Below are 52,774 nucleotides of genomic sequence, written 5' to 3'. Positions count from 1 at the left end.
TTGTCGAGCAATGGATTCCAGACGATCTGTCATGGAGGGAAGTGATGAGACTGAAAAAGAAAGCAGTTTGTTTTTCTAAACAAAAAGGTCAACTCGCTCTCCCTTATGTTTCAATCAACTGACGTCCTCACCTTTCAAAGCTCTCTGCAGGGTCTCCAGACAGTTGAGCAGGAGCTGGTGACCTGCTGCATTCATCACACCGCGTTTCTCCTGGGACACATTATGTGGAAAGAAAGAGAAAGTTCATAAAACAAAAAATGTGCTTAATCAACAAGATCTAAAATTTGTTTTCCACCTGCTCCACTGGGTTCAAGAATGTAAATTCATTACAGCTTTACTTATCCAGAAGCTAAGTTACTGAAGAATATACCTTTTATGCAATTATATGTTTAATGACATTAAATGTGTTCTCTGTTGTGATTACTTGTTACATTGTGACCTGATGTGGGATTGTTAAGTAAATAGATGGGTCATGATGGGTATTGTGTGTGTTTATAATGTTGTTAAGGCCTTCTAAAACTGGTATATTATACCACTGTAGAATATATTGTATGACTTTCCCCTTAAAGTCTTTCTAAGTCATGAAAACACTTGGTTTTTTTGTAGAGCTAAACTGCACCACTAGGTGGTGCCTATTACTGTTTCAAGAAATGGAGTTGAGGATGTTTTTCGCTTTCTATTCACAAAGGCACCACAGATTTTATCATAAGGGCCTTGCTGCAGATGCCTCTTTCCTGCCTTTACTGATGTAAAATAATGCTTTTGAAATTTGTACAAATAACTTGTAGAAAGGTCTCTCTCTCACCATAGCCTGACGAACAACCTTGCAGGTCTCCTGCCATGGCCGGGAAGCATTGTGTTTGGCATGAAGCCTCTCCAGCAGAGCAGCCATGCGACTCTGCTTCTCTGCTTCTAAATAAAAAAGAAATACATGCATTTAGATAACTTTTAAGCAAATTTCATACACTTATTCTGTTCTGCATTTTAAAAGAGGTTTATGATCTTTTTTGCCACCCAGAATAACCATATTTATGTAATAAAAGTACTTAAACTAGAACAAGACAAAGTTTTTTACTATTCCTCTAGGCAAAAACTAATTTCATCAAACAAACACATTTTTTTGTCAGTTTAACAGCTGCAGTTTGAGTTGCTGTTAAGCTATATTGTATATCTTTATGGGCGTTTCTATTATCCTTATTATTCTGAGAAAAACACAACCACAAACTATACTGTTTAGAAATAATTTTGGTTAATCCACACCTGTGTGAAAGGCTATACAAAAACTTCCCGTTCAAACTTCTATGTGGCATTTGTCTAAGAAGTGGTAAACATTGTAAAGCTACATGTGGTAACTTCAATGTTTTAAGGCAATAAAAACAACAAAACAAAACTTAAAGAAATAAAATATCAACTTAACACACACAAACACATTTTTTTTAGTGTAACTTTATGAGGAAAAAAAAGTTTTGTGCGTGTTTTTGAATGTAGATCAGCAGGAATCCCAAAAAGTGGATTCTGTTCTGAATGTAGCATTTTCAGCGGGAGAAGCAGTTTGTCACTCATCCACGTGACTTCTTCAGTCTCAGCTGACTGCAGGTTTCCTCAACCTTACAAAAAGTACATTTGTTTAATGACATGACCACTAATCAAAGACCATTGATCAATGATAGATAGATAGATAGATAGATAGATAGATAGATAGATAGATAGATAGATAGATAGATAGATAGATCTCAGCCAATCCTGGTGGACCAAGGTCTAATAGTGTTGTAGGCATTATCATCATTTACGTATTTCAAACAAATTGGAAGCCAAATGTGTACTGTAACAAATATAAGTATAAAAATACTTTCTTTCCTCTATATTTTCAAGAGTGACCTGAGAGCATGACAACAACATCATTATCATCATCTATGTCCCACTTGTACTATTTGTGTTCCAGGCAGATGTCTCACGTAGGTAGGCGACTGGCATGATTTTTATACATTAGCTGGTTGGTAGGATTTGTCAGCTCTTTGGAAAAATAACAAAAAGAACAAAAAAAACAACAACTTTTAATAAAAGTTTTGGGATCCTTTTACCAGACTGTTAGTCTAGGATGTCTAGTGTTGTCAAAACATGTCGATAATGAGCTATTACAATGTTGCAGCTTATTACACAGTTTGCCAAACTGATGGACAGACTGGCATTTTTTGCTCTACACACTGAATAGGTAAGCAAAACTTCTGTGGTGTTTATATTTTCAGAGCCTTGTTTTGCACGACCTACCTATCATCAGTGTTTGCAGAAAGTTGACGTTAGCAAGTTGCTAACGTTAGCCGTTAGCTGATTACAGATAGGCAACTAACGTGACTTTAAGCGCACCAAAAAATAACACCAATCCTTGTACAGATAAGCCGCACTTATCAATCTGGAGTTATTGTGTGTATATGGTACCCACAGATGGATTTCAAATCTATAAAACATACGGAAAAAGCAGCAGTACTCGCCAACATAGTGGGCTGATTTAGCAGTTAGCCATTGATAGCCCAAGTCCCAAAATAAATTATCAGTAAAGCAACGAAAAATAAAGCACGAGTCGCGTTCTTACCCGTTACTTCTTCGGTTTTAACCCGATCGCCATGAGTCTGATTTCCTCCCTGCTGAACTGAAACAGAAAGTTCCCTCGCAGGGCTGCAGCTCTGCATAGAAACACCAGGCCCCGTCGCCATTGTACCCCCCTGCTCCACTTCGACTTCCCCGCTTCAGGTTCCTAGCATCCCTTCCGGGCTTCCGTACTACTAACTCGTCATAGCAAGAGAGGAACAGCGATTTTTTTTTTCTCTTGGGTGAGTCCTTTCTCTATTTGTGTGTATTCTCCAGACTTTTTTTTATTTTTTTTAATTTTATGTATCAATTTTGTTTGCATGTTTGTGTGTATATATAACATACACGAGCACATTTAAAATAGTATAAACATTTTAAGGTTCCGACTTTCCATTTTGCACGTTGTAACAATTACTTTGGGTTATTTATCACAACGTTTCCAGGAGAAACGAAACAGCTGCCTTTATCGCTTCAAAAATAAAAGCCTTTTCAGCTTATAGTAAGACAGTGTCAAAATTAATACTGCAGATGGCGTACGGTCGCTGTGAGTAAATGATTCATGATTTGCCAACAGCAACTAACAGGCAAAATCCAAAGGAAGGTTGAAATAATCATGTAAATAATGCACTACATTACTAATGGTTTTTTGTTTGTTTGTTTGTTTGTTTGTTCCTACTGTTGCCCTCTACTATAAAGCAGTCAGAGAAATAGGCCGTTTAATCAAGCAGTAGATTAAAAAAAAAAAAAGATTAAAGAGCAAAAGCATCCATGCCTTGCACACACAAGCACATACTACAGGCACACACCTGAGCCTATTGTACAGCTGAGCCTGTGGCAGAGTGCTCTCTAGGGAGGATTTTCCCACCAACCATTATGACCTGCCTAAGAGGAAAGCACGGGGTGTGTGCGTGAATAGGATTCATGTGCATTTGTGCATATGCAAAGATGTATTTGTGAACATGGGTAGGCTATAAAGCAGTATGCACACAAACACAGGAGATAGCTATAGACAGCAGTGGAAATGGAGTGGGACCAGATTGGCATCGTCTGAGACAGTAGACAGACCCACAGATAGACATGAGAAAAGAGGGGAGGTGCCGCTGTGTAATTGATGTGCCCACCAGGAGCTTTAGCTGGCTGCCTGGCATGGAAGAGGAGTTGGGCACTGCTGCCAAGACAGCAGTAGGAAAAAGGAAAAGGAGGCACGGGCCTTAGGGAGCACAGTAGCAGGCTGAAACCATGCCCATCAATCAGAGGCTAGTTCACCTTGCCATGCCAAGCGGGACCTCCCTCTGTGCCGAGGGATGGCGTGGCACAGGGAGTGAGGCTGGCACCGGTGTTAAACCTTCCCTAATCCTCCTGGTGGGTGTATCAGTGCCACGTCCGAATGGCAGCAGAGTGGGCAGAGCCAGGCATGAGAAAAAAAGAGAAAGTTCAACCCCTGTGCTGAGAAACGCTTCTCTGCATGTTGTTAACATGATGGAAAAATGTTCACATTGTCTCAACTACAAAATGAATGCCACAGTGGCTAAAGAAAACCCCAAAGTAAAACAACAACAACAGCAGTAAAAAAAAAAAAAAAATCTAAGAACTGTCACATTAATCAGAAAAGGTATTATCTCATGAGGCATTATTGGCAGTACATTTTTGACACAATAATACACATTACAAATTTTACATTTAGGCCAAATTTACATTGCTTCTTTGCACATTTTGAGTCCTCCGATCCATTTATTATCACATTTTATTATTTTATGAATAGATAAAACATACACACACACACATGTGAACACATACATACGCTCCAAGTGCACTGCTATGCAACATTTCTACACACTTTAAATGTTTAGGTGCTCGTTCATCATATGGCACCATTAGGGTGTAGCCTAACAGAGCCCCAAAATCATTTCGCAGCTTGACAACTACACAGAATATACAACCAAAGTCACGAAGAACTTTCTTCAGCAAGACAAACAAGGAGTCCTGCAACAGATGGTATGACCTCCACAAAACACTGGTCTCAACATCACTGAGTCAGGGTGGAACTGAATAAAGAAGCAGAAGCTAATGAGACAGCCTAAATCAACAGAAGATACTTACCTTGGCACATGCTTAAAGGCAAATGTTAGACATACCCATTAATCCGATTCAGCTTTTTTCTGCTTTCCGCATTCGGTGCAAAGATGTGTCATTATTTTAAAAGAAACCTGATTTTACATCCAGTACACAAAAGATTTGCATAATATGTGTGTATGCATACATATAATATACATATTATATGTATGCATACACCTACATATAGGCTGTATGTGTGGGGTGGTGAACATATATATACTGTATGTCAACCACTAATTTTCAGTGTTTTTACATTTTGTATATTTTCACAGTGTTGTTGTGTAGAACATCTCCTTATACACATGTATTTGATTTCCTCTGCATGTTTCCAGCTTTAACACAGGGGATGAAGATGTGTGAACAGCTTGGCAACCTTATTGAGCGCTTTGAAGTTAACTACCCTCCTTCTTTTTTTCCCTACAGCCTCTCTTGGTGAACTCTCATATTACCTGCAATGAATAAAGATAAATTATTTGATGCATGCATGCCTCCTTGAAAATTCATAGCCATCAGACAAATTAAGCATACAATGCAATCAGCGCACTTTCTATATGGTTTGGCGGTGGGTTTAGAAGCGGCCTTATTAAGATGCTCTTGTACAAATGTGCCAGACAAAAAAGGAATCAACTGAGCTTTTTGCTTTCCACCTATCGTACAAGTTTGAGATCAGTGAGCCTGAAGGCTGGAAGCAGTCCAGAAAACAGTGAAGCATTATCAGGACACAGTTTCTGCTTCTTTGGCACCGAGTGCCTTGAAGTGCTCGGGCAGCTGGGAAGACTAGAGGGGGGAGGGTGGTGAGGGAAGAGTAAGAGACAAGGAGCGGGAGAGAGAAAGGAGGGGTTAGCCCTATAGGACCATTTGTGATGAGGCTCATTTGCACAACGGCACTTAATTGGCTACAACAATTAATTAATGTGTTGGAAAGTTGGCACAAAAAGTTCATTTAAGAGGGTTTTAATAAGCAATTAGGGAGAAGTAACCAGTGAGGTAGAAGCAAGCGCAAAAAATAGACGTAAAAAACTCTAAATGTATAAACTTCCAACTAGGTCTTTTTGGGAATAATGTGCCATATCTGGAAAGCAGGATGCGGTTTGCTATTATGGGTAGTTATGACGCATCCCATTGTGAGCGCTGATGACATTAAAATACATTATTTTTACCCCATACTTTTATAACCCCACATGTTAATGGCACCCACTTTCCAAAAACAGCATTGTCTCCTCTCCCCTTCATTCTCCCTCCCACTGTCTGCCTCCCTCTCTCTCATTCTCACTCTGTGTATGAAATATCGCATGACTAATGAGTGGAGCAGGTTGAAATCCTGGGGAAGATGTCCTTGGAAGACGAATGCATTTTCAGCAGAATAATTAACTTAATTAACAAATTCACATGCATATTCATCAGCCTATTAATGTCTCCTCTGTGCGGCTTGATGAGCAGTGGGGTAATAACCATCTCATTTGCATAGCCTGTTCACACGACTCTCCGTTTAAAGACAAAATAAGGAAAGGAAGAGCGCGGGAGGAAGAAGGAAGAGAGAAACTGGAAAAGGAGATGACACGTAGAAAACAAGGGAGAGGCTCAGCAGGGTAACACGCAGAGGTGAGGCAGTGATGCAGCCTGGTTGGAAATAGGCAAACATTTATATTTTGACTGATAGGTGACATGAGGAGTGGTGACAAAAATGAGCCCAGATGAAGGGGCTTTCTCATCCCTCCAGTCAACCTTGTAGCTTCCCTCTCCTCATCACCACTTCCTAGCATTAATGCCTTAACATTATATCTCCTCAAAGCTGCAGCAAGTGCGCTTTTGCTTTTTAATGACCCTCTTAGTCTCATAGTGAAGTCACAGTACACTAATACTAGGGTTCAGATGTTTATCTGCGGATAGTGAACTGCTCGTCCGTCATTCGGTGGAAACACATGATCATATCAGCATGCCCTCTCCGTGCCTCTCTCCCTCTCTGTCTGCCTCATTCTCTCCTTGCTACGGTCTCTCTGGGGGAATCTTCTTGGCATTGCTCCACTCCTTTCTTCTCCACTGCCAGGCTGCTGCTGCCGTCTCTACTCTGCTACCACTGTCTGCACACAACCTGGTGCTCCTAGCAACGCCACCTCTCTCGCATACACTCCACATGGCAGTCCGATTGGCATGTGTGTTTGCACCAAGCACGCACACACACACCTCGTGTTTGACGAAGGTTTATCGCCGCTCTTATGTTTGTTTGTCGTATCGTAAATCCTTTGTCCACAGTGTGAAAGCTCACTGTTTATTCTGCCACTTCAAAAGAAAACAAAATTAAAAATGTCAATTTCAATAAACCCTCTTTCTCTCTCGACTTCTGATTGGCTGCCGGTTTGGAATAATTGAACTTGTTTCAAGCACATGCCGCCTTGAACAGTGTTCTTTACTAAATCATGTGAGACAACTCTATTACTTCTCAATGATTACAATCATTTTACCTTTTCAAATGCATAATATTTTTAATCATGATGACTTACTGACATTTCTACAGGTTGTATGATACTTTACGGTTTACAGCTTCATCCTAAACTTAGCTTTTGTTTAGTCTTTTTAAAATGTTATTCTGGTTTTTTTTTTCACCTCCAGCAGATTAATTGTGTGTACTTGGAAATTGATTCGTCACTCAGTCACTTCTTATGGTAACAGAGACCGTTAAGAGGAGTTTCACGTTTCTCTGTCATTTCACTTCAAACAAATCTAAAGCACCTGATTTCACATCAGACACTGAGGAGAAATCAGTGTCTGATATCACATGACGCATCACTGTTAGATTGCAACATGCAACCAACTACTTTTCCACAAAATTTGTGGGATTTTACTTCATTTATTTATTGTCAGTTTTATTTTTTTGTATTCGCCACATTATGCTCTGATGCTGGTTGCATGTAATTCTCTGGCTTCTCTTCCGTCTGCTCTCCTTAGCATTTATATGAGCATGCACAAATGTGCGTACACATAAATTTAGAAAGCTCCTAGTCCCATTTGGGATTGTTTTGGAAGCTGACAAGTTTCTTTCTTGTATTCGAACACTCTAACATGTCTCTCTGTGAAGCATGTAATTAATCAAATTAATATGTGTGTCATAACGTAGATCTATTCTTTTGTGTTGACCGAATTTTAGGGTTTATTTCCACCTTTTAATTTTCAGTACTCTCAGTCACTTCAGTGCTCTGTTCATATGCAAAGCGTCATGGATGAAATCCTCTGACTGAGGAAACATTTCCATTTATTTATTTATTTTTATTTTGCTTGTGTCATATTTACTTGTTTTTGACATTGTTTAAATTTTGCTGTTTTGTGTTGGGTTTCTCCTGCATAGAGCAACACGTGCAGTTATCTCTGTTGTTGTTTGCTCTATGCTATATGTCTTTTACTGGAGCTGATACCACACACAGATATTTTTTGCTGGAGCATATAGCACCCTACACACTTCAACTGGTGGAGCTGCGGAATTGGAGATAAAAAGTTATTCCTCCTCAATTAGAAGCATTTAAAAAGTATCGGTACAAAACTCTTTACACATGTAGCAGTTTATACTATGAGATTTTTTCCCCCCCACAGCATGTGAGAATGTTTTTTTTTTCCTAATTGATTTTCTCACTTCCCACTCACACTGCAGTTTTTGATCTGGCTGCCTGTACAACTAACTTGGCGCAAGGGACTCAAAGGGTACCAGCTAATGGTTTGACACTGATAACCATAAAATGACCATGAAATCTTAGAATTTGCTGAGTTTTGTTTATTTCAGAGTAAAATTTTCTACTCACATTCGTAAAGAAAACAACTATAAGACACGCGACTGTTCTTAGGTACTTGAATCTGTGTCCTTCCTTATGAGATGGTTTAGCTGTCACGTCATTCCACTTCTGTTGCTTTCATAATTTTTATCAGCATGTTAAGTTATGTTTCTTCATTTTGTGCATTATGACTGTCTGGGGGAAAACATTATCTTGCTATAATACAATTACTCCCTTTTGATTAAAGATTGAACACAGTTGCAAGAGAGTTTTAGATTTCCTTTTGTAAAATATCTCTTACACTTTTTAAGTCAGCTTGGAGGATGCCGACAAGCGGTGCAAGCTGTTGTGTTCATATAGTTGTGAGAGGGAGAGCCAGGATGGGCAATTGAGATACAGAGCATTAGCCAGTGTCAGGAGAAAATTAAAGGCCAGATCGCTTTCTTAATCAGAGCACAAGCACTGCGTTAAGAAGGAATTAGGTCGACAGCTGCTGTTTAGCTGCTTACCTTGCTCCCGCTTTCTCCTTTCCTCATATATGTACACATGTTTTTCACACTCTTATTGTCATTCTCCTTTTTATTTCACTCTTTATGCTCTAAAGCTTTTTCCTTAGTCATTGTTTTGTACATTTCCTCCTGGCCTGTCACTTTTTGTTGCCCTGTCTCTCTGGCTCCCCTTCCATATTTAATCTTTTCACCCCACACGAGAGCTGCGCTTTGGCCGCTTGTCAGCACCGGACACAATCTCAGTCAAAAGTAAAAATAACCTGATTTTGTTTTTTAGAAGAGAAGAGAAGAGAAGAGAAGAGAAGAGAAGAGAAGAGAAGAGAAGAGAAGAGAAGAGAAGAGAAGAGAAGAGAAGAGAAGAGAAGAGAAGCATGATGGATAGAGGTGGTTTTTGGTTCCGTTCCAGGAGGCTCAGTAGTCTCCCTGTGGCTGATGGATGAGTTGTCATAGTTGAGTTCTTCTACATACACCTGAGATGAATGGACAAACAGCAGTGGCTCTTTCCTTGTCTATCCATCTTCCTCTGTTTAGGTACCTTCTGCTGTCCACACTTGTCCCCTACATCCGCCCATGCAAAGGGCTTTTCAGATATTGGTTTTTCAAAATGAATGTCTAATTATAGACTCGAGAAGACAATACTTGTGTGTTTGCCAAGCTTGTTGCTGCAATGATGAAAATAATTCAAAAGTGCAAGAAATGTAACAGTTGGATTTTTGTTTTATTTATTTAAAAAAACAGACATTGTAGAAATTGTTCATACAAAGCTTTCAAAGAACCTGCAATACAGCATGTTAGCACACTGACTGGAATGTTTATGTTAAAAAGCCAATATCAGATCTGTGCCAAATCAGTATGTCAGTCTAAATGGTTTACCGAAACATGCATATTAAATTCCAGCCCATTTTTCCAGCTCCCGTAGAAATAGGGTGGACTGGTCACTGAGGTCAGGAGTCATGCCACTTTCTGATTTGGCAAATGTGGCGTATAAATTTGAATTTGTTGCGTTAATCTGTGGAATCAGCTGGAATGACCCTTAGCCCGAGTGCCAGCATTTTACCAGGGATAACCAGAGCTCTTTACGCTGTGGAAATTATACCACAAAGTGGAAGGTTTTAACTGATTTTTTCAATTAACTTTCATTGCAATGCATTAGGTGCTAACAAAATTACATGAATTTTCATTTTTAATTATTTTGGTTAGAGAGAATTAATCAAATAACACTGTAAATTAATGCTGTTAGGACATTAGGTGACCTTGTGGTTAGGATAGTAGGATATCAGCAGTTATAACAGTAACTGCATTTAATATTTTGTGTGTTCTGCACTCTGTTAGAAAGGCAAGAGAGGCAAAATGCCAACACGTGCTAGTTTGTCATGTGATCAATACCCTTCAGACACAGTGGAGTTCAATGTCATGAATACAAGTTTAGTTCTGGTGCATTATAGAAAGACTGACTCTTAAAATCTTTTTGTGAGTGTTGCTCTCACCCTGGGTGCACAAGCTTACCACAGACTGCCCTTATGTAGTTGGTAGGCTACATACAGCCCATACTAACCCACCTCTTTGAAGCACAGGCACACTCTGGGGTGAAACTACTCTGTGTCCTCTCCAAGGGGAAAGGTTTAAAAAACATTTAATTAGGCTTTTGGCATGGCTTCACTTTTCGCCTGGAGGTGCTGGAGGAGGTTTTACAGACTTCATCCCTATTAGAGCCTCACCGATTAAACATTCATGAGAGCAATCAGGAAACCCTATGTGTTCTCTCCTGCTGTACAACTTCATCTGTAGTTTGCAGTATAGTGTTGCATGTCAAGGTTTATGTCGCTGAATTATCCGCCTGGGTGGCGTGCGCTCTCTTTTTATGCAATGACTTTGTAATTATTTGCCTTTTGAAACAGTACATGAAGGTGTTTCCTCAGTCATGGTGCATCCATGCATGCGTATAGTAAAAGTCCTCCTGTTTTGGTGGTTCCCAGATCTGGTCTAGAGAGGTGTTGTACGGCTAAGATGGCGCAGGAAGGCAGAGGAAGTTTGGGGGAGTAGGTTGGGATGGTGTTGGAGGGAGAGATTGGGGGTGGGCGGGGTGGAGGGGGGGCAACAGATGGTACGCCACGCTGCGAGGGACGTCGGCTGCCACGGGTGGGGGTGGGGGGTGTGGAGTGGGGGCAGATAAATGGGAGTGGGAGGAGGTACTTTTTCCCCAAAGTGCCAGCAGGGATGACGAGGAGGGGGACTAGATGTATGTTAGCGTGCTTGTACGAGTGTGCCTGCGTCTCCATGTGTGTGCCCGCCTTGCATGTGTGAAGCAAGGGCCATATTCAGACTCCCGCTTCTCATCGAGCTGGGTGAGGAGCCGCTGCCCCAGTGCCTTGTGCCCACTCAGTGTCTGTCTGTGGACTTCCAGCGTTGGAGAAGAGTGATGACTCCCCACGTGCCAGTACACAGCTAGCTTGCTGGCATCAAGGCTGTATGAAGAAGATGCTGAAATTACTCGTAACCCAGTTGTTGTGATGAACTACAAATTGTGATCCTCACGTCAGACACCATAAATCAGCCTCGAGCAAAACGGCCATATGTGAGGGGAATTTAATAGCGCTCGTTTGATTTTTGTGCTTTTTCCTTTTTTTTGTTGGGCCAGCCTTTATTTCATTGAATGCTGCTGAGCCAAGAGGAGAACAATTGAAACTTACCCTCAATATTCTGCATCCCTACCCATCATCTCTTTCTCCCATCCTCATCTCCCCTCTTCTACAACACCTAGGCATGCACAGAAGGCGCACATGCCCACACACATGTACACACCAACCCCCCAATTACAATGGTTGCCTGTGAGCACACCAGCTTCAGTGGTATATATGGCTCTGCCTATTGAACAGATGTTGTGGAATTTAAGATGCAAAACCACCCCTCCATCACCCCCCATGCAACTCACACATGCATGTATATATACACACACACAACCCTCACTTTCCCTCCCCCCAGCTGGCCCTGCCATGAACATGCCATGTGGCGCTCCATTCCCCCTGGCACTCTGACTCTGGCTGTGCCAACTCTGCCGCGTCTGGCCGCCGCCAACTGGAAAGACTAAGAAAACAGCAGACTCAAAGTGCACTCTTTCTTTGTGTGCTGTCTGGGAGAGTGTGTGTGTGCATTTGTTTCTACCTGCAGAAAACTTAAACTGTCAGTTTTTTGGAGCAATAATTTTTGTAAAACTGAAGAATTGATTTTTACTTTCAAGCGACGTAACAACAGCTCTGACGTCCTGTACAGTTTGATGGGAGATGGAACTGTGCGCGTGTGTGATCATTTGTGAGTTTGCGTGCCTTTTGCCTCCTTTTCTGTGCACAGGTGTACAGCATACGCAGTGTGCACAGCATGTCACGCTGTCAGTCCGTACGTGCTGATTGTGAATCCACTTGGGAATGGCGGTGGAATTCCTGTTACCATGGAGATGTCCAAGCTCGCCTATAATAAAATTTCAACTTGAGAGAGATTAATTTAGGGGAAAGTGTTGATTTATTCATCCTTGTGGCTACTGATGCACTTCCTCATTCGCTCTGATGTTCAGCTCTGATGGCTGCCCATTTTCTGACTGGTTTTGATTTTTCAACCGTACCACAGCTGAAACGTGGCTGCTGGGCCTGCTGATGGGCTTTTCCATCTTCATCATCAGATAAGACAAAGGCTAAGTCTAATGATATTTTCAGTGTTTCTTGTAATCATCACATTTTTTAAGCCAACAGATCAAAGAGTTGCCTTTTATAGCAGTTGAGCTCTCTTGTTGGAGAAACAAACACATTCATGTGTCACCTTTAAGCTGGATGATGTCTTATTTCATTACAAAGCACATGGTCACTGTATTTTATGTTAAGCCAGTATAAAATATGCCAGCCTGCTGCCATAATCCTTCATAATGTGCCATTTTTAAAAAATCCCCATATATACTGCAACATGTATGTGTATAAAAGATGGCAACAGTCGTTGAAGATTGTTGTGAAGCTGTGAGCATGGTGCAGCTAGACCAGGAGTGTCAACCTCACTTGAGTTACTGGGCCTTACTTGAGTCCAATCTGATCTCAAGTGAGCTGAAATAGTAAAAGAGTTGCATAATAATCATTCATTCTCTTTTAATGAACCACCACATTTCCAAATCAGATGATGAACAGCCTGATATATGTTTTAAAAAAGTCCAGCATAAGCATTATGTTCTATGTGATATGTGACTAGCGCGTCACAGTGGTTCATCAAAAACACAAAACCTTCACACGTCAAGTTTTTACTTATTTTACACTTTATGATTCAATTTATCAAAATCTTAAAAATACATTTTATATCCCTGACATTTCAATTCAATTTTTCAGTGCAATTTCATTTATTTATCAGATCACAACAACTGTCTCCTCAAGGTGCTTTATATTGAAAGATAAAGACCCTACAATAATACAGAGAAAAAGCCAACAATCACATGACTCCCCTGTCAGCAAGCACTTTGGCGACAGTGGCAAGGAAAAACTCCCTTTAAACAGGAAGAAACATCTGGCAGGACCAGGTTCAACGAGGGGCAGCCATCTGCCATGACTGGTTGAGGGTGAGGGGAGGAAGACAGGACAATAGGCACACTGTGGAAGAGAGCCAGAGATTAATATTAACTATTATTAAATGCAGAGTGGTGAATAAACACATAGTGAGTGAAGAAGAATCGCTCCGCATCATGGAAAGCCCCCTGCAGCCTAGACTTACTGCAGCGTAACTACAGGAGGATTCAATAAAGACATCTTTAGCAATGTGGAAACAATAGGTTTGCCACCCACTGCACAGATCCTTAAAATACAACAAATGCCCTAAAACAGCTACGCAGTGTCCATTAAAAAAAAAACCCTGTAGACAGAGTAAAACAACTGCACAGGTATGTTCAATTTCAAGAAACCTGTTTGTGAGAGTCCTTATCATTGTACTGTAATCAGTGTTTCTCTTGCTAACATGTCCTTTTTGGATGCTGGTGAAAAACATTATAAATGTATTTTTGTGGATGAGGGAGGTTTCAAATTGCTCAATAAAGGGAGGTCAGAGTTTCACTGGCCAGTGAGCAACCATCGCAGTACTGTGGGGTTAGTATCATCATGTATAACAGAAGATGGTGGGGTAGGATGGAATTTTTTTATTGGCATAGAGTGCAGGATTCCTTGACAGCTATTCAGAGCTATTGGCATGACCTGTCATTTTGGGGAACAATGTCAGGTTCTGTCATGCTTAGCTGAGGCAGGCCTGCTTTCAGATCAATCCACATATGGAGTAACTGGTGATTTCACTGCAATTTTCACACTGTGAAAAGCCTACCAGTGGGGTCAAATTGGACTTTTCAGCAGGCCAGTTCTGGCCCTGGGGACACATGTTTGAAACCCCTGATCTAGCCTATTTAGGTACAAAGCACAAACAAAGAACTTAAGCACAGACGACCTGTTAGTTATCAGATTGTTAGATTTAAAATGCTCCAAAATGCACCAAAACCACAAGGACATTCAATAAGTCAAATTAGGTGAGGTAACATATTGCAGACATCTACTATTACTACTTATTAATCACATAAGTGAGCTTCCTAATAATGCATGCCTGTAAGAGTTAATACCTTTTAAACAGGAGGATTAGAATGCAGTTGTCATGAAGTTGCAGGCTGCAAGCATACTTATTTCTGCTGTAACGTGGGAATCCATGAGGAATGGCTCATTTTTGGAGCCATTTATAAAATGTAAGCTTTTATTACTTCCATATTAGCTTCATTTTTTCATTCCTTGCAGTCGCAGCCTAAGAATGACACATAGACATGTCTCATTCGATGTGAAATCTCATTCTCAGCGCTTCTTTCACTGCAGTCATAAACCATTACAAAACACAGATAAGAAGAAAATAACATTTCAAAACCAAATATTTTGATAAGTAGAAAATAGGAAGCAAGCAGAAGACCCCTGTGAAAAAGTCAGATGTTTTGTTGACCCATGCTTCCGCCCCAAACTCCTCCGTAACTATTTATCACGTCACAACTCCATCTCCTCATTTTGTTTGTCTGAGCCTAAAGAAAAATTATTTGATGCACTTGCTCAATCGAGTGAGATTTCTGCTCTTCTCCTGCCATAAATCTGCAATAAATGCTCACTGGAGCATCAAATGTATACTAATTTGCACTCGAAACAGTCAACTAAAAACATACAATTTACATAATGTTTAAATTATATTCACTATCATTTATGGGAATTAACTGAGTTGGGACTGAGTGACACATGGTGTAAAAACAAAGTTGTGGTGGTGGGGGTACTGCCCTTCAAAGATTTTAATATTCATCATTTCACAAACAGCTGTTGCACACTGAAATCTTCTTTTTAACGAAGAGGCTTTATAAATGTGTGTTTTTTCCAGGTGCTCAACACAAGTCTTTCATCTGTAGTTTTGATAGGAAGCACTTATTACCTTTTGTTAGCATGAGACTAGATGTAGTGAAAAGACGCATTAATATACACACCAGAGATAAACCCATATTTTAATTGAAATTGATACGTCACTCGCAACTGAATTTAATGCAAGGTCTGTGCTGTTGTTTACATTTAGTATGCATCCATGTGTTCATATGCATGGACATGTGTTTAATACCAGCATGTCTCAATGCGACCCTCATGTCTTTCTTTTATTCAATGGATGCCCATCGAGCCCCTCACCCACACCCCTTCCCACATGCTGTGATGTGACGTGAGAGCTAATCTGTTCATTTCTCTCCTCATAATCTCTTTTAATCTGAAAAAGCATGGATGGCTATGGCATTACCTTGTCTCAAGGCTTCCACTGGGATGCGCACTCCATCTTGTTTTTAGCATGTGGGGAGAGAATGAAGGATGAGGCAATGGGGGCTATGGATCAGCAGAAAAAGAAAAGAGATATAGAACTAGAGGGAAGAGCAGAGAAAGGTGACATTGACCTGTGAGAGATGGTTGCAAATATTCAGAGAGGCCATGTCAGTGCCATAGTCTATGTACACATGTGGATAGAGGAAAGATGGCTGTAACAAGGTGTAACCTAATGGATTGGTTTACGTTGGAGCCAGATGGGCTCAGTTTTCAGCTGGTGCTGGTCTCATCTGTTTGAAACCATGAATTTCCATCTGAGGTTATACATTGATATGGAAATATTAAAATAGTAGTAAGACACAGATACTGCTCCAGGTCAATCAGCTCTCTGAAAGTATTTCTCTGCCTCCTCAGATGTCAGACACAAACTGATGCCGTATCTGGTACTCCAAAAGGCAGATTAGCATGTTAGCATTTTCTAATAAGTTGAAAAGTGTTCATTGTCAGCCTTTCAGGGGTAATAAAGAGGAATCTGCTGGTGTAGCTAGGTGAACTACAACAGGGAGCAACACAAAACAGCCACTATCATGAACAGCACGTCAATTCTATTGTACAGGGTGGGCCATTTATATGGATACACCGTAATAACATGGGAATGGTTGGTGATATTAAAGTCCTGTTTGTGGCACATTAGTATATGTGAGGGGGCAAACTCCTCAAGATGGGTGGTGACCATGGTGGCCATTTAGAAGTCGGCCATCTTGGATACAACTTTTGTTTTTTCAATAGGAAGAGGGCCATGTGACACATCAAACTTATTGGTAATGTCACAAGAAAAACAATGGTGTGTTTGGTTTCAACGTAACTTTATTCTTTCATGAGTTATTTACAAGTTTCTCTTTGTTCACAGCCATTGACATGTCGAAGAGGTTAACACGTGAGGAGCGGATCGAAATTGTGTATCTGGTGAATGCAGTAACCAGGTCATTGCAGCAGATTTCAATGCAAGACACCCTACGAGACCACCCATCTCCCATGCTACAGTTAGCAAACTGCTTGCTAAGTTTTGTGAAACTGGTTCAGTGTTGGATTTGCCAAAATGTGGACGCAAGAAAACTGTCACTAATGAAGAAACATCAGTGGCTGTCCTAGCTTCATTCAGCAAGCGCCCACAGCGTAGCACTCGCCGCATGTCACTGGTGAGTGGCATTAGTCGAACATCCCTTCGGCGGATATTAGCTACTCACAAATGGCACCCTTACAAACTCCAGCTACTGCTGGAATCCATTGCAGTCATTTCCTAGAAAGTGCTAGCTGGTGCCGTCTTCCTAATGAAATCAAACACATTGTAAAAGCCGAAGAGCGTGATGAAGTCTGTCATTTTGCTCATTTGCAAGAAGTCAATATTATATGATCACCAGCACATTAATCAAAGCTCTAAATTTAGCTGTTGAAACCACAATGAAACCGACTGTTGAAATGACTAATTGGTTTGAAAATTTGACACTTTTTAAATCAGATTGAGATTTGATTTGAATCCAGCACCCAGCGACTGTTGGTTGCACTGCACTTTGGCACCGGCTTCAGCCTCAAACCGTGGTATTTGACTTGTGCAAAACAGCCTGAGAGATTTGAGATTATGTTAATAAAGGTCAACAATACACAGTAATTATCAGGACATGATTGCCAGTTGTTGCTTTACATAATGCTGAACAGCTCAAATTATAAAGCTTTGGCAAACTCATCATAATCAGCATGAAAGTGAAGAGCACTTACCTCAGAGTGCTCCATGTCTATGTGGAGGATCATAAAATCAAAACAAGGATAGAGCGAAATGCAACTGTTTCATGCAAAGCCAGAACATGCAACGCTTCACACTCTTGACATTTTACACATGGTAAGCTGCTACACCAAGTAAACACAATAAACATTGTGGATCTTACATAACTCTGGGTGCAACGTGAAACTAAATTACCAAAATACTTTAACACACAAAATAGTGAAACTGTAAATCAAAGCATCTGTATGTTGTGTCAGCTCAGTAAGTATTTCAGTCATGTATCAATGTGATATTACTATGTACATTTTTCTGAGGACCAAGAGCAGAAACCTTTATTGATCTTCAGTAAGTTCACAAAAAACCCCGCTTATGTTGATCCAAATACTAAACTCTTGTTTCTTTCCTTAACAATGTGAACAAATACACTCTTTGCTTCATTGGGCTCTTATGTGTCTTTATGTTTGACGAAAAAGAAGTACAGCATTTAAAATTAAAGGTGGAAACTGTCTTGAATTTTCCTCTTTATCACAACAAGTGGGATTATAAATCTCTTGTTAGGTGGAACATAGTAGATATTTAATTAAAAGCTATTGTTTTCTCAAAAGGGATTGAAAGCACATTGTTTGTTGGAAATAACTGGATGTGTTTTTATTGTCTTAATATCTGATTGTGTTGTGTAAATCTGTTGTTTTGAGTCTGAACATGTTTAACTTGTTAATAATGTCAGTATTTTCCAAAGCTAATCCACCAAAGCTAGATTTTGACATTTCTTTACTGTATATTTTTATTTTTGCCAAATACTACACTGAAACTGATTACTGATGCTAATGGTAAAAGCGCTGACAGCATGTAAAAAAATTAAAAATTCTGAAATATGCATTCCTTTAAATGTGATTCTAAGGACATAAGAATATGTAAAGACAGCTCATCGTACCTCTGATTTTGAAATCATTGTACACAGCATGATTTCCCTGTAAATCTAAGCCTCGTATTTACAGTAAAATAAAATCAGGGGCAGGTCTACAACAAGACAGAGAACTCTTTCAAATTTAACATCTGGGCTGTTCTGATCAAAGGCTTTTTTTTTTTCAAACCAGGGGAAAACAAGTGTTTTATATGCACATCAAGCAATAAACTCAGGTACAAATGGACACTTAGAGGTCAGAGCCACACAAAGTCGAAACCTGTGGGTGGCTGCTAAGTCAAGGCCAGCAACTAAAGAGAGAGAAGAGGTTGTGTGTGTATACATGTCTGCACATATGTGTGTGTGTGTGTGTGTGTGTGTGTGTGTGTGTGTGTGTGTGTGTGTGTGTGTGTGTGTGTGTGTGTGTGTGTGTGTGTGTGTTGTGAGCATCTGCATGCATGAGAGACACTGTGGTAGTCTCAGTATGTGTGAGAGAGTGTTTAAATTCAGTGACAGCTGTTCATTAGTCCATTACAACCCCACACTGCTGATTCCTCGAAGCAGCACATACAAGCAGAAAGACACAACAAGAAGGACGGGCCACATTTCATATACATACGTCTTAATTGTTGTTGTGTGTGTGTGTTCTTATGTGTCTTTCCTCTGGCATTAAATTTCATACAGGTTTATTGTATTAAAAGAGGGAAATTTTATACATTGCTGTTTTTGACAAATCTAAATTTTAGCTAAATATTTAAGCTTCTTCTTTAATTTTCTTTTCCTTCTATCTTTTCTTTGTCTTCATTTTTATTTTGATTGACTTTTTCAGGCCAGCATAGTATTATCTCACTGATAACAATCTCCATTGGTGTTATTTTAATTTTGGTCTTTTTTGTAACCTAATCGCCCTTCACTTAAAAAAAGAGTATTTAATAATAGTTGAAACTGCTTCTTTTGAAATAAAAGGTGTATTTCTTAATGCATCAGTGTTTCAAATGCATGCATACAACAAATGTATGTTTTATTTAAAAAATTGACCCCCTACCTAATTGCATCCTCGTGAGCGAGTACTGAGTGTCTGAGCTTCTCCTGTGGACATGCAAATAGTTTTCCTTCTGTTATGGTGTGTTTGCTGTGTTATGCTGCGTGTACATCTGGGGTATGTCTAATGTGTGAGTGGGAGAATGCAGAAACATATGGACAGCGGCCAGCACGGGTCTATTTCACTGAACTTTAAATGAAATCTGCACACCTGGCAGATTCTCGTCTTGCTGTATCTAAAATCAGGTCTTTGGTAGTTGCATTTACATATTTTAATATATAGGAATCCACTAAAGACACTGGATTTTTTTTTGTCTGTGTTAATGACAGTTTGTGCAGCATTTTTCAGGTTTTATAAAATCAGCAATGCACTGATGTTACGGTTAAATATTAAAATATTATTTTGTGTAATATGGAAATATAAAACACACACATGTGCACAGAGACACCCAAGCACTGTCACTGTGACCTCACCATACACAGATGATTTAGCCACACTGACAGCTAACAGCTACAATACAACCACATTATCATTTGTAATTGAATTAAATGCTCAAAACATTTCAGAATAGAGGAAATTTACATCTTACATCGTTTTACATGTTGTGGATATTTAATATTAAATATAATTTGTGATTTCCATTTATCCAAATTCTGCTGTTTATTATAATATTGATCATAATAATACAATTAATCTTCCTGAATATCATGTTATTATGTGGGAGAGGCAGGAGCCACAAAGACAAGCTGCAGAGGTCGGTTAAGTTAGGACACTTGGATGCTATTTGTTGGATCCAGGCCCAGATTTCCTCAGCTGGGAAGAGATTTGACCTCTAATCTTAAGTCTATCACCTCTTTAGAACTGAACCTGCGTAAAGCATCATCCATATGGTTGATTGTCTCACTTTAACCTCAGCAGAAAGCCTGGAAATTATAATGTAAATATTAAACTCAACAAATCCAGTACAGTGTATGGGTAACTACTTCATACTCCTGTCATGTCGCTATCTATGTGCTGGTGTCCTGTAAAGCAGCCCTGATGTCCTCTCCCTTAAAATTACTAGTTATTACTACACCGTTAAATGAAGCTGCCTAGCTCTAAATTTCCAGACACTATTGGCTGCATCAGCATCTGCTAAAATTTCAAGAAAGGACTTCTTTAATAGGAAGTCAATGTTTAGCAAGAGAGACACAACTGCGAGGGTGGGAACTATATTGAGTATCTTAGAAGGAATGCTTGCATGAGGTGTGTACATGTATGAAAAAGTGTACTTGTGTTGTTCATGTTGTGGGGACATAAATTTGCATTCACACGTTGTTAGGCAAGTAGGAGTTCTGGTTCAATTTAGGGTAAATCTTCTGGAAGTGAGTGCTCGCTGTGAGTTGTAATGTCCTCCGAAGTTATGAAAACACGACTTTGCATGTGTGCGTGTGTTTGTGAATGTGGGTGACCAGTGACGGAGGAGATAGGCAAGGGTGTGATGTACTTTTAGATACTCAACGTGTTAGATAGAAGTGACCATGTGCCATTAGTGCGAAAAACCGAGGCGAAAAAAAGTAAAGAGAAGAGAAAGGTGAGGAAAAAAGTGATATGCCGGGAGGAGAAAGTGCTGTGTGGAAAAAAAAAAGGAGAGAGAGAAAGAAATATGCGATGAGTGTGTGATTAAAGAAAATAGGAGCTGTGAGGGAGAGTTTGTGTAAGTTTGTGTGTGGGATGAAGTAAAGATGGGTAAAAAGGCAGGGAGGAGAGGAGAAGAACAAAAAGAAGTGAACATGCCAGAGTAGGAGAGGAGATGGAGGGAAAGAGAGGAGAAAGGAGCAGAGGAGCGAGGGCAATGAGCTGGATTGAATACCATCTGACAGGTCCAGCTGGGAGTTTGCCCACCCTGCAGCACCGCAAAACCCCTCAATATGGAGGCCAATTACTGCTGCCCGTGTGACCGTGGCATGGCAGCATCAGAGACGCAACCCTCCTCCTCGCCTCTCCTTTCCCTCTTCCTCTGCCCCCCTCCTCCCCTTCTCATTTCCTCACACTCCCCCCAAAAATAAATAAAAAACACTCCCACCATCTGTGCAGAGTGACAACAACCTCTATAGCCTACCATGCACAACACAGACTGTACACTGCACACACAGACACACACAGGCACTTGGGGCAAACACACACATCAAACATGACAAATCCTCACTGATGGGCTCTGTGTGCTTTCATACTCACCATCAAGTGTGTGAGTGGTTGGGTATCAGTGTGTTTGAGTTGTGTGTGCATCTTTTTTTTTCGAGGTCTGATACTTTTACACTTGCATTTTAAAAAGAAAAATAATAAATGTAATAATCCTGCAACACACAAAGACAGTCAGCCATGCACATGGGTATCCATGCTGTACCCAGTCACACAGACTTGCACACAACACTATTGTTCTGCAGATGCAGTGGAATTTCACCCCATGCCAGCTTCATCTCTTTTCACAGAGCTGGGCGTGGCGCTCAGGCTGGCAGGGTGGTAATGGTGGGAGGGGGCACGGTGGCTAAATATGATGCAGTGCCCACTGCAGTGGAGGTGAGTGCAGAATTTAGCCAGGAATAAAAAGATCAAGGATGAAAAATTAAAAGACACATTTTTTTTTGTTCTTGTGCCTTCTCTTCAACTGTTGGGGAGTAAGTGACAAAACATGTTGCATATTATATAGAGCTCTCTCTCTATGTGTCACACACACACACACACACACACACACACACACACACACACACACACACACACACACACACACACACACACACACACACACTGGGCCCCACAGAAGCTCTCCAGTGAGTGATCCTGGTGCTGCAATGGGGACTTTGTCACTCTTCTTTTAATAGCACTAAGTTATTTTAAGCCTGATTTATTTGTGCCTTCCGCCTGTCTCTCTCTCTCTCCTCTAACGCACAAACACTCTATACACTGATTAGTCCCATTAAACCATTAAATACATTTTCGAGATTAATCCCAATACAATTAATCCGGGAAATGTTTACCTAATCTGATAAATGGGAGTAAAGCGGTCCAGATGGAGATCTGTGTAGGCCCCCGTAAGCCTGGGACTACCTTGTGACCTGTTTGCAGTGTCGCGAGTGTTGTGTGGTGTCCGGCGACTTTAGCGAATCGCCAAATTGGAGCTCTGAGCTGGATTATTTAATTACAGTAATTGCACGGTATTTTATAAACACTCATTTGAACAATTACGCCTAAACGCGATACCAGAGAAATTATTATTTTTGGTCATTAGTAATGTCACTTAACCCGATTTGTCATAGATTTGTCCAGAAATACCACGTGTAGCTACGATAATGTCAGATGTAAAATATATTTTATTAAGATCTGGCAAATCTGACTTGAAACCCGTAATGATAAATAATTAATCGGGTAATTGCTTTAGACCGAGGCCCATAGTCGTATGGGTGTCAGTGGAACACTGTTCAAGGGCTAATTTGACATTTATAATGATTATAATAATGATATTATTATTATTTGTTTTTATTTTCTGAATGCCCCTGGACCCACAGGTGAGTTTAAAGGGTTAAAAGTCATGCACTATTTAAAGGAATGCTACAGGAGGGACTAACGGGAGATGAAACGGACACCTCTTTAACCCAGTTCAGTGTCCGATTAGTTTCACGCTCGGTCTCTCTGCAGTCTCCTTCAAAAGTGCACGACCGGGGGAAAAGGGTCCCTTTCTGCGCGGGGCACTCAGCCTCCTTTAACGGCGGAGAATAATGAACAGATGCTGAGTGAATTAGGAAAGAAATACTGGGTCCCTCCCACAAGGGCCACTTTGGCAGGGGCCGCCTGGCTGCCACGTGGCGCAGCTGGCACCCGGGTTGGTGATGGTGGGCTCTAGTAGTCTCTGGCTTTACTGGTGCTCAGACATTTAGCGACTTGGCACTGAGCTCAGCCATCAAATCCACTGCCAACCGACACCCTCCTCGCTAAAAGAAGTCCACCACCGAACTGTCAGGTTACAGCGGAAAATAAAGTAAAAAATGCACCCTCTCACCTTGCCCTCTGAGACCTGCCCTTCACCCGGGAAGAATAGTGGTCAACTGGTGAGAGGGGATGCCGGAAATATCAGGTGGTGATCACTTTTTCCCCCCAAGATTGTTTTATGCAACCTAATTTTATCTAATGCAAAACATTAAAAATATACGTCCGTGTGGCCACACTCGCTTTCAGGCATGCAGCCACTTGTAGGATACAAGCGTTCAAGGGACATAGAGGTTTCCTTTTCTTTCTAATGTTGGCTAATTAATATATAATCTAAGAGTTTCCCAAATTAAGAAGCTTTTCGTTACTTGAATTAATCAAAATTGTTTTCTGGAAATTGTTTTTGCGGTTTTTTTACGCACTCGTGGGCAGCACCACATAATAAATATTAAACGCCGGATGCAAAAGAAAAGATGCAAACCCCAAATTACGATTTTTTAAAATCACTTTGATATCAAATATTTCTTAGCGTGCAAATGCTTTTAACCATGTTTAGGTTAAGTTAGTTTATAGTTGAGCGCACGCATAATACAAAACTGCGCGATTTTCCCTTCAAAAGTAGAAATAAATAAATGAATAAATACAATTTTGTTTAAGGGTTAGATCCGTTTAGTAAACATTAAAGTAAAATAAATTACAATAAATTAATCATTTAAATTCCTAAAAGACATCAAGCTCGTCATCTGAGAACTTTCTCCGACCAAAAATGGCCTTTTAACCCATGTTTGCTTGTCTGCCCTTCCACGATCACCAAAACTGCGGCCCTGCCAAAACCTTTCAAAACTGTGCATTTTCTGTATTTATACAGGATATATGTTACTACTATGTATCATTTATGTTGGTGGTTTGGACTTTACGCGTGCAGGTGTGTGTGCATGTCTATTCTGGCACGGACTTGATCTTCAGGGGAACGGGCCACTGACTCACCTGATTTTGCACCTGCACATCTCTTTCACCGTTTTAGGACGTCAGATGGGCTTTTTTTTTTATGGTAAAATGTAATTAAATTAAAATGCAAAAATAAAATTCTTACAGCACCGAATCGATGTTTTTGCAGTGCAAATCTTTTTTTACGTACATTTTTGCTGACATTTTTTTCTTTTTTGCTTGTGTTAGTGCTTGGATGGGACCGTTTCCACCCTGCGGTGCCCGGTACTGATTTCCCCTGGATGTCCAGAGCAACATATGGGACCCAGGGCACTGGTCCAAAGATGGTGGCTGCTTTCTCCAGTGATATGAGAAATCACCAAAAATACGATCTCGACCACACATGATTAAACTGTGAACTATTCGCTCAAACGTGGTTTAAAGCGAGCATTAAAAACTTTACCAATAACTTATTTGTGGTCAGTGTTAATATTAATATTATTGTTTTGCATTAAGTAAGTGTTGTGAATCTTTAATAAGGTCATTCTATTATTTAAGCTGTTGGACAAATACACTCACCTGAGAATCAAACCACGGTGGCGTGACAGGGCCCAGATCCATGCGCGGTGTGCTGGAAAAGAGAATCGCTAATCTGAATGCCAGGCGCTCAGTTTCTGCAGACCACTTGTTCTTCCTCCTACGCTCTGCATTCAGGGGCCTTTAAACTATATCCATCTTGAACGGATCCCTTACATTCCATTGTTGTGAATTTAAAACCGTGGAGTTTAAAAAAAGAAGAATAAGGAGGAAAAAACGCAACCCACAAAATAAAAAGATGGAAGCCAAAAAAGATGTGGCACGATTTTATCGCTAAACACTTGAGGGTTTCCTTAAGGTTGCCGTGTGAACTGCTAAAAATAAAATAAAATAAAATGTGTTTAAAAAGCAACACATCTCAAGTATATTATCCGCATATTTGATTTGGCAACGACGTCTTTTCCTAGCGCAACTCTCCCCGTTTTCTGGGCTTGAGAGCCGCACTAGGATTACACTGGCTTGTGCCCCCCTCCCCTGTGGCTGGGTTACATATCGCCTCAAAGAATTGGCCTCAGATTTAGCATTACATACTTGCCATTTAGCAGGGTACATCACTCCTTATGGATGATAATTCTGTTCCAGGCCTCTTCAAAGTTCAAGGATGCATCCTGCTAGGAAGGCAGGAGAATGTGCCTTTAATGAGTGCACATTATGGCACAGTGAAATACAGCCCAATTTATTCTTGTTTCTTTTTCTTTTTACTCAAAGTGCTGTTTCAGTTTGTGTAACAGGTTTGTTTGATTTCTATACCTGTTTATCGTAGCTTTTACTTTACAGTGCGCATGCGTAGAGGCTGTTACAAGTGGTTGTTAACCTAATTAACCCACGCCTTCAGCAGTCCAGATTTTCTAACTATCAGCTGTGTTCAAAATGTTTTTGTTCGTTGGATATTTTGGGACCTAAAAGCCAGGGTCACAGGCTTCACTCCAAAATGTAATGATTTTCCTTTCTGCGTTTGATTCTAATAAGCTGTTGTCTAGCAACGTACATAAATTCTTAATTTATAAAGCAGAGATCAACTACACATTGCCATTGAGCTGAGATAAAAGGCTTTTAGCCTGCTGCTCTAATCTGTCTACTGTAAATCTTTCACTGCCCTGAGAGCGAGTGAGCTGTAGGACCTGTGTATTCTGCGAAAAGCGACTTTAATGTGTTGTTTACAGGGTTGGCTGACCACAGGGAAAATTTGCACCTAGTTATATTAAAAAATATTACTGGGTTACAACCGTTAAGTGCTATTTTTTTTATTTTTTTTTATTTTCAAGGAACCTTTTTTATGAATTATTTTCATGATATATTGCAGTAACTGAATGAAAGCTCCCCTAGTAAAGAAAGAAGATTTGTTCGCTCATTTCAGACGATTAGAAAACACTTTTTTATTTTAAGTCGTTTGAGTCATAACATGTTTCATGTTGGCCTATACATTGTTTATGTCAGTTGCACTCATTCTGCATACAGGATAATACTGGACACACTTTGATATGATGTACAACAGTATAGGGATGACATCAGTAGAATACAGAAGATAATCAAAAGACTCTTTCTGCCACCTCCATCACCTCCCTTTAGAGACTCTTCTTGTTTCCCAAACAATATTAAACATTATAGGATTGTCATTAGAATGTCAATAAGCCTGATTGGACCGTAGTATGGAATCAATTGTGGAAAAAGGCATTGAGATCCTCGTATGGGGGCGCCCTGTCGTGGTGCAAGTGTACGTCGTGGAATGGTGGAATGTTTTCTGAGTGCGCACCACCACTGCGCGTACCCGAAGGCCCAAAGGGTATGCTGTGGCTGGGTCGAGAAGTGGTCAGTCCAGAGTAGTGCACAGAGTAATGATAGTTCCTGTCAGTCTCAGAGGACTCCTGCTGCCTCCCGGAGAGTCCGCCGTTCAGGCACACGGGAGGGCTGTGCTGGCCTTCGTAGTCCGGGCTGCTGTAGTCAGGGGACGTGCCTCCAGGCGGGTACACGGCCTCGTATCCAGAGCCGTAGGAGTGGCTTCGCAAGTTGAGAGCACCGGTTCCGGGCTGGTAATGAGGGCTGGAGAGGCGCGAACACCGGTACGAGTAGGGATGGACCGAGAAAGGAGAACTCGGCATGTGGAATCGGGCTCCGTCTGAACACTGTTCAGTTAGGAAGTTCCTGGTGTTGAGCTGCAGGCAGCCTGCCACCAGATTGGTGGTGGGCTGGGACAGGCCTTTGCACAACATCTGCACGTAGGTCACCACATCTGGACGCTTTCCGTTGCGTAAAATCTCCCCGAGGGCTAATATGTAATTCTTGGCCAGCCTCAGAGTCTCGATCTTGGAGAGTTTTTGGGTTTTTGAATAGCAGGGCACCACCTTGCGCAGGTTGTCCAGCGCGGAATTCAAGTCGTGCATGCGCATGCGCTCCCGAGCGTTTGCCTTTACCCGACGCATCTTGGAGCGCTCCACGCGAGCCGCCGTCATCTTACGTTTCTTTGGGCCACGCTTCTTGGGTTTGTCCCCGCTGTTCTCATCCCCACACTCCTCTTCCTCGGCCTCCTCGTCCTCATCATCGTCGCCGGCCATCTCAGACTCAGCTCGACTGCTGCCTTCCAGTGGCTCGTCCAGCTCGTCCTCCTCGAGGTGGCAGGGCTCGTGGTCATCTTCCTTGGCTTTGGAGTCCTCGACCTCATTGTCCTCCACCCAGTCGGCTGCGAGCCTCTGGACGTCTGGCAGCACCTCGCTGAACAGACGGCTCAACATTGTGGCATGCAACCTGCAAGACAGACAAACAGCGCTTCAGCCTGGCTGTTGGGCGCCCTGCTTTTTACGCACCAACAAGCACGCATTGCAAAAAAATCTCCGGTGAGCCCTCATAGGGTCGTAGCTTCTAGACGTCCCTAATCTTAAGAAAGAAACAAAAAAAAAACAGTTATTATTCGCTAATTATTTTATAAGCAGTGAGAGTGCCCTGTGGCTTATATCACCGAGTTTTGCGTTGAACGTCAAGGCTTCTTCAGACTGAAATCCACCAAGCAGGGTATCCCAGCTGTTCCACAGTGGGTTACATCTTTGTTTGAAAAAGAGACAACCTAGAGCTATAGAGCTATGACAGTTTGTAAAATTATCCCATCACCTAGGGTTCAAAATTCTACAAGACAGGTTATCTATATGCCATGAAATATTGTTCAATTGCTAAACAAAAAAAAAACTGTCATCTTTTGTGTAAAAAAATAAATGCATACATTTAATATTTATTTCAATTTGAATCAATTTAGTTTCACATTGTGCTTAACCAAATTGGCCGTATAAAATTGCTCGTCACGAAAACTTAATGTTTCCACCTTTTAAAAAAAATTATAGCAAAAACATATTTATGGGAGATTCTCTTAATAAAAACTTTATAATTTAGTACTATCTTTTTTTTAAGAAAATCAGATGCATTTGGTTTATTCTTCAGGCAAGTAACCGTGTAGGCCACTGTTCAGCCTCAGCATGTGCTTCGATCTGTTCCCTCCAGCAGCACGGCGCAGACTGGCCTGCTTCTGCTGAATCCCCAAGGGGCTCACTGGGGTGCGGGTCCCTCCTCTGTCCAATAAATTACCAACTTGGAGGAATTCCATTACACACAGGCCGCACACAGGACCAAGGGAGCAAACAGATTTTTGTTAAAAATTACATTTTTAAAATACACCTTTTTCTATTTTTTTAATCTTAATCGTGAAAAAAAATTAGATATATGCGTTTAACTTATAACATCCAGATAGTGTAAAAATGAAATGCACCAGAACCTCAGTAAACTCTCTGCGGGTTCATGAACCCTGTTTGGCACACCTTCGCAGATCACGCAGGCTACAGATAAATCCTCATCTGAGGACTTTAGTTTGTCTGGACTTAATAAATAAATAAATCATAGATTTGTGAGCGAAAATTAGAGTATGTTTTCATACTGACCTTGACTGTTTGTTTTTTTAAATAATTCTATCAATACCTTTCTTTTCCGTCAGAGATTCCAGCCCGATCAAAGCTCTTTTTAAGTTACACAAATCTAGCTTTTAATTAAATTTCTCCTCATAATTTATTTATTTATTTTTTCTGAAACCAACTTAGTCAAAATGTAAATCCTCTCCGAATTCATGTCACCACATTCACCGACGACACGGGTTAAATAGACAAGTTCTGTGCTAAAATTAAATGTAAAGATATTATAAAAGCTGCCACATCCACAGATCTCCTCAGGTTCTCACTACCCTGAGCTCAGCTGTGCGTTTGGTGTCCAAGGGCGTATTTTTTATCTAATCTTGTAAGCACAATGTAATTAATGCCTACCAATACCTTGTCAATTAGCCTATGTATCTCTGTGGAGAATACTACCCCCACAGTGCTCTGACGTGAATCATGCAAGAGCACACACAAACACACACACACACACACACACACACACACACACACACACACACACACACACACACACACACACACACACACACACACACACACACACACACACACATGCTGCTCATTTTCTAAGACAATAAAATGCAAATTATGAATGCCAAAAGTGACAAGTAGAACCTATCTCTTGAGGGTCAGTGTGGATTTATTTAAACGAAATCTATGAAACACAGCATGATCGATGTCCTCCGATAATAAAAACATTAATATATATATATATAACAAAAATGAAAAAGCCTTAAAAAAAAGATTACAAGCCCAATCTGATCATATCGCTTGCGATACAATGATCAAAAAGAGCCAGGAAAACTGCACCCTTCTTCCAAAACAGGTTTAAAGCATTACATTATCTCAATCTGGCATCGAAACCCAAATTACCCTCCCCTAACCGTGGCTGTAAGAGACATCAGCACAAAGACAAAAACAAATCTGGATCATTATCTGATAGTCTACTGACTAGAATTGTGCAACCTACCTCCGTGGTGGAGCTCAGTGACGGGGCAAAGCGGGTTTGTTTACACCATCTCTCTCCGGGTGGGCATCACATCCACACGCCCTGCACGGATGCTTGTGCGAGCGAGGCGCTGCGTTCTGCTCTCACACCTCTCTCTCCTCTCCTGCCACCCTGCTCTGTCTGCTGCTGCTATCCTCAGCCCAAACGCGAGGAGGGAGCCGTGTGGCACCTCAGAGGCAGGACTGGGTGGGTTACATACCAGCTCTGATGCCAGGCCCATATGGCTGGCACGTCATTGGCAAGAGCCATCACATGAGAGCCGGTGATTGACATGCGGCCGCATTCACAGAGACTGGCTTCCCCTGGGGGAGAGGGACTCGCCATCTGTCACTGAGCTGAAAGAGAAAATGGAATAAGGAGAGGATGGCACAAAAAAAAGAAACGTAGGATTCAGGCTGCTTCTCTTAACCTCCATCTTTGGGGAAAATTGGGTTAATCTCGTATAGAAGATGTAGGAAAATCCCCTTATAGCATTAATTGTAATATACATGTAATAGCATTCATATAGTTGGCTACGCCACAACAAATATCCCCAGCGAGGAGATCTAAAATGAGCTGTGTAGGATAAGAAAATCATGATGATGGAAATCATCCACATATGGGAACATTTTGGAAGTATTTCAGTGAAACAGTATATTGGCCCAAAAAAACAAACAGCAACTGAACTCATCCCCGATTCCATCAACAGAAACTTGAGCAAACCAGCGTGCCCACACCCCACACAAAGGTCTGGGATGAGTAAGTTGCCGTTCATACAGATCAGAGTCAGAGTGCAATTGCCTAAACGAATCAGTTGAACTGAGCTTAGCAAGGCGTCTTGGTTTGGGTTGCCAGGACTGGCACAGGTGCCAGCGGCCGGACTGACGCCAAAGGTGGCGAAGGCACAGATTGCAGAGAGGGGCCAGAAGATGGGGCAAGGCAAGAGGTAGAGAGAAGCAAGAACGAAAGGCGGGGTGGGTGGTGGGGAGGCTTATCAGCATCATCATCATCATCATGCTATTGAGCCTCACTCGACTGACCGCTGTGTAATTTGTGCATTCTCAGTGGAAAAACCAAAGTGCCTGACAGACAAGTATTTTTATTTTTTATTGTTTCACACATTTAAATCTCTGATAAAAGTCATACACGGGCACAAATGTGAATGGAGGTTAATGAGAGATATTATGTGCCATTTTCAGGAGTCCTTTGGGTTAATAACAAAAGCTCAAACCCAATAAGAAGAATTTCATGCTATTTTTCTTTCACTATTAAATGCCAAACATACACTTACATCAAATGGACATTTAAATAATGAAGACACGTCATGCATATCATCATATCATTACATTATCCTACAGGCAAAAGGAGAGTTCGAGATTCTCGGTTTTAGGAGTCACCAAAGGCGTCATGTCACAGCTCAGATTAAAAGTAAGAACTAAATGAACAAATAAATGCATTTTCCCCTCCGCTGTGATTGAAAAGGTTTAAAACCTGGAGAAGAGTATTGTATAGTATTGTTTATTCTATATCTGCCTTGAGTTATTATATTTAAAGAGGAAAATGAAGAGATTAGGAGAAGCTTTAAAGTTAATTTGGCCTCATATGTCCTGAACTGCCAAGCCTTTGGTTCTATCAATCTTATAAACATCTATATTTTACGGCTCGGTTCACATATCACTGAAATTCTCAGTGACTACTCTTTCCACAGTTATGTGTGGGTGACACCTGCTGGAAATAGAAAGCAAATACACGACGTCCTCGGTAAAATATAATAAAATTACGCATTTTCAGCTTTTCCAAAAGAGGATGGAACGACGTTTTTAATTTAGAGTGTGTTGTAAATAAACACAGCCAAATATTTACCTTCTTCAGCAGAAGTAAATCTGTGGATATTTGCATCATGTTTTATTGCTTTGAGGTTTTGTGAAATATATTGAAATATTCATATTTTTAAATATTGCAAATAAATATTCTTGTTATTTCAATACTTTGAACTATAAATGTAAAAATTTAAATATCGCTCTGTGCAAACGTCAGTCATAAGAAATTAGAAATGGCTGCTTTTTCTTAGCAGTTGTCGCCACCTTCTGGTGGTTTCAGTAACTACACAGTGCCACACAGGAACGCTCACATATATGATCTGTTGTGGATTCTACATTACATTTATAATAACACAATAATCTTATAAATATTTCACCTTCAGCTCTGCTCATTTTTGTGCTGTGTCGTGAGTTTGGACTATCATATATTTACTTGCATTCAAACCTCCCCTCAGTGAAGTGATTTCTTTACTTTTGGCCATAAGATGGTGCTGACTTGTCATCCCAGTGTTGCTTGGTGTCACGTGTTGTTGAAAGTGCTCGCAAACATACATTATGTTTTCAAGGACGACAGACGAACTGAAACGGAGCTGAGCCACAGATGGGCTCTTTTAAAATGTCCAAGGTGGCGAGCTCTTTTATCTGCAGACCTCGCCCAGCAGGCCTGAGTTTGCTGTCATTAGCAACTCTTCTTGAAGCTGGCAGATGTCCAGAGCTTTTCTCAAGTCCAGTACTTCAGTAGAGGGTGAACCCTTGGGCTTGTGGCAAGTGGGATCAACCATGGGGCCCTCTGCTTACAGGGGCATCTGGTTCGTTTTCCAATATACACACAATATACACCACAAGGAGAAAGCCTTTAGAAAAGTTTGTTTTTCAATCTCCTTTTGGTTATATTTAGTCACCAAATGTATCCTGTTGTTTGACTTTTAGGAAAACATAATGATTTGGGTGAAAGTTTACCTTTTTCCACTTCTTTACGAATTGCATGACACATGAAAAATAGGACACTTCCGCCTGAAACAGCCTACATGCTCGGGGGGATCCCACGTACAAATAAATGACAGTTCGTGACAGCTTGGCCGCTGATTGTGTTGCGCGCTGACAAATGCATTTGTCCTCTCTTGCCCTGCCTCTCCTCGAACTTATGCCGAAGCACACACTCCAACACACTTCCTGCACTGCCAGCTCTCTAAGAAGAAAAGCTGTTGTCATGGCAACTGAGTGCCTCGCAGATATTCGCTGTGCATATGGTAAAGCCAAGGTGGGCACCGGCGAAAGCAGAGGTTAATACTTTTGCCTCTGGAAGGGGGGGGAGCGATTAGATCTTTATTTATTTATATTTCCAGTTTGTTGATCGTCCTCAAAGTGAGCACGCAAATTTGCACTCAACGTCAGTGCAATAAAATACGACCTTAAGTGCCTACCTAAAATTAATTACTTCGTTAATTAATTAAAATTAAAAAATCTACCGTATTTCCCGGACTACAAAGCGCACCTAAATATTAGCCGCACAAGCTAAAATCAGGGGAAAATCCTGTTTTGTACATACATTAGCCGCACCTGACCAAAAGCCGCAGGTGTTTCAATGTTGACTTATCATATGTAAGAGAATATGCACAAAGGGAATTGTCAGGAAAGAGATGGCTGTTTGGAGACATCACTTTTATTAATATTTTGAAAAACAAGTTATGGGTACATATTTGCACATGTAGTACATAACAATAACCTACAGCACACCAGAACAATAGATTCGGCCTACCTTTTAGGCTCAGGTGCAGTGACACAGCTTTAACAAGAAGAAAAGTCAGTCATTCACCATCTTTCTCTTCTTCCTACGCACTAAAACCACCAAAGTCCTCTTCTCCAGTGTCGGATACAAACAGGCTCAGGATGGCTTCGTCATCCACTCTTCTTCTCTCCTTCGTTGTCACTTTCAAAACCAAAGAAATCCTCATTGTCAGTGTCAGAGTCGAACACCCTCAGAAGGGCCGTGGCGGTGTCCTCCTCTCCATCATGCAGCAGTCCAGCCCTTCAAAATCCGTTGGTGATCGTGGATGTTTTCACACTTTTCCACGCTGTCAGAATCCACCGGTGGAGTTGGGCATAACTTGCTTTTTGGGCATAACTTGCAAGTTTATCGCCGCTCATCATCCACGACTCCCGCTGAACGCGTAGCGCTACTTTGAAGTTTGTTTTTCGCGCTACTTCGTACGGCACTACGTTGCCTGGCGGACGGACATGTGACTAACATACCACTCTTGAACCCCGATCCTTCCGCCAGGCAACGTAGTGCCGTACAACAGCGGAACACACAAAACAAATCGTCTTACGATATGACAAAAATCATGGAAAATCCATAGAAAAGCCGCACCTGACTAAAAGCCGCAGGGTTCAAAGCTTGTGCAAAAAGTAGCGGCTTATAGCCCGACATTTACGGTATTTCTTCCCAACCAGGATTCGGCACATTTTTGCTAAGATAGCAGTGAGTGGCATCTTCGTAATATCTTAAAATTCGTTTCTTTTAGTTCACTATGACTCGATGCTGACTTTAGTTGTTTATCAGTTTGTGAAATTCTTTGAAGTTGTGTAACTTCCTCGCTTTTTTTCTTCAATTTCCCCTTCATTCTTTATCGGACAACTTTAAAATGCAAATGCGCAAAGTTTGCGGCTCCAGTAAAGGCAACAAAACCTTCACTGCTCTTCTTTCCTCCTCACGCATTAAGGTCAGCGGACAAAGTGTGAGAGGAAGGGGAGGGGAGACTGGCGGGGAGGCGGGGAAGAGGAGCTGATCGCTGCTGTTAAACGGAACTCCAGAGACCAGAGGATCGCCGGGACAGAGAGAGATGCTGCTGTTTACTCACTGACGGCGAGTTTTTGTCAAGTATAAGCACTTTACTGCAGTTTTTCCACAGGCGGTTCCACTGAAGCTGACCTCCTCTGGACTCTAGGTTTGTGCGCTCGGCTGCGGAGGTGACAGGCGGGACTCGTTGCTGCTGCTGCTGCTGCTGCTGGTGCTGTTCCCCGCAGAGACGGAGGTGATGGACCGAGAGGCAGACGCGGATGCGAGGAGGAAGATCCAATTTTCCGTGCCTTCCTCCGTGCCCACCCAGCTGGACCCGCGACAGGTGGAGATGGTGAGATCTGAGGGAGTGTGGCTGTAGCCTACACGGATGATGACAGTGGTTGTGGAGATGAGTGTGTGTGTGGAAGGATTGTTAAGCTCAGGCTGGGTAACTGCATCTGTACATTTTAAAAGTAAATATCTAAAACGTGCTCGCCTGCAGTTCCATCATTAATGCTTCTTCAGGGGCATCAGTGCTTAACACGGAGGCTGACAGACTGCTCTAGCAAGACTTTGCAAAACTGTGTTTTGATGTTTGTATGTTACTCTGTGGGCAGCAGGGTATGGGCAGTGCTGGAATTAAGCAGAGCTCTGCAGCTACAGATTTTTTTTGGAGTCCTTAAAGTTGATGAGATTTCTTTGCCCTTCCATCCGAATGGAGGAGGAAGAGGAGGAGGAGGAGGTGAGGGATAAAGGACTATTTGTGGCATTAAAAATTAGTTGCGCCTGAGTAATAAATCCTTTACCACACACAAGAAGCAAAATGTAGAAGGTATTACTCATACGCTCGTGGAGGTGGTGAGCATATTATGTAAAGTCAGATCCGTTATCTGTTGCTTATGCTGAATCATCCCAAAGCGAGCGCTGGTCAATGCAAACAGTGCAGGGCAGGGTGAAGAGGGAAGGTATTATGCTGTACAGTATGAGCAGAGATGTGCATATGTTATTGGTGGTGTTAAAGACAAGAGCCCATAAAGGTCACAAAGTTGCCAATGAGGTAATATTTGGACACAAAAAGCAGCAAATGACAGGCTTATCCATTCCTTGTGCAGGAGATGTTCATTTCTTCAGTCGCTCCCTTAAGGGAAGTTTCACTGGAGACCAGGTGCAGAGTAAGAAATGTTCTTTTTTTTTCCAAGTAGGAGATTTGGAAAATTTCAAATGGCATCTGTTTGGAAAGCTTGTTTCAGCCTAATAAATCAATAACTTCTGGGCAGATATTTTCTGCTGCATCTGCTGTTTACAGCCCACTCTTGGTCTCTGGGTTTTCTGTTTGTTTGATTCATACCCTGTCCAGTACAGAAGGGATCATTTATTTGCTTTTCTAAGCAAGCCCATGCACAATGATGGCACAATTCTGAGTGATATTTTAATTTAAATACAGTCTGATGCTAATCAGTTGCTATACTCTACCTGATAGACTTGTTCACTTCTTCACTCGTTTTGTCTATAAGATGCTCTGGCAGTTTTATCAGCTCAGATCTTAGTAAGATTATGGCAATCTTCCTCCACTGATTAAATAAGACTGCAAGAAGCCAGAGACATTATATATCAGGAGGACCCTGAAGAAGCACATTTCCTTCAAAGTAGGAGTAAGGTTACAGGGCTTCATTTTCTGTGTTTCTGAAGCCATCACGTCACCAAAGTGACCATAAGTCTGCTGGAACAGTGTGCACAAAATAATAATCCTCAGGCATCTGTTGATGAAAATAAGAGGGACGGGATCAAACTAAGGAAGTCCTGCACACACAGAGATACAAGGAAACAGTCTGAGGAGATAAATATTCACCTGCAAAAAGAGCTTTGTGATCTATAGTTTTGGAAAACTGTATCATAATCTTCGAATTTCTTCTTTCTAACTGACCAAAAATGCCCTGTGGTCATATCATGTGGAATGAGACTTGTAGGAATGCTTAAAACCACAACTCTCATCGATAACTTAACCCAACATGTAGCAAGTCCTTCTGGGAATGGGTTCCTAGCTCGAAAGACCTTGATAGCACCTCATCGGCTGAATTTCTTGATCACTTTTTAAAAAGCTAAACTAGAAATGACCGTCTTCGGCATCAGTGTACACACACATAAAAGGAAGTGATTTCAAATTCATACATACAGTAAAAGTGACACAACAACAAGTAGAAAAAGAGGAGATTCAAATCCTGTGAGGCCAGACCTCAGCAATGACTTATATTCAGCAAATTTCCTCTGTAAGGAAGTCTTGTACCCTGGCAGCGATCCTAGTAATGACTCAGGCAGTTATTTTGACAGTTTTTTTTAAGGTCCCATGAGTGAAAGAGGAGAGAGTAATAACTTTAAATCCAAAATTGCAAGAGCATAATAGGCAGTCAGAGCTGATTTTTTTAATACTTAAAAATAAATTGTGCTTACTTTGATTTTAAAAGCGTTTTGATTATAAGTTACACCTGAGCTACACATGCACAAAGTCACATGATATTTTGGCATCATTAACAGCTCTTCCAGTGTGCCAACAGAGCACATCAGAGCTCACACAACATGCTAATTCATGTTATGGACAATATCAGCTTGCTTACCTAAATCTTTCTACTATGACAAGTAGATGAGCTGCCACCAAACAGTCTTGAGCCTCTACTGTATGCATGTGTGAGTGCAACAGCATGACTAGTTAATAGGATCTGTCTTGTAATACTTCTGTTTCCGTCCAGTGGTGGAATTTGTTTCAAAAAACAAGTGGAGAGCTGCAGGAGCAGTGCTGAAGTGTATTTTTTCTTTTCTGTCCTTGAGATTTTGGTTTACTGAGGTTTTAGCCACCTTCTCTTACTGTCTTGTGAGGTCTCATCAAGAGTTTCTTGTCCTTTTGTGGTCCTTGAGAAATGCCGCCCGTCGATAGCGACTGAAACATCTAGAATAAATCAAAATAAAGGCAGGAATAAACGGAACACATTGAGCTGGAAAGGGAAAAACGGCAGAAGAAAAGAGACAAAGATAGCTGACAGAAGCCGAACAAGACACGCAAAAGGAGGAAAATCATCAGCCAAGGAGATGACTGATTAAAAAGAAAGAGATTAGCTGTGGATGACTGAGGAATGAATCAAGGGCGAGGGCAGCTCCTGCCAAGAGCACAAATAAAAAGCTCTAAAGTCTAATAGGGTCTTGTTCTTACAAACCCAGCATACGCACCCCTGTTAATCATTAATGCTATTTACAGAGTGGGCTGATGGCTTAATATTGGTCTTAATATTGGTAAATCTTCAGACCTAGATGAAGTGACTGTAGCTGACAAAGGGAGGTGGTAGCAGGAGAATAAAATAAACAAGACAGTTCCAGTCTTCCAATGGGAAGTTTCTATTTTCAAGTGCATTAATTGTGTTTTCTTTAATTTGTGTGGGTTCAGCTCCTGTTCTCCACTATCCAGGCCAACGCTACACAAAAAAAACCAGGTCAAAAGTCCGAAGTCATGAGTCGTGTTGTGGTCAAATCAAGTTCTGCAAAGGATTATTCCCTGAAAAGTGTTTTGTGTACACAGTTTTATACTTTTAGTGCATGCATTTAATCATTAAGCACAGAAGTTATTTTTGCGTAAAAGGCTTTTTAGGTCACTACCCCCCACTCAGTGTTGTCATTGTTCATTTAAACATCCAGTATGACGCATTGGAGTTGAATGTTATGCAACTAAAGGTCATCTGACCTACAAAAAAAATGGGGTGTGGGATTAATGATTTACTACATGACCACTAAACTTAGAACCCATGCTGCTGCTTAAATTTGCCTTTCTAGACGTGTCTGTGTTTTGATGGTAGCGGCAACAGAAAAAGGCTTCTTATAACCTCAAAGCATCGATCAACGAGTTCCAGTAACATTTAAAACACATTACATTTCTAAGTGGATTGAAAAATATGATCAATAAGTTGACCTTTTCTGGATATTGATAAGTACAGAGTAAAGAGTTAGCTATTAAAAGGAAATGTTAGACATAATTCATTTAGAGAGGTTTCTGTTATGTTTTAAACAATAGCCCAAACTTCTTTAAAGAACTCTCCTTCTGCTTTTTGTTTTCCAAATTTTTGTCAGACCCCTCACTCAGTTTTGTGTGTTGCTATCTTTATTGTCCCTCTATCAGTATCCTAATCCTCAGCCTTAACCCTATGCTATCAGAACATGTCAGAGGGACTTTGTCCCCTGAAAAGTCGCCTCAGAAGTCTCAAAAAGCAATCAGGGGATAAAAGATAAATATCATAAAACCAACAGCTGATGTCAAAAACAAACTTTGCATTTTTTAGGGTTAAGGTTACTTCTTATCATCAATGATAACATGATAACTTGGACCTCACTGGTTTAAGACATTATTGGACCAATAAAATGCATTTTCAAAAAACGCTTTGGGTAATACAGTTTTTAAAAACCTGAAGAATAGAATATCACCTAAATAATAAGGTCCATATTATAAAATACAATGTTAAAATGATTTATTATTCTAAAATAACAAAGACAATAAGCCCAGCATGTGAGGAGGAACTATGAAACATTAATTTGTTTCCAGTGAAATCAAACGTCCACTGCAGCCACACTGAGCAATCAGTGGTATTTACAGGAATTTCAGACATGCACAACAAGGATCTGATGAAAATAAAATATGTTCCCTGCAGGTGCTTGACCTTCCGACTACAGTGTTAACAAAACATAGGCCACTATGTCTGAAGAGGCTCTCAGACAGGTGCTCCAAATGTGGTTTGGTCCTTTGGCCCCACATGCCTTTTTTCCCCTCCTGAGTGCTGTGTGCACATGTTTTGTGTGTTTATTGGATTGCCACACTCATATTTTCATGTTAACACATCTTTAACCTCTAATAGGATGCCCCCCCCAAAAAAAGGGGCTGCATATTTAATTCTAGTGTGTGACTCATGAATATGGATGAATGCAGTGCACAAAGGGAAGCAGAAGCTGTGAGAGTTACTCCAGAGTGAAAGCTGCCCACACATTTCAATGCCTACACTCTTCGCTGTGATTGGCTTGGCAGCCACTTGTATCTCATAACAATGTTATCACCATCACACATCACAAAATAGAGCCGGCGATGAGTATAGTGTGTGTTTTCCATAAATAACAAGTTATAAAAATAATGGTGAGAAAATGTAATCAATCTAATTACAAGTAAAAAATCTATGAAATGACACAATAAGGATCCTAACAGTGTTATATTATTGGATTTTTGCTGTTTCTATAAAATAAATTCTTAATTGTGCCTACTTTATTTAGTGTGGAGCAGATTTGTAAATATGGTATTTTCAATCAGTAATTTATTTACCCAGGTGTTATGTATTTTGCTTTTGGAACTTTGAAACCTGGAAATGACCTTAACAACTCTGCTTTAAAATCTTAATCTGAAAACTATCCAGAAATAGTGCATGAAAAAGTACATTATTTCACTTTGAAATGTTATGGGAAAGTAAAATATAAACTGAAGGTCCAAGAATACAAGAGCATTACTAATACAATGTATTCACGTGTCACAGGAGGTGACGAATACAGCAAAATTTTGCCCCGTGGCCTCAAATTGCATCTTTTTGAACCAAATTAAAAGTTAGAGAGTTCATTTACAAGTCATATTACTGACAGGCTTAGTTTTGTAATGCCCAACTATCAGAGGAATGTGACAGGTCGGGATATGCTGTAGATAAACACTCATCGGACACTTGCTAGTACTGAGTTGGGCCCTCTTATACCTTCAGAAATGCCTTCATTTTTCATTGAATAGACCCTACAAGGTGCTGGAAAATACATGTGGTCATAAAGGGACAGACACACTCAGCAACAACACAGAGGCGGTGGCGTTTGAACAATACTCAGTTGGTACTAAGGTGCCCAAAGTGCGCCAAGAAAATATTCCCACACCATTACACTCCAGCAGTGTCATGACTGCTGTGGCAGGTAGGAAGTGGGCCCAAATGCAGGACTCAAACACAAAAAGGTAAACTTAGAAAAGAAAAAATGTTGCTGCTGCTAAAATTAAGGCTGACCAGATCAGGCTACATTTTTCCAAACTCCTGTTGTCCAATTTTGTTGAGCCTGTGCAAACTGTAGCCTCAGTTTCCTGCTCTTAGCTGACAGGAGTGGCACCTGGTGTGGTCTGCTGCTGCAGCCAATCTGCTTCAAGGTTCAACATGTTCTTCTTCTGCTCTTCAATGCTGCCTTGGTTGTAGCAAGTTTTCATTTGAGTTACTGCTGCATTCCTTTCAGCTCAAAGCAGTCTGACTATTCCACTCTGACCTCTGACATTAACAAGGCATATTTTCTTTTCATAGTCTCTGTAAACTCTAGTTAAACTTAACTCTAGTTACTTAAATCATCTTTCTTCAAGAAATGTAAAGAAAGGCTTGAACTTTATTTACGTATGTTTTTATGCATAAATGCACTGTCATGTGATTGGCTGATTAAATATTTGCATTAACTAGCAGTTGAACAGGTGTGCCTAACAATTTGGCAGTTGGGTGTATATTTAATGTTTTGTGTGTTTTGTGGTTACTTTGACTCTCCCTGCTTCACACATATAAGACAAGGAGATGAAGAAGTACCAGCTGCTTTGTATGATGGAGACATACTGTAAACATGTTACAAAAGAACTGTGATTTCATCCAAGCGATAGGAACTTGTAGCAGAAAAGGAAATAAATTTAAATAATCCTTATTTAGATTTATTTATAATTTAAATAATCCTTCTGCCTTCTATCATAAAACGTAATCCTCATTCACAAACAAGCTGGACAGTCTCTTGAATGTTGTTGCATAATGATATGCATTTATTTTTTTAATGCATCTAACTTTCAAAGAACAAGTCCTCTGCATACATGCCATAAACCACAGTTTAGAATAAATGAATGCTGATTATTGAAGCAGTGAAGCCCTAAAGAAAAAAACCTCTTGTATCTCTCTCTTCTGCAGATTCGTCGTCGGAGGCCGACACCTGCCACGCTGTTCAGATTGACGGACCCACCATCACCAGAAGAAGACAGCAGCCCACATCAGGTAGATATGCATGTGAATTATACAAGTTAAAGATCCAGCAGTAAAAGGTTTGAATCAAATTTCAACGATACAGTAGTCATAAGTTCCAAAAGACCACAGTACAATGCAATCATGGCCTCTGAAATAATTGGAAATGTGGTGTTTCGACTTTCTATGTGCATTGTGAATGTCTCTTTAGTTTTTTTTTGTTATCATTAAGCCCACATTTTGCTATTTAAGTCAAAGTTTCAGGTTATTATGTCAAAATTTCCAGATAGGTATCTCAAACATTTCTCTTCCCAACTCAAACGTCTGAGAAAAGAAGTAGAGACTAAAAAAATAACTTTAATTTCCAAGTTATTAAATTGAAATAATAACTTGAAATTTTGACTTATTGATGATGAAATTTTTTTTTTCTGTTTTGAAACCAGCTTCTACATTTTCAAGCTGTTTCTAAAACAGCTGCAGAAAAGCTTTCATAGGAAATGTCAAATTCGATTATTTACATTATGTACATTACAGTGACAACTAATTCTGCATCTTCACTTAATAACGGAACAAATATGTGAATAAGTGATGGCATTTTTATTTATGCTTTACTCCATAATTACCTGTTACAAGTATGAAAGTGCTTTTACGTTTTGTTTTATCTTTTCATTGACTTTTGCTGACAAACCTGCACATTGTGCATTACTGCCTTTCTGCTCTAATCCTTGCAACTGGAAAGGAGCGATTATTAGATTTCTTATATTGTATCATTTGTTTGAGGCAACAATAAGACAAAAAAGTGTTGCGTACACTTTTAGCTGTAAACCCTGGTTTGCATTTTTTATTTCAGCAGTGGGTTCTTGGGGAAAATGGAGCTTTGAAAGCCAAACTGGTTCACATGTCAACCTACCAGCCGCCATCTCTTAAAGGTAAATGAACCCTGACTCGAATCATTTTGTGTGTGTTTTTCCCTTGTACCCACACACTGGTTTTTCTTGTTTATATAACAAATGACACCAAATGAAAGAATTTGGGAGACCTAATTCTGCTGTGGCAACCACCATGTGGTCTCTATCTGTCTGGACTACGCACATTTCCACAACCACAATGAGAGTGTGTGTGTGTGCATGCGTGTGTCATGTAAGATTAGGAGCAGTGGCAGCTGTGAGTCTGTTCTGGATCATCCTGGATTATAGAATGGCTGCACAGCTGTAACACGGTCTCACCCACTCGCTGGCACATGCACACACACTATCAGATGCAACCAGAGTCACACAGACTTAAATACACACAAAAAAACCAACTCTGTTGTTATAAATATCTATACAACAGACGTTTTTATGCGTCTTCTTTTTTGTGCAAATTGTGGCTTTGGCACCTGCAGACATGACAGTTGCCACTCATAATATTAACTGGGTTTTGCTCGTTTTATTTGAGTGATGTTTGCATTTATAATTTTATATAACAAAAAAATTTTTCCTTTCATAAGACATGCATGTATATTTTAAAATTGAAAATCCACATTAAAAAAATGTAACAAAATTTTAAGATTGATTTTTACTTTATTTGAATAGCTCAAAAGCTTCATGAGTTTGTTATATTCTCATTGCTTCATAGAACATTATTTATCTTCACCTTGGCATTAACTTGTTGTCTCTATATGCAGATGACATAGTCCTTTCCTGTGGATATTGATCATTAGATAAATGACCAGACAGGCGATTAGAAACCTAACTCCAAAATGATTATACTAACCCGTATAAAAAAAATTAAAAACAATTCTGACCTTTGCAGAAAATAGTTGAAATGACCTAATTCAGTGATGCTGAGTTTAAATAATAAATCTTTTTTGTCACCTTTTTTCACATTTGGTCCATTTGTGCTAATTGTATCTCTGCTTCTCCAAAACATTTTGCAAATTTTCATATGTTTCTTTTAACAAGACATAATAGCCATTTGGCTAATGTGTCCTATAATGTGCACTAGGACACATTATAGGTCCTGTTTCGAGCTGTCAATGAATAACCTCCACTCATCTGCATTGTACTTATAAAACATTGCACCCAGTGGTCAGCCAGCAATGGTAGTGTGGCCGAGCGGTCTAAGGCGCTGGATTAAGGCTCCAGTCTCTTCGGGGGCGTGGGTTCGAATCCCACTGCTGCCAATGCACATTTTCCAGAATTTCTCATACAAGGGCTATTCTATTTTCTCATACATTTGCAATAAAGGGCTATTCTATTTCTATCTAAAGAACATTTCAAAGAATCGATTAGGATCCTTTTCATGATTCTTATTAAAAGAAAAAGCATAGACACAAAAAACTCAAGTGCGTCCTTTGGCATATCCGAATCTCTTACTAAGTCATTAAACTCTGGCTTAGTGAATAACTGGAGGACAAATGAACTACTGGATAATGGATCTTCAAAGTCTGAATCTGCATCTGGAGACAAAACATCATCAGATCTTCTTCCTCATCAACTAACCCAATAAAAATCAGAGAGGGTATTTCATATAAACATGGTACAGGTCTTATTGTAGATGGGAGGTTAGGGCAACTGATAGATGATTTAGTTTTGGAAGTTCATCCAGAAATATTAACTAAACAGTGGTAGTCATCAAAATGACTCTGTGACTCCCTATATACCACTGGAATACCAAAAACCCAGCCTCTTCCCCTTAGTAGAATTACAACACACACCCTGCTCAACTAAATGAGGTCCACATGGCTGGTTCTGTTCACCCAGTTTCATACCAAAATAACCAAAGGATCCTGTTATAGCGGTAATAGAGCAAAGGGGATATCATTTGTTAAGTCAATCAATCAAAGCCAAAATTAGTAAAGAGCAAGTGTTAGATTTCACACGCATTGCACACAGTTGATGTGTAACATTACAACTCTAGATATACAAATCCAAACACAATAATCTCTTTTATCAACCTATTCTTTGTCCTCTAGAGGACAATGGACAGATGATTGGAAAATTTGGTATTTTTGTTAGTAAAATGTTTGCAGTGTAACTTCATTCATCATAACTGATTTGTATTTTCAGCTGTCCAGAAGATGGCACAGGCCCATTTGTCCTCACTTGACATGAAGTCTGTAGACACAGAGTCCTCTTCAGGGGAAGAAGAGGAGCAACATGATGAGGAAAGGCAGCAGAAAGCCTCAGGTGGGTAAGCTAGGATAGGCTTTCCCATTTTTGGATTTTTGCTGGCAACTATACCAAGTATGGACATTTACACTTTGGAAATTTCTTTTCATGTTGGATCTAAAAGAAGAAAGCAAGGCACAGAGGGATCAGCGTGGTCTCCTGGACAGTCTGACAGAAGGTCATCGCAACAAAGACAAAGAGGATGCCAAAGAAAGAGAGGAAGGAAATGCAGAATGACAAATGAAGAGAGCCCTGATCGAGACAGTTTTATGATGAATCAATATGCATAGCACATGTGTGTGCCGTACATATGCGTGTATGGATATGTGTATGAGTGTGTATTAATTGGGTCTGTGGGTTTGTGGAAACATACAGTGTAAAAGAGGAATGTGGAGAAAAAAGAGAAACACAACAGAGATTATATGATGAAGGTCAGAATATCATTGAGCTGACAGAGGAAATCTTTAGCTGGAGACTTGTGAAGGAAACTGTGTCGCCGTCAGCCAAAGAAACAAGGGCTAAATTCCAATCAGCCAAGGACGCTGCACAAGAAATATAAGAATAGCTAAGAACTCTCGTATTTTCACAAAGCATTCATTAGTTCAAAAAGGTGTTTTGTTTTTGTTTTGTTTTATTCACTTTGAAGGTCTGGGAATACTGTGAGACATCTGAGTTTGAAGAATTAGAATTTAAATAGGCTTTGTTGACATCATGTAAAAGGGGCATGAGCTGAAGTGACACGGGTGCTAAATTTACAGTTCACGTCCGATTAGAAGCAAAAGAAGTACATAAAAAAATCAAATGCCAAATGTCACAGTGGGTAATGAAGATACATCTGCAGCTAATGTGTGTGTTGTACAAATGCACAAGATTATATTTTGTACGTAGTATCAGTGCAGACAGTAACAGACTGCAGTGCGATGACCATAGCCAGTTTCAACTGGAATTTAGCTCAGAAACTGTGACACTGCTTTCAGAGTTATGTCCATCTCTGAAGTTTGCTTTCCTCAGTCTTTCAGACATTTGTCTGCAAGGTCAAGAAATCAAAAGACGGAGGATTACAGACGAATTCAGCGCAGTCACAGTAGACCAGATTATATCCTAACAGATTAATCCAACTAATCACGATAATGCAGCAAACTGTTTCAGGCTAGATATTTTAAACTGGGGTTTTTTGTTTTTTTGTAACATGGAGATTAGCGGACATGATATGTTTGGGATGCCACACATGTTAGCTTGATAGTGAAATAAAATCTACCTGATTTTCAGAAACATCACATATGAAGGTTCATTCATGACCCTGTACATAAACACTGTTTCGTGCCGGTTGATAATAAATCATTTATGAGGCTGTTGGTGTTTGTGTATTTGTATGCCTAATGCTTCTTTTCCTTGAAAGACATATTTCATTTGATTTTTATTCAAACCAAACCATGTCACCATATTTAGGCCATATGTAGCTTAAGCTCAAACTTTTTTTTTATGTTTGTGGGATTTAACCAAGAGTATTTGTGTTCTTTATCAGTGCACACTCACCTGCCAGTTTATTGCGTTCACCTGCTCAACTGCTTATTAATGCAAATATCTGACTAGCCAATCACAATGCAGTAACTAAATACATTTAGGCATGTAGACATAATCGCGAAGACCTGCTGAAGTTCAAACTGAGCATCAGAATGAGGAGGAAAGATGGTTGACTATAAGTGAATCTGGATATTTCATAAACTGCTGATCTACTGGAACTGTCCCATGCAACCATCTCAAGAGGATACAGTCATGGTCTGAAAGAGAGAAAATATTCACTGACCTGCAGCTCTGGGTGAAAATGCCTTGTTGTTGTCAAACAAAGTTTACAGAAGAACATCACTGAGTGCACAACAGGTTAAAATTTGAATCAGATGGTTTACAGCAGCAGAAGACCACACCTGTGCTGTTACTGTCGGCTAAGAACAAGAAACTGAGGCAAAAATTTGCTCACCATGGAAAAATGCTGTCTGATCTGATGAGTACTGATTTTTCAGAATCTAGTGTAAACAAGCCTGTATCCAATCTGTTGATGGTTCAGGCTGGTGTGGTGGTGTAATAGTATGGGTAATATTTCTTGCCACACTTCAGGCCACTTTAGTATCAATGAATCCTTGTTTAAAGCCAGAGCCTCAATAATGTTTTTGACTATATCCATCCTTTTCTGTGTACCCACAGTGTACCCATCATCTGGCTCCTTTCAGTAGGATAACGTGTCATGTCACAAAGCTCAAATATTCCAAGCCTGGTTTGTTGGCATGACAATGAGTTTCCTGTACTAAAATAATCTCGACAGTCACCAGATGTGGGAGGAAAAGTGGTACCGACTACATAGAGCCCCAGTAGTAGAAGAGAGCGTGTAAACCCAGAATGAAAAGCTTTTTCTTGCAATTTTTTGCCCCTAATAAATATGTGCTACAATTAAATTGCCTGAATAAATTAGTTGGGTGAATGAACTTTGATTCCTCAAACGTTCATCACTTACAAACAAGCTGAAGGAAGCCAGCTCTTTCAAAACAGATGTGACCAGACCATAACTAATGGGTTAAGAATGGTTTGGCTATTAGCAGTTGTTAAAAACAACTTAACTCCAGGAAACTCAAGGTCCTTAATTCCAGGAACAGCCAAAAAGTGAAGCAGTGGGAGCTTGTGTTCTCATCTATATCGAGTGCAGTCTCAACCAAAAGCTTAGCACTACGCTTTACTGTATGTTGGACCGCCAGTTCTTAACTGTGAGTTATTTTAAGGAAGCCACCGCGTTTCATGCTGATAAAACAGCATTTTAAAATACTAAAATGACACTTCTTATGAATGAAAAGAAAAGAAAAGGTTGTAGGTAGTCAGTTATATCTTCTAATCGCCACGGTATCATTTATTAAACTTCAAATAGTTCTAATTAAAAACCATGGGGCAGCATTACAGCGCAGCAGATCCCTGCATAATATTTCAAAAGTGGATAAATGTACCAAAATGTGCATATTTGTCCCTTTTTGATTTATATGCTTTTGACTTTTAACACATTCTGGTTTGTCTTTATTATTCAGTGGTGGAGAGTAATTCTAATTTCTGCTTTATTGTCTAGCATTTTTCACTCTATAGTCCTAAGAGGTATAAAAGTGGAGAGACATCCTCAGTGACGCACCTTTTTTATAGTGAGTATAACTTCCTACCATCAGGACAAATGTATGGGGTTCCACCTCTGCAAACTTCTTGTGCCAGAAGTTTTTTATGCTTTGCAGTGTAATTGTTGAATAAATCCAGGTGTAACGTCGAGAGTGTCATTTGCACATAGCTGTGCTTTGATTCTGGGTGATGTTTCAGGCCCATCTTGTTAATATCTGTGATGTTTGTAACTGTGACATCTTTATTGTTGTGGTTCTGTTTATCTGAAAGCTGCCCAAAGGGGCAAATTGAATTTCTGGATTATAAATGTTACTGCTACTACATGTATATGGCATCACTAACATTTGTGTTGTGATAACATTTAAAACAAGGGTATCAAACTTAAGGCCGGGGCCCAGATTATTTTGACTTTTAAGTGTATTTTCATAAAATTAATTACTATTATTAGTTGCTCTCAACTAAGGTACCTCTAATTTAGTGTTTCATAAACACAAATAAGTTTGGACACTTATTTTGTTGCTGATAGTGACAGTGTGACGCAAACAACAGAATTTGCTGAGAAACAAGGGTTGAAGATGGAGATTTCAAACTGTCAAACTGTGCATATCCTAGATTATTATTAAATGTGGTGTATAGGGCCCAGAGTTCTGTGTTAGGTCCTGTGCACATCTCTGAAGAATGTTTCCAGCATCCTGTTGAATCTTTACTATGACAAATTAAAACAGTTCTCAAGGCAAAATGAACATGTGAGTGTAATACGTATTACCCAAGGCAACAAGTTAGTTTTGTTAAGCTTTTTTTAATGTTAGGGGAACACAAAATAAGCTATTAATAGTGTCTTTACACATTGTAATTAATTTAGAGTACAATTAGTAACCGTTTTGCAGCAATAATAATAATAATAATAATAATAATAATAATAACAACAACAATGATATCTCTTTACTAAAGAGATGTGTTAAGGCCTGTGATGAGATTTGAGGAGCAACTCAAGATGATCAAGTAGCGACACCTTGTGTTCAATCCTTCTAATTACACAAAGACGTTTCTAGATGGCAATATAAAATGATTCCCTAAAATAGCACATAGTACCAAGAAAAATAAATAAGCATTGCATTTTTATTCATACAATCAAAAATCATCTCAACCTTTTGAATAATTAGCAGCTGAACGAAGATAAGCACATGCTGTTTACATACGGCTGGGTAATTCCTGTGGGGATTTTATGTGATATGCCTACTGTAGGACTAATGTTTACATTCTTGATGCTGTAGAAACTGCAGGAGGTGGCTGCCTTTACTAAACCAATAAGTGTTTCTGCAGCAAAATAGTCTCTCATTTACTTTCCCTCTTAGAAAGACAGACGGAGGTCCAGAGTAACATGATGAAAATGCGACAAAATGTGGTGGAATAAAGTGAAACATGCCATTCGTGTGGAAACTGGAATACCTTAAAATGACTAAAGCACAGGCTCTAACTCAAAACAGAAATATGTGTGCATTTTATTCTCAGCATTATCAGCAATCCACTGTCTAAATAACTGCTAAACATTTACCCAGGCTTAATCTATATTATTTCCGTCTGAATAGTGACTTATTTAATTTCTTCTTTGAGATTTTTTTTATCTGCCTTCTTTGCTTTTCTCTCACTTGTTTACTTTCTCCCTTGTTAATCCTTCTTTGCCTTTACAAAAAACACTCCAGTCACATCATCAACCCCCACCCTCATATCCTGAGTCAGTGTGTAAACCTCCAGTCGGATCAGAGTGTATCCACTCTCCTTCAAACTAGTACAGACCTGGGCCTCATTCAGCGGGACCACTGGGATCCTCACCCCAGGCCCCGCAAAATAATAACTCTCCCCGAGGGCTCCGATGAGCATGAGGTGACCACCAGGGCGCAGGAGCTTCCCGATGTGGCCAAGGGCCCTGGTGAAGGCAGCGAGGTCAGGGCTGACACTCTCCAGGCAGAAGCAGGACACCAGACAGTCGGCCCCTGCCAAAGGAAGGGCGTCAGGAGCCAGGGGCTGAGAGCAGTGCACGTCAATGGGGAGGATGTCCGCGACGACCTGACGTAACTTTGCAGCTTTCTCAGTCCACGCTGAGGGCCTGTTTGAGTGAATCATCAAACTGTATAAAACAGCTCTTTCAGACTGGCACCATATTCTAATCAGTGCATGATTTTTTATCATTATCATTAAACTGGCAAGTATTTTATTCTAACTTAGACACTTTTTTCTTGTCTTATTATTAAGAAGAACGCTCCATGATAGAACCCAAAATAAATTGTTATGACACAGAAGGCAACTTCATTCTGAGGACTGTGCAAGAAAAGAGTGTTGCTTCAAGAAAATCAACAAGAAAGAGGAAAATATGTGATCTTGTTTTTCTTTCTCTCTGTCTTTGGTTAGCCATACAAAATACCAGGTATCTAACGTTCACTGAATCTTAGTAACCATCATTTTAAGCTGTACCAAGTCTTTAGCTATAGTTCAAAGTGATCTTTTCCATACCGTCGTCCCTCCAGTTTGCAGACGTGCTGTAGGTATGGTGTCCAGTCAAGACTGCATTGTCCCTCATCCTGCAGCCAGCGCCTCAGCTCCTGCCGGTTCACCTCCAGGAAGTCTGTCAGGAGCACTTTACTAAAAACCTCACAGCCACTCATCACCTGGTACAAGGTGGGACCTGAACCTATGTCCACGAGGAGCTCACCACTCATATCACCTGGGAAGAGGGGAGAAAAAAAGAGCAAAGTGAGATCATGAAGGAAAGTTTTCTTGGTTAAAACATTATCATATTAGATGTAAAGATCCTGACACTGAATCACTCAGTAAAATAAAAGTGATCATTCATTAAGTAACCTTATAGGAAAAGAAAAAGAGGTTTAGTTGCCTTTTTAAAAATTATTATTTTTATTAGGGACAAGCTCTTCAGCAGTGCTTGGACCCACCCAAGGCTCTATTTGTTTTCTGCTACAAACTAGGATTAATGTGCAATAATAACAGTGTGCAATACACATACACTTATTCTTCTTAATATACTGTGTTGTGTTGTTTGTTGCGTTGTGATCTGTCATATCGTGTCGTGTTGTGTTATATGTAGTGCCGACGTAGGACAGTTTTCCAATTTCATTGTACTACTGTACTATGTATGACTGTGCAATGACAATAAAGAGTTATCTTATCTTATCTTAGGAGAAGGAAAAATGGGGAGATGAAGAAGCAAATGAGTGATGAAGCAAATTTTTATTGCATTTCAGAAACAAAATACGCCAGAACCTCCTTACCTTCAGTAAAAGCTCTGTGCAGGCATGCCAGTTTCCACGGCACAATACTGTCTTTTCTTGTGAAGTCAGCCCGTGGTGGAGTGTAGTTGTACTGTAGATACGCAGCAGGATCAAATCTCCGGTAGCAGGCTTTCATGGCTGCCACTCCATTCTCTCTTCCTTTTTCTTCCATCATCCTGCTTTCTCTGCTGCGATACCTTGCACGTCTGTTTTGGCTGGTCAGTCTTCAGGTAAGCTGCTGAGACCCCTTGAGCTGAATTATATACTTGTGTCTGTGTGTCTCTGTGTGGGTGTATCTGTGGTATTATGCGTGTGCTTTTGCTTTGGGCTACTCTGAGTTTCATGGACAGAGATAGAGATCCTCTTTTTTTAGTCGATGCTGCCTGATAGCATTTGTTCTGTTCACTTTCCCTGCCCTAAGGCACTGATACCATCAGATCAGGGGGCTTCCTCCAACACTAGACCCAATAATGGACTCCTCATATGGCTTTTAGCTCCTTCACCCACCTTTCAAAAGCCTCTCATATCTACACAATCATTCCAAAGGGCCTTTTGGAGTTAAATGGCACTGAGCAGGTTTGTTCTTAGGCAACCCCTTTCGAAAATACAAACAGGTCTGTCTCAAAGACAAACAAGTTTGTCTCTGTCTTCGTTGGCCATTTCGCTTTGTGATTTTTGTACTGAGCTGCAGAGATAAGAAATATCAAGTGGTTGCAAAGTAAAGGCGGGGAAGACTGCCTCTTTACGTATGCCTCACATAGGAAGTCAAAGATTTAAAAAGAAGTTTGAAACTTGTAAAGTCTTTCACTGACACTCACAAAAAAAGGAGAATGCAAAGATTGTTGTCTTGCTAACAATCTTAGCAAGACAAACAATCTTACGGTTTTTAAAATAAAGCTTTAAAAAATATAATTACAATATAATATATATATAATATAAATATAATTACAATGCTCTTGAAATATTTTTATATATACACTCAAACAGAAAATCTTTCTCTTGCTCACCTCAAAGCATTCCTCTGTCCCCTGAGTGTCCACAGACATTTCACACTCTGGAGACTGTAACACACATTGAGACAATTTGGATTGTTATTAGTTCAAAATATGTAAATAGTTGTGAAGCTCTGCTATTATCGTTAGGTTGAGTCTAACACATGTAAGAGCCCCATTTTAATAAAGCTAATTAGGTTTGTGGGTATTAATCAGCAGTGTAATGAAAGATTTATTTAATAAATACTTTGCAATTTAATCCTTTAAATTTAAATTCATTAGAATATGTAAATGGTTAATTATGACTGAGAAAAGAAAGAAAATACTGATACTGTCTGAAAAGAAAACGACAAAGACAGATGCATTCAACGTTTATCTGTGATCAGCATTGTTTAAGACAAACAACAATCACAATGTATAAAATCCAGGTGAAATTCCAGTACCAACCAGAAAAAACAATGCAAAGGTATCAGATGCATCAGGGCTGCTAAATCACACACAATCCACAACAATATAAAAACCACCGGGACTGGAAATATAAAAATATGTTTCCACTAAAGTTATCAGACATAATAATATATAAAATGCACATTAAACATTCTGTAACTAAGTTTCTACTACTTAAAAAAATAAACAAA

The 52,774-nt window shown here is 40.2% G+C and overlaps 4 protein-coding genes and 1 non-coding gene across 7 annotated transcripts in view; 2 read left to right on the top strand and 3 right to left on the bottom strand.

Moving 5' to 3' along the window:
* Positions 1 to 2,806, bottom strand: part of med1 (mediator complex subunit 1) — an 11,576-nt gene extending 8,770 nt beyond the window's left edge. Inside the window, exons 1-4 of one of the 2 annotated variants that reach the window (XM_026178634.1) lie at positions 2,591 to 2,806; positions 806 to 912; positions 132 to 210; positions 1 to 50 (exon numbers count right to left, since the gene is read on the bottom strand). The exon at positions 1 to 50 is cut by the window's left edge and continues 5 nt beyond it. In XM_026178634.1, the coding sequence (XP_026034419.1) occupies positions 1 to 50; positions 132 to 210; positions 806 to 912; positions 2,591 to 2,711 (357 nt within the window). In that variant the 5' untranslated portion in view covers positions 2,712 to 2,806. The remainder of the gene's footprint in view (positions 51 to 131; positions 211 to 805; positions 913 to 2,590) is intronic. The other variant, XM_026178635.1, reaches the window with a different exon arrangement.
* Positions 2,807 to 26,368: 23,562 nt separating this feature from the next.
* On the bottom strand, positions 26,369 to 30,278 carry LOC113028392 (neurogenic differentiation factor 2-like). The gene is made up of 2 exons (XM_026178633.1): positions 29,914 to 30,278; positions 26,369 to 27,759 (listed from the first exon to the last, which is right to left on the bottom strand). Exon 2 carries the CDS (start codon positions 27,744 to 27,746, stop codon positions 26,673 to 26,675), a length of 1,074 nt encoding a protein of 357 aa, XP_026034418.1. The 5' UTR covers positions 27,747 to 27,759; positions 29,914 to 30,278; the 3' UTR covers positions 26,369 to 26,672.
* A 4,255-nt stretch (positions 30,279 to 34,533) lies between these two features.
* On the top strand, positions 34,534 to 46,065 carry LOC113028391 (protein phosphatase 1 regulatory subunit 1B-like). Of its 2 annotated transcripts, XM_026178632.1 has the most exons (6): positions 34,534 to 34,617; positions 34,700 to 34,885; positions 41,511 to 41,594; positions 42,412 to 42,490; positions 44,612 to 44,731; positions 44,838 to 46,065. In XM_026178632.1, the coding sequence occupies exons 2-6, from the start codon at positions 34,790 to 34,792 to the stop codon at positions 44,948 to 44,950; spliced, it is 492 nt and encodes a 163-aa protein (XP_026034417.1). In that variant the 5' UTR covers positions 34,534 to 34,617; positions 34,700 to 34,789; the 3' UTR covers positions 44,951 to 46,065. The 2 variants fall into 2 exon arrangements, with proteins under 2 accessions (XP_026034417.1, XP_026034416.1); XM_026178631.1 differs by having other exon boundaries at positions 34,550 to 34,885; positions 42,415 to 42,490.
* Positions 43,644 to 43,725, top strand: trnal-aag (transfer RNA leucine (anticodon AAG)). Its single transcript has one exon. It is a non-coding gene; the product is annotated as a tRNA-Leu (tRNA).
* A 2,635-nt stretch (positions 46,066 to 48,700) lies between the features above and the next one.
* Positions 48,701 to 52,206, bottom strand: pnmt (phenylethanolamine N-methyltransferase). The gene is made up of 4 exons (XM_026177698.1): positions 52,152 to 52,206; positions 51,145 to 51,379; positions 50,372 to 50,582; positions 48,701 to 49,967 (listed from the first exon to the last, which is right to left on the bottom strand). The coding sequence occupies exons 2-4, from the start codon at positions 51,317 to 51,319 to the stop codon at positions 49,529 to 49,531; spliced, it is 825 nt and encodes a 274-aa protein (XP_026033483.1). The 5' UTR covers positions 51,320 to 51,379; positions 52,152 to 52,206; the 3' UTR covers positions 48,701 to 49,528.
* Positions 52,207 to 52,774: the final 568 nt, after the last annotated feature.

Source organism: Astatotilapia calliptera, chromosome 8, assembly GCF_900246225.1.
Source record: "Astatotilapia calliptera chromosome 8, fAstCal1.2, whole genome shotgun sequence".
NCBI classification, from domain to species: Eukaryota; Metazoa; Chordata; class Actinopteri; order Cichliformes; family Cichlidae; genus Astatotilapia; species Astatotilapia calliptera.
Note: the sequence above shows the minus strand (reverse complement) of the source record. Positions and strands in the feature narration are given on the sequence as shown.

Bases quoted from the DNA above. Each gene is read 5' to 3' on its own strand.
- LOC113028391 (XM_026178632.1), top strand. From the start codon at position 34,790: ATGGACCGAGAGGCAGACGCGGATGCGAGGAGGAAGATCCAATTTTCC. The intron at 41,595-42,411 runs GTAGATATGCAT...TTTTTATTTCAG, and splicing joins AAGACAGCAGCCCACATCAG to CAGTGGGTTCTTGGGGAAAA. The intron at 44,732-44,837 runs GTGGGTAAGCTA...TGGATCTAAAAG, and splicing joins AAGGCAGCAGAAAGCCTCAG to AAGAAAGCAAGGCACAGAGG.
- pnmt (XM_026177698.1), bottom strand. From the start codon at position 51,319: ATGATGGAAGAAAAAGGAAGAGAGAATGGAGTGGCAGCCATGAAAGCC. The intron at 50,583-51,144 runs GTAAGGAGGTTC...CCCTCTTCCCAG, and splicing joins GCACAGAGCTTTTACTGAAG to GTGATATGAGTGGTGAGCTC. The intron at 49,968-50,371 runs GTATGGAAAAGA...TCACTCAAACAG, and splicing joins TGCAAACTGGAGGGACGACG to GCCCTCAGCGTGGACTGAGA.
- LOC113028392 (XM_026178633.1), bottom strand. From the start codon at position 27,746: ATGTTGAGCCGTCTGTTCAGCGAGGTGCTGCCAGACGTCCAGAGGCTC.